Source organism: Spermophilus citellus (genome assembly GCF_964194105.1).
Source record: "Spermophilus citellus genome assembly, chromosome: 15".
Classification (NCBI taxonomy): Eukaryota; Metazoa; Chordata; class Mammalia; order Rodentia; family Sciuridae; genus Spermophilus; species Spermophilus citellus.
In genome coordinates this window covers 25,169,363-25,230,310 of record NC_138195.1, presented here as the reverse complement: position 1 = coordinate 25,230,310, position 60,948 = coordinate 25,169,363, and the positions used below count along the sequence as shown (strand labels likewise).

At 46.2% G+C, this 60,948-nt stretch overlaps 8 protein-coding genes across 8 annotated transcripts; all 8 read left to right on the top strand.

Annotated features, from left to right (window-relative positions):
* Window positions 1-998: 998 nt before the first annotated feature.
* Window positions 999-3,296, top strand: LOC308634455 (RNA exonuclease 5-like; the record flags this gene model as incomplete). Its single annotated transcript, XM_081268270.1, has 1 exon — window positions 999-3,296. The coding sequence occupies one exon, from the start codon at window positions 999-1,001 to the stop codon at window positions 3,294-3,296; it is 2,298 nt and encodes a 765-aa protein (XP_081124396.1).
* A 5,297-nt stretch (window positions 3,297-8,593) lies between these two features.
* Window positions 8,594-10,891, top strand: LOC308634360 (RNA exonuclease 5-like; the record flags this gene model as incomplete). Its single annotated transcript, XM_081268200.1, has 1 exon — window positions 8,594-10,891. The coding sequence occupies one exon, from the start codon at window positions 8,594-8,596 to the stop codon at window positions 10,889-10,891; it is 2,298 nt and encodes a 765-aa protein (XP_081124326.1).
* A 5,305-nt stretch (window positions 10,892-16,196) lies between these two features.
* Window positions 16,197-18,494, top strand: LOC308634351 (RNA exonuclease 5-like; the record flags this gene model as incomplete). The annotated part of the gene is made up of 1 exon (XM_081268192.1): window positions 16,197-18,494. One exon carries the CDS (start codon window positions 16,197-16,199, stop codon window positions 18,492-18,494), a length of 2,298 nt encoding a protein of 765 aa, XP_081124318.1.
* A 5,333-nt stretch (window positions 18,495-23,827) lies between these two features.
* LOC308634306 (RNA exonuclease 5-like) lies at window positions 23,828-26,125 on the top strand (the record flags this gene model as incomplete). The annotated part of the gene is given in 2 exon segments (XM_081268114.1): window positions 23,828-25,576; window positions 25,580-26,125. Coding segments are annotated over 2 exon segments (2,295 nt in total).
* Window positions 26,126-31,430: 5,305 nt separating this feature from the next.
* LOC308634286 (RNA exonuclease 5-like) lies at window positions 31,431-33,728 on the top strand (the record flags this gene model as incomplete). Its single annotated transcript, XM_081268094.1, has 1 exon — window positions 31,431-33,728. The coding sequence occupies one exon, from the start codon at window positions 31,431-31,433 to the stop codon at window positions 33,726-33,728; it is 2,298 nt and encodes a 765-aa protein (XP_081124220.1).
* A 5,301-nt stretch (window positions 33,729-39,029) lies between these two features.
* On the top strand, window positions 39,030-41,327 carry LOC308634107 (RNA exonuclease 5-like; the record flags this gene model as incomplete). The annotated part of the gene is made up of 1 exon (XM_081267664.1): window positions 39,030-41,327. One exon carries the CDS (start codon window positions 39,030-39,032, stop codon window positions 41,325-41,327), a length of 2,298 nt encoding a protein of 765 aa, XP_081123790.1.
* Window positions 41,328-46,625: 5,298 nt separating this feature from the next.
* Window positions 46,626-48,923, top strand: LOC308633914 (RNA exonuclease 5-like; the record flags this gene model as incomplete). Its single annotated transcript, XM_081267295.1, has 1 exon — window positions 46,626-48,923. The coding sequence occupies one exon, from the start codon at window positions 46,626-46,628 to the stop codon at window positions 48,921-48,923; it is 2,298 nt and encodes a 765-aa protein (XP_081123421.1).
* Window positions 48,924-54,241: 5,318 nt separating this feature from the next.
* On the top strand, window positions 54,242-56,539 carry LOC308634720 (RNA exonuclease 5-like; the record flags this gene model as incomplete). The annotated part of the gene is made up of 1 exon (XM_081268781.1): window positions 54,242-56,539. The coding sequence occupies one exon, from the start codon at window positions 54,242-54,244 to the stop codon at window positions 56,537-56,539; it is 2,298 nt and encodes a 765-aa protein (XP_081124907.1).
* Window positions 56,540-60,948: the final 4,409 nt, after the last annotated feature.

Here is a 60,948-nt window from a genome sequence, read left to right as displayed (position 1 = left end):
CACTAAGTCACATCCCCAGCCATATTTTGTGTCATATTTATATTATTTTGAGACAGGGTCTCACAGAGTTGCTTAGTGCCTCTCCAAGTTGCTGAGGCAGGCTTTCAACTCACGATCTTCCTGTCTCAGCCTCCAGAGCGGCTGGGCTGTCATCCTCTTTTTTATTTTAGTAGTCATTTTACCTACAGAGGCCTCAAGCCCATATTAGCAAACTTAGGTCAATTTTATCTGCTCCCTGTATTTCACAGTAATGTTGGGGAACTCATGATTGTAGGGGTACAGAAACACTGAAGACCTTTAGTTATTTTTGCTTTTCAATTTTTTTTTCTTTTTCAAGTCTTTGCTACGTATACAGCAGAATTCTGAGGAAATACAAAATACAGGGCACGGTCCTGTTCCCTGGAACTTAAGGAATCTGGGTAAAGAAACCATGAAACTACTGGAAGGTAATCCACAGTCAAGGTCCCCCAAAGGCAATAGGCTGGAATACAAAGGGAAGATTTTATTGAAGTTGCAACAGGGGTTCGCTGGATGCTTTGACTGCATCCCTTGTCGCTTTGAATCTTCCATGTTTGTTTCTCTTTTTCCCAACCTTCTCCTCCCTGATCTTCTTTGCCCTAACCTTGTCCTCCTGATTTTCTTTCCCCTACCCTTCTCCTCCCTGATCTTCTGTTTTTCTTTTCCCTAAACTGCTCCTCCCTGTTCTTTTCCCCCTCCCTGGTCTCCTCCTCTGGGTTCTCTTTTCCCTAATCTTTTCCTTCCTGATCTCTCCTCCCTGATCTCACTTTCTCTGAATCACCTGTATAAAAACCCTCTACTCCTGCTGATGTGAGAACCATCGTTTCTCCTTCGCTGGCCAAGCAATAAGCCATCCTTTTTCCTTCTCAAGAACGTTTTCTCTCGCTGGATTGGCATCAAGGCAAGGACAGCTTTCTATGCCAGGGACAGCTTTCTACACCAAGGACAGCGTCCCACAACAAGGACTCAAGTACGGGATCATGGAGCCCGAGAAGGAGAAGACCGGGAGGCTGAACAGCCAGAGGAGACGGGTCTCCGACTGGCTGATGGGGACGCCCGAGGCAAGTATACCCCGTTTGGATCTCGTGGACAGGCATCCCGAGCCCAGGAGAGCCCGGTTGTCTGGCATCGTAACGGCTGAAAACTGTGAAGTAACCCACGAACAGCTATGTGAGCTGCTCAGGTACGCAGTTCTGGCTGCACCCGTTATTGAGAGACCCAGGTGGTGCCAGCTTCTGTACGGAAAGCAACTGAGCAGAACAGTGGTTGTCATCCTTCAAGGGATGAGTCAACTCCACTTCTACAAGTTCTATTTGGAGTTTGGATTTCTCCGAAAAGCCTTCAGACACAAATTCCGCTTGCCTCCTCCATCACCTACTTTTCTAGCTGATGTTATCGGGCTACCAAACCAAACGGCTGGATATCTGCCTAAGACCATGGGAGGATCTGTACCATCTGCCGGTACAAAACCCAAGGTCGACCTGCAGAATGACCCGGTCATTCAAAAGTATGGCTCTCAGAAGGTGGGCTTGCTGCGATGCCTTCTGACAGAGGAGGAAATGAGAACATTTGACTTCCCGTTACAAGGTTCTCCCGACTGTGAGAACTTTGTAACTACCAGATGTGATGCGTCTGTCACAGAGAACAGCCCTCTCTTTGGGCTGGACGGAGAAATGTGCATCACGTCCAAGGGGAGAGAACTAACCCGCATCTCACTGGTTGCCGAAGGAGGCTCGTGTCTCATGGATGAGTTGGTGAAACCCGATGAGGAGATTGTGGACTACGCCACCTGCTATTCGGGGATCACGGAGGAGATGCTTAAGCCGGTGACGACGAAACTGAAAGACGTTCAGAGGCGGTTAGAAGCACTGCTTCCTCCTGATGCGGTGTTGGTAGGTCATTCCCTAGACGTGGATCTCCGAGCATTGAACGTGATCCATCCATATGTTATCGACACCTCGTTGCTTTATGCCAGAGAGCGGGGCAGAAGATTCAAGCTCAAGTTCTTAGCCAAAGCTGTATTGGGGAAGGACATTCAACGTTCGGAAAGGGACGGTCATGATCCCACAGAGGACGCTGCCGCGACCCTTGAGTTGGCTCAGTATTTCCTCAAGTATGGCCCAAAGAAGGTCGCAGAACTCAATCTGGAGGCGCTGTGGAGAGCCCAAGACCCAAGAAACGTCAGAGAAAAGTTCCAGTACACCTACAGAGGTGCTTTAAGATCTTTCGATCCGGGGCATCACAAGCTCCTTTTTGTATCCCGAGAGACAGACGATATTGAACTCCCGTCTCCTGAAGATTGTGAGACTATTAAGTGCCTTTCCAACAGAGAGGTCTTTGAGCAGGCCAGAAGGCAAGTGCGCCTGTACCCCTTCAGCGTTATTCGGTTCTCTTTGGAGCCTTTTTCACCTCTCCTCACTGAGGAAGTGAACCGAAGGATGCGGATCAAGTGGACAGAGATGTCCACTATCTATGCTGGGCCATTGAGCAAAGATTGGGACCTAAGTGCTCTGAAGAGGCTGTTTAGGAGCTTTGGCCCAGTTCGTACAATGACTGCTGTTCTGGAAACGCATCAGCCTCATCTCTCTATAGAGTATGAAGTCCTGGAAGCTGCCCAGCTGGCCATCGAGTGCTTGAATGGCCTTCTTGTGGAAGGTGTATACATAAAGGTACAGAGACCGGTGACAGAACTCACTCTCGATTGTGACACGCTCGTTAAGGAGCTGGAACGAGATTCTGAGAACCGAGGAACCATTTATCTGTCTGGAGTAGGTAAAGATTTCGTAGGACATATTCAGGAACTGCCGAGCCTCTTTGGTGGCCTGGAAGCTGTGATCGTGCCTCCAGATGCTCAAAGCGGAAGACAGGAAAAATACTGTTTCCTGAAATTCAAAACTTTTGGCAATGCCCAGAGGGCCCTCCATGTCCTCACAGGCAAGGACTGGAAGCTGAAAGGCAGGCAGGCCCTAACCCCCAGGCACCTGCACGCGTGGCTTAGGAGCCCACCACCTGAATCAAGAAGGCCCGCAGGTCTGAGAGTGAGACCTCCTCCCTCGGAGCGGGAGACCGTGCAGAATTTAAAGGTGGAAAACGCAAAGAGTGCAGCCCGGCGTTGGGGCCGCAGGATTGGAAGGCTCTACCGAAGCCTGAGCCCGGGTACCCTTTGCGTCATCCTCCTGCCAGGAACCACTAGCCCTCATGGATCCCTCTCTGGCCTGGGACTCATGGGAATAAAAGATGAAGAAGAGGAAAGCACCGGCCCAAGCATGGGTTTGTGAGTCAGCTCGCCACTTGCCTTTTCTCATCCTTCCTGGGCGATGGTGGAGAAGACGGCTCAGGCTGCAGCTTCTCCAAAGACTGCTGGGCCTCTTGGTTCAGTGGACGGCTTTGTGTGGGAAGTTGGTGTGCCGGCTAAGGGGTCTAATCCATTTACATGGCAAGCGCAAGTTTTCAATAAATGCCTAAAATTCAAGCCTATGTGCCAATTGAAAATATATATATATATATATATATATATATATATATTTTTTTTTTATATGATTAAAAATAAAGTAAAATGGAAACAAAATAAATACAACTTATAATAATTAAACCAAAATAAATGTAAACATGTTTGATATCTTCGGACGTTTAAAATTCTATTCATGCTATGTGACATTTTAAAAGTGTGGGATCTGAGTGGAGCGAATGAGCCCAGTATTTATGTGGTTGAGTCTCAGAAACTGGTAATCCTTGCAGCGTGGCTGACCATCTAGCTGAAGGGCAGGTTGCAGATTTCAAAGAAGCTTTCCCACTATTTGACAGGAACGGGGATGGAAGTATACTATACTAACAAAGGAATTGGGAAGTGTCATGAGATGGTCTCTTGGGTGGAATCCCACAGAAGTCGAGTTACAGGACACGATTAAGGGAGTAGCTGCTGGTGGTAACGGCAAAATTGACTTCCCTGAATTTCTGACAATGATGGCAATGAAAAGGAAACACAGACGTAGGGCACGATGTAACATGTGGGGCATGTTGCATCAGAAAGGAGGAAAAACCAAACTTGCTGCCCACTTCTGGGTGGGTCCTGGGGCCACCTGTGGCTAAGAAAGCGCCTGGGGATCATCCAGAAGGCGCTGCCTGGGTTGTGAGGAAAAACCAGATGACCTCTAGGATAGGCTCAGAACCCTTCCGCCCTCTGTACAGCTGGGGGTGGGGGGTCCTCCCGTTATGGCCTGCGAGATGGGCGTACACCTGAACTCTCCCCACCCTGCTGACCTTTATCCTGATTGGCTCCCGTGCCTTGTATTAGCTGTGTGTTTTCTCAATAAACTGAGATCCTGCTTTGACTGGTCTCCCTGGCTTGTCTGATTGTCCTCCCGTGGGGGAGGGCTGGGTGGGGGAGGGGGGCGGTCAGTCGGCCCTTCCTTTCTTGGTTCCTCATGGTCGGGGCGTGCTCTCCCAATCTCTCCCGCAGGTCAGGAGGGAAGCGGGTGGGGTGGGGTGGGGCTAAAGACCCCGACATCTGGCACCCAACGTGGGGCATTAAGAAGTCTGTTCACCCAAAGTGAGAGTATTGCCAAGCCAAGCCAAGCGAGTTTCGAGGTAGGGGTCTCCCCGAAAAGATGGGGCAATCTCACACTAAGTATGAGACCAGTATTGGGAAGCCATTGGTGAGGAGCGACTTTGGTCACAACGAGTCAGTCCTCTCACTGCCCAGGAGGAGAAAGGCTTAAAGCATCACGCGGTCAATGGCCTCCTAGACCCTTTTGATGCCTGGCCTGGTCCTCTGGGTCCCGCACCAAGTGCTCCTGTCCTGGAACACTCGGTAGACAAGTCGGGAAGGGGAGCGGCCTATGCCATATTGTCACCCCTCTCCCCCCCAAGGAAATTCTCCACCCTCTTGTGAGAACCTGGAAAAGCTGGATAAGCTGCCTTCTTGCAACACCAGTGATGACTCACCCCCATTGTGTATGGCCCTGTCTTGTTAAGACCAGCCATGAGATGACTCATCCCCATTGTGTATAGATTTCTTGGAAAATGCTAACCCTGGGGGCAATAGACCGGCCTTATGGTATTCCCGGGAGGCCCAAGATTTATTTATAGAAGCTCAATTCACAATAGCTAAACTATGGAACCAACCTAGGTTGGATAAAGAAAATGTGGTATGTAACATTTGATGGAATATCACTCAGTTTTAAAGAAGGAGGGAATTATGGTATCTCTGGGTAAATGGACGGAGTTGGAGAACATCATGCTAAGCGAAATAAGCCAATCCCATAAAACCATAGGCCGAATGCGTTCTCTGATATGTGGATGCTAATTCACAATCAGGGCCAAGGTGCTAGGGAAGAATAAAGTTACTTTAGATTAGGTAGAAGCGAGTGAAGGGAGGGGAGGGATATGGACATAGGAAGAATAGTAGAATGAAACAGACATTATTACCTTACGTACACATACGACTGCATGACCAATGTGATCTGACAACGTGTACCAGAAGAAAAAGGAGAAATTATACCCTATTTATTTACGATATATCAAAATGCATAAATGCATTCTGCTGTCATGTATAACTAATTAAGACAGATTTTAACGATTTTTTTAAAAAAGAAAATTCTACTCATTCAAGAAAGAAATCCATCGTCACTGCCCTTTTATTTGACAAAATTTATTGCCAAATACATGTGGTCAGTTACGCTTAAGTTGCATAACATGATGTGTTGCTATATGTGAATGCTGTGAAATAATAGCTCAAATCATCTAACACGTCTATCACTTCAGAATAGTTAACATTTTCTTTTCTTTGTTGGATTTTTGTGGTGGGAATACACCTAAGGCCTACCAATCAAGGAAAGTCCAGGACCAGATCGATTCTCAGCCGAGTTCTATAAGACCTTCAAAGGAGAATTAACACCAATACTGCTCTAAATGTTTCATGGAATATGAAAAGGAGAGAACCCTGTGAAGCTGATATCACCCTGATACCAAAACCATACAAACACACATCAAGGAAAGGGAACTTCATACCAATATCCACGATGAACATCGATACAAAAACTCTCAATACAATTCCGGCAAATAGCATACAAAAGCATATTAAAAAGATAGTGTGCCTCAATGAAGTGGGGTTCACATACAGAAATCAATAAACATAATTCATCACATCAATATACTTAAAAACAAGAATAATATGATCATCTCAATAGAGGCAGAAACAGCATTTGACAAATACAGCACCCCTTCATGTTCAAAACACTGGAAAAACTAGGAATAGAAGGAACAGACCTCAACCTCATAAAAGCTATATCTGCAAACCCCAAGGTCAGCATCATCCTAAACAGAGAAAAATGGAAAGCATTCCCCCTAAAAACTGGAACAAGGATGTCCTCTTTCAAATGAGTAGACTTTTCTAAGGCACTTTAACATGTCTCCAAACACCAGAGGAAAAATCACTTAGAACACTGCGCCTACCTCAACTAATTTTTTCAGAGCTTCCTGCCACCCGCTTTCTGCCTAGCTTGCCTCCATACCTAGCAAGGTCGCTGGCTCTGGGCGGTATCCACATTCATCATTCCTCCTATGCCCCTTGCTCACATGACACTGCCCAGATCCTGCCTGTGTCTGTCCTGAAGGTCCAGTTAGAGGCTCAGAACCAGCCCAAGGACTCCGTTGCAATAAAGCAGTGCTGGCAGATAAGTATTTGCAAAACACAGCCGCTTTCAGGTGAGTCATCTGCTCAGTGGCTTACTCCATCAAGGAGCTTCCTGCATCTCTGGACCTAGCTGTACTGTAAGCATGAGCCAAAAAGAGATCTATGCTATTTTCTTGTAAAGCCTGATTCAAATGCTCTTCTCCGTTTTGGTTTTACTGCTTTTCATCCTTATGTTTTTATGTTATGAGTGTAGTTGATAGGTATTTAAACAGGATGCATATAAGGTTAACAAAAAACAAGGTCTCCTTTTTTAAAAAAAAATTACATTTTTTTAAATTTAATAATTAAAATAAAATAAAATTGATAGAATACAGAGAATAGTGGTTACCAGAGCCCTGGAAGGGCATAGGGGAGGGAACATGGCAAGAGGATGGTTAATAGGTATGGGGAGTGCCCTTGGATAAGAGAAATGACTTACTTTTAGGATTCCACAGCCTGGTAGGATCGCTGTGATTGACAATAATATGAAATATTTCAAAATACCTGATTGGGGGGTGTATCTCAGTGGTAGAATAATTGCTGAGTATGTACCATGCCCTGGGTGCAATCCTCAGTACTGGAAGGGGGAAACCTGATAGGGTTTTGAACGTTCCCAAAACAAAGGAGTGATACATGTGTGAGTGACATATATGCCAATTACCCTGATCTGATCATTACGTTGGAACACAAGTATTAAGATGCCACACTGAAAACAACCCAATAAGATCAATGAACCCATTCACACTACGGGGCAAATGGCAAAGTACCCCTTAATGTGTTCTGATGAAAGAGAAACTAGACTTTGGGAGGAAAGTCCTTGGTTCTTATACGGTAATCCTTTTTTTTTTTTTTTTTTTTTTTGGTACAGGGAATCGAACACAGGGGCACTCAACCAACCACTAAGTCACATCCCCAGCCATATTCTGTATTTTATATATATATATTTTATTTTGAGACAGGGTCTCACAGAGTTGCTTAGTGCCTCTCTAAGTTGCTGAGGCAGGCTTTGAAATCACGATCCTCCTGTCTCAGCCTCCAGAGCTGCTGGGCTGTCATCCTCTTTTTTATTTTAGTAGTCATTTTACCTACAGAGGCCTCAAGCCCATATTAGCAAACTTAGGTCAATTTTATCTGCTCCCTGTATTTCACAGTAACGTTGGGGAACTCATGATTGTAGGGGTACAGAAACACTGAAGACCTTTAGTTATTTTTGCTTTTCAATTTTTTTTTTCTTTTTCAAGTCTTTGCTACGTATACAGCAGAATTCTGAGGAAATACAAAATACAGGGCACGGTCCTGTTCCCTGGAACTTAAGGAATCTGGGTAAAGAAACCATGAAACTACTGGAAGGTAATCCACAGTCAAGGTCCCCCAAAGGCAATAGGCTGGAATACAAAGGGAAGATTTTATTGAAGTTGCAACAGGGGTTCGCTGGATGCTTTGACTGCATCCCTTGTCGCTTTGAAACTTCCATGTTTGTTTCTCTTTTTCCCAACCTTCTCCTCCCTGATCTTCTTTGCCCTAACCTTGTCCTCCTGATTTTCTTTCCCCTACCCTTCTCCTCCCTGATCTTCTGTTTTTCTTTTCCCTAAACTTCTCCTCCCTGTTCTTTTCCCCCTCCCTGGTCTCCTCCTCTGGGTTCTCTTTTCCCTAATCTTTTCCTTCCTGATCTCTCCTCCCTGATCTCACTTTCTCTGAATCACCTGTATAAAAACCCTCTACTCCTGCTGATGTGAGAACCATCGTTTCTCCTTCGCTGGCCAAGCAATAAGCCATCCTTTTTCCTTCTCAAGAACGTTTTCTCTCGCTGGATTGGCATCAAGGCAAGGACAGCTTTCTATGCCAGGGACAGCTTTCTACACCAAGGACAGCGTCCCACAACAAGGACTCAAGTACGGGATCATGGAGCCCGAGAAGGAGAAGACCGGGAGGCTGAACAGCCAGAGGAGACGGGTCTCTGACTGGCTGATGGGGACGCCCGAGGCAAGTATACCCCGTTTGGATCTCGTGGACAGGCATCCCGAGCCCAGGAGAGCCCGGTTGTCTGGCATCGTAACGGCTGAAAACTGTGAAGTAACCCACGAACAGCTATGTGAGCTGCTCAGGTACGCAGTTCTGGCTGCACCCGTTATTGAGAGACCCAGGTGGTGCCAGCTTCTGTACGGAAAGCAACTGAGCAGAACAGTGGTTGTCATCCTTCAAGGGATGAGTCAACTCCACTTCTACAAGTTCTATTTGGAGTTTGGATTTCTCCGAAAAGCCTTCAGACACAAATTCCGCTTGCCTCCTCCATCACCTACTTTTCTAGCTGATGTTATCGGGCTACCAAACCAAACGGCTGGATATCTGCCTAAGACCATGGGAGGATCTGTACCATCTGCCGGTACAAAACCCAAGGTCGACCTGCAGAATGACCCGGTCATTCAAAAGTATGGCTCTCAGAAGGTGGGCTTGCTGCGATGCCTTCTGACAGAGGAGGAAATGAGAACATTTGACTTCCCGTTACAAGGTTCTCCCGACTGTGAGAACTTTGTAACTACCAGATGTGATGCGTCTGTCACAGAGAACAGCCCTCTCTTTGGGCTGGACGGAGAAATGTGCATCACGTCCAAGGGGAGAGAACTAACCCGCATCTCACTGGTTGCCGAAGGAGGCTCGTGTCTCATGGATGAGTTGGTGAAACCCGATGAGGAGATTGTGGACTACGCCACCTGCTATTCGGGGATCACGGAGGAGATGCTTAAGCCGGTGACGACGAAACTGAAAGACGTTCAGAGGCGGTTAGAAGCACTGCTTCCTCCTGATGCGGTGTTGGTAGGTCATTCCCTAGACGTGGATCTCCGAGCATTGAACGTGATCCATCCATATGTTATCGACACCTCGTTGCTTTATGCCAGAGAGCGGGGCAGAAGATTCAAGCTCAAGTTCTTAGCCAAAGCTGTATTGGGGAAGGACATTCAACGTTCGGAAAGGGACGGTCATGATCCCACAGAGGACGCTGCCGCGACCCTTGAGTTGGCTCAGTATTTCCTCAAGTATGGCCCAAAGAAGGTCGCAGAACTCAATCTGGAGGCGCTGTGGAGAGCCCAAGACCCAAGAAACGTCAGAGAAAAGTTCCAGTACACCTACAGAGGTGCTTTAAGATCTTTCGATCCGGGGCATCACAAGCTCCTTTTTGTATCCCGAGAGACAGACGATATTGAACTCCCGTCTCCTGAAGATTGTGAGACTATTAAGTGCCTTTCCAACAGAGAGGTCTTTGAGCAGGCCAGAAGGCAAGTGCGCCTGTACCCCTTCAGCGTTATTCGGTTCTCTTTGGAGCCTTTTTCACCTCTCCTCACTGAGGAAGTGAACCGAAGGATGCGGATCAAGTGGACAGAGATGTCCACTATCTATGCTGGGCCATTGAGCAAAGATTGGGACCTAAGTGCTCTGAAGAGGCTGTTTAGGAGCTTTGGCCCAGTTCGTACAATGACTGCTGTTCTGGAAACGCATCAGCCTCATCTCTCTATAGAGTATGAAGTCCTGGAAGCTGCCCAGCTGGCCATCGAGTGCTTGAATGGCCTTCTTGTGGAAGGTGTATACATAAAGGTACAGAGACCGGTGACAGAACTCACTCTCGATTGTGACACGCTCGTTAAGGAGCTGGAACGAGATTCTGAGAACCGAGGAACCATTTATCTGTCTGGAGTAGGTAAAGATTTCGTAGGACATATTCAGGAACTGCCGAGCCTCTTTGGTGGCCTGGAAGCTGTGATCGTGCCTCCAGATGCTCAAAGCGGAAGACAGGAAAAATACTGTTTCCTGAAATTCAAAACTTTTGGCAATGCCCAGAGGGCCCTCCATGTCCTCACAGGCAAGGACTGGAAGCTGAAAGGCAGGCAGGCCCTAACCCCCAGGCACCTGCACGCGTGGCTTAGGAGCCCACCACCTGAATCAAGAAGGCCCGCAGGTCTGAGAGTGAGACCTCCTCCCTCGGAGCGGGAGACCGTGCAGAATTTAAAGGTGGAAAACGCAAAGAGTGCAGCCCGGCGTTGGGGCCGCAGGATTGGAAGGCTCTACCGAAGCCTGAGCCCGGGTACCCTTTGCGTCATCCTCCTGCCAGGAACCACTAGCCCTCATGGATCCCTCTCTGGCCTGGGACTCATGGGAATAAAAGATGAAGAAGAGGAAAGCACCGGCCCAAGCATGGGTTTGTGAGTCAGCTCGCCACTTGCCTTTTCTCATCCTTCCTGGGCGATGGTGGAGAAGACGGGTCAGGCTGCAGCTTCTCCAAAGACTGCTGGGCCTCTTGGTTCAGTGGACGGCTTTGTGTGGGAAGTTGGTGTGCCGGCTAAGGGGTCTAATCCATTTACATGGCAAGCGCAAGTTTTCAATAAATGCCTAAAATTCAAGCCTATGTGCCAATTGAAAATATATATATATATATATATATATATTTTTTTATATGATTAAAAATAAAGTAAAATGGAAACAAAATAAATACAACTTATAATAATTAAACCAAAATAAATGTAAACATGTTTGATATCTTCGGACGTTTAAAATTCTATTCATGCTATGTGACATTTTAAAAGTGTGGGATCTGAGTGGAGCGAATGAGCCCAGTATTTATGTGGTTGAGTCTCAGAAACTGGTAATCCTTGCAGCGTGGCTGACCATCTAGCTGAAGGGCAGGTTGCAGATTTCAAAGAAGCTTTCCCACTATTTGACAGGAACGGGGATGGAAGTATACTATACTAACAAAGGAATTGGGAAGTGTCATGAGATGGTCTCTTGGGTGGAATCCCACAGAAGTCGAGTTACAGGACGCGATTAAGGGAGTAGCTGCTGGTGGTAACGGCATTGACTTCCCTGAATTTCTGACAATGATGGCAATGAAAAGGAAACACAGACGTAGGGCACGATGTAACATGTGGGGCATGTTGCATCAGAAAGGAGGAAAAACCGAACTTGCTGCCCACTTCTGGGTGGGTCCTGGGGCCACCTGTGGCTAAGAAAGCGCCTGGGGATCATCCAGAAGGCGCTGCCTGGGTTGTGAGGAAAAACCAGATGACCTCTAGGATAGGCTCAGAACCCTTCCGCCCTCTGTACAGCTGGGGGTGGGGGGTCCTCCCGTTATGGCCTGCGAGATGGGCGTACACCTGAACTCTCCCCACCCTGCTGACCTTTATCCTGATTGGCTCCCGTGCCTTGTATTAGCTGTGTGTTTTCTCAATAAACTGAGATCCTGCTTTGACTGGTCTCCCTGGCTTGTCTGATTGTCCTCCCGTGGGGGAGGGCTGGGTGGGGGAGGGGGGCGGTCAGTCGGCCCTTCCTTTCTTGGTTCCTCATGGTCGGGGCGTGCTCTCCCAATCTCTCCCGCAGGTCAGGAGGGAAGCGGGTGGGGTGGGGTGGGGCTAAAGACCCCGACATCTGGCGCCCAACGTGGGGCATTAAGAAGTCTGTTCACCCAAAGTGAGAGTATCGCCAAGCCAAGCCAAGCGAGTTTCGAGGTAGGGGTCTCCCCGAAAAGATGGGGCAATCTCACACTAAGTATGAGACCAGTATTGGGAAGCCATTGGTGAGGAGCGACTTTGGTCACAACGAGTCAGTCCTCTCACTGCCCAGGAGGAGAAAGGCTTAAAGCATCACGCGGTCAATGGCCTCCTAGACCCTTTTGATGCCTGGCCTGGTCCTCTGGGTCCCGCACCAAGTGCTCCTGTCCTGGAACACTCGGTAGACAAGTCGGGAAGGGGAGCGGCCTATGCCATATTGTCACCCCTCTCCCCCCCAAGGAAATTCTCCACCCTCTTGTGAGAACCTGGAAAAGCTGGATAAGCTGCCTTCTTGCAACACCAGTGATGACTCACCCCCATTGTGTATGGCCCTGTCTTGTTAAGACCAGCCATGAGATGACTCATCCCCATTGTGTATAGATTTCTTGGAAAATGCTAACCCTGGGGGCAATAGACCGGCCTTATGGTATTCCTGGGAGGCCCAAGATTTATTTATAGAAGCTCAATTCACAATAGCTAAACTATGGAACCAACCTAGGTTGGATAAAGAAAATGTGGTATGTAACATTTGATGGAATATCACTCAGTTTTAAAGAAGGAGGGAATTATGGTATCTCTGGGTAAATGGACGGAGTTGGAGAACATCATGCTAAGCGAAATAAGCCAATCCCATAAAACCATAGGCCGAATGCGTTCTCTGATATGTGGATGCTAATTCACAATCAGGGCCAAGGTGCTAGGGAAGAATAAAGTTACTTTAGATTAGGTAGAAGCGAGTGAAGGGAGGGGAGGGATATGGACATAGGAAGAATAGTAGAATGAAACAGACATTATTACCTTACGTACACATACGACTGCATGACCAATGTGATCTGACAACGTGTACCAGAAGAAAAAGGAGAAATTATACCCTATTTATTTACGATATATCAAAATGCATAAATGCATTCTGCTGTCATGTATAACTAATTAAGACAGATTTTAACGATTTTTTTAAAAAAGAAAATTCTACTCATTCAAGAAAGAAATCCATCGTCACTGCCCTTTTATTTGACAAAATTTATTGCCAAATACATGTGGTCAGTTACGCTTAAGTTGCATAACATGATGTGTTGCTATATGTGAATGCTGTGAAATAATAGCTCAAATCATCTAACACGTCTACCACTTCAGAATAGTTAACATTTTCTTTTCTTTGTTGGATTTTTGTGGTGGGAATACACCTAAGGCCTACCAATCAAGGAAAGTCCAGGACCAGATCGATTCTCAGCCGAGTTCTATAAGACCTTCAAAGGAGAATTAACACCAATACTGCTCTAAATGTTTCATGGAATATGAAAAGGAGAGAACCCTGTGAAGCTGATATCACCCTGATACCAAAACCATACAAACACACATCAAGGAAAGGGAACTTCATACCAATATCCACGATGAACATCGATACAAAAACTCTCAATACAATTCCGGCAAATAGCATACAAAAGCATATTAAAAAGATAGTGTGCCTCAATGAAGTGGGGTTCACATACAGAAATCAATAAACATAATTCATCACATCAATATACTTAAAAACAAGAATAATATGATCATCTCAATAGAGGCAGAAACAGCATTTGACAAATACAGCACCCCTTCATGTTCAAAACACTAGAAAAACTAGGAATAGAAGGAACAGACCTCAACCTCATAAAAGCTATATCTGCAAACCCCAAGGTCAGCATCATCCTAAACAGAGAAAAATGGAAAGCATTCCCTCTAAAAACTGGAACAAGGATGTCCTCTTTCAAATGAGTAGACTTTTCTAAGGCACTTTAACACGTCTCCAAACACCAGAGGAAAAATCACCTAGAACACTGCGCCTACCTCAACTAATTTTTTCAGAGCTTCCTGCCACCCGCTTTCTGCCTAGCTTGCCTCCATACCTAGCAAGGTCGCTGGCTCTGGGCGGTATCCACATTCATCATTCCTCCTATGCCCCTTGCTTACATGACACTGCCCAGATCCTGCCTGTGTCTGTCCTGAAGGTCCAGTTGGAGGCTCAGAACCAGCCCAAGGACTCCGTTGCAATAAAGCAGTGCTGGCAGATAAGTATTTGCAAAACACAGCCGCTTTCAGGTGAGTCATCTGCTCAGTGGCTTACTCCATCAAGGAGCTTCCTGCATCTCTGGACCTAGCTGTACTGTAAGCATGAGCCAAAAAGAGATCTATGCTATTTTCTTGTAAAGCCTGATTCAAATGCTCTTCTCCGTTTTGGTTTTACTGCTTTTCATCCTTATGTTTTTATGTTATGAGTGTAGTTGATAGGTATTTAAACAGGATGCATATAAGGTTAACAAAACACAAGGTCTCCTTTTTTAAAAAAAATTACATTTTTTTTAAATTTAATAATTAAAATAAAATAAAATTGATAGAATACAGAGAATAGTGGTTACCAGAGCCCTGGAAGGGCATAGGGGAGGGAACATGGCAAGAGGATGGTTAATAGGTATGGGGAGATAAGAGAAATGGATAAGAGAAATGACTTACTTTTAGGATTCCACAGCCTGGTAGGATCGCTGTGATTGACAACAATATGAAATATTTCAAAATACCTGATTGGGGGTGTATCTCAGTGGTAGAATAATTGCTGAGTATGTACCATGCCCTGGGTGCAATCCTCAGTACTGGAAGGGGGAAACCTGATAGGGTTTTGAACGTTCCCAAAACAAAGGAGTGATACATGTGTGAGTGACATATATGCCAATTACCCTGATCTGATCATTACGTTGGAACACAAGTATTAAGATGCCACACTGAAAACAACCCAATAAGATCAATGAACCCATTCACACTACGGGGCAAATGGCAAAGTACCCCTTAATGTGTTCTGATGAAAGAGAAACAAAAGGAGACTTTGGTAGGAAAGACCTGTTTTCTTGTACAGTAATCCTTTGTTTCTTTCTTTCTTTTTTTTTTCTTTTTCTTTTTTTTTTTTTCTGGTACAGGGAATTCAACTCAGGGGCACTCAACCACTAAGTCACATCCCCAGCCATATTTTGTGTCATATTTATATTATTTTGAGACAGGGTCTCACAGAGTTGCTTAGTGCCTCTCCAAGTTGCTGAGGCAGGCTTTCAACTCACGATCTTCCTGTCTCAGCCTCCAGAGCGGCTGGGCTGTCATCCTCTTTTTTATTTTAGTAGTCATTTTACCTACAGAGGCCTCAAGCCCATATTAGCAAACTTAGGTCAATTTTATCTGCTCCCTGTATTTCACAGTAATGTTGGGGAACTCATGATTGTAGGGGTACAGAAACACTGAAGACCTTTAGTTATTTTTGCTTTTCAATTTTTTTTTCTTTTTCAAGTCTTTGCTACGTATACAGCAGAATTCTGAGGAAATACAAAATACAGGGCACGGTCCTGTTCCCTGGAACTTAAGGAATCTGGGTAAAGAAACCATGAAACTACTGGAAGGTAATCCACAGTCAAGGTCCCCCAAAGGCAATAGGCTGGAATACAAAGGGAAGATTTTATTGAAGTTGCAACAGGGGTTCGCTGGATGCTTTGACTGCATCCCTTGTCGCTTTGAATCTTCCATGTTTGTTTCTCTTTTTCCCAACCTTCTCCTCCCTGATCTTCTTTGCCCTAACCTTGTCCTCCTGATTTTCTTTCCCCTACCCTTCTCCTCCCTGATCTTCTGTTTTTCTTTTCCCTAAACTGCTCCTCCCTGTTCTTTTCCCCCTCCCTGGTCTCCTCCTCTGGGTTCTCTTTTCCCTAATCTTTTCCTTCCTGATCTCTCCTCCCTGATCTCACTTTCTCTGAATCACCTGTATAAAAACCCTCTACTCCTGCTGATGTGAGAACCATCGTTTCTCCTTCGCTGGCCAAGCAATAAGCCATCCTTTTTCCTTCTCAAGAACGTTTTCTCTCGCTGGATTGGCATCAAGGCAAGGACAGCTTTCTATGCCAGGGACAGCTTTCTACACCAAGGACAGCGTCCCACAACAAGGACTCAAGTACGGGATCATGGAGCCCGAGAAGGAGAAGACCGGGAGGCTGAACAGCCAGAGGAGACGGGTCTCCGACTGGCTGATGGGGACGCCCGAGGCAAGTATACCCCGTTTGGATCTCGTGGACAGGCATCCCGAGCCCAGGAGAGCCCGGTTGTCTGGCATCGTAACGGCTGAAAACTGTGAAGTAACCCACGAACAGCTATGTGAGCTGCTCAGGTACGCAGTTCTGGCTGCACCCGTTATTGAGAGACCCAGGTGGTGCCAGCTTCTGTACGGAAAGCAACTGAGCAGAACAGTGGTTGTCATCCTTCAAGGGATGAGTCAACTCCACTTCTACAAGTTCTATTTGGAGTTTGGATTTCTCCGAAAAGCCTTCAGACACAAATTCCGCTTGCCTCCTCCATCACCTACTTTTCTAGCTGATGTTATCGGGCTACCAAACCAAACGGCTGGATATCTGCCTAAGACCATGGGAGGATCTGTACCATCTGCCGGTACAAAACCCAAGGTCGACCTGCAGAATGACCCGGTCATTCAAAAGTATGGCTCTCAGAAGGTGGGCTTGCTGCGATGCCTTCTGACAGAGGAGGAAATGAGAACATTTGACTTCCCGTTACAAGGTTCTCCCGACTGTGAGAACTTTGTAACTACCAGATGTGATGCGTCTGTCACAGAGAACAGCCCTCTCTTTGGGCTGGACGGAGAAATGTGCATCACGTCCAAGGGGAGAGAACTAACCCGCATCTCACTGGTTGCCGAAGGAGGCTCGTGTCTCATGGATGAGTTGGTGAAACCCGATGAGGAGATTGTGGACTACGCCACCTGCTATTCGGGGATCACGGAGGAGATGCTTAAGCCGGTGACGACGAAACTGAAAGACGTTCAGAGGCGGTTAGAAGCACTGCTTCCTCCTGATGCGGTGTTGGTAGGTCATTCCCTAGACGTGGATCTCCGAGCATTGAACGTGATCCATCCATATGTTATCGACACCTCGTTGCTTTATGCCAGAGAGCGGGGCAGAAGATTCAAGCTCAAGTTCTTAGCCAAAGCTGTATTGGGGAAGGACATTCAACGTTCGGAAAGGGACGGTCATGATCCCACAGAGGACGCTGCCGCGACCCTTGAGTTGGCTCAGTATTTCCTCAAGTATGGCCCAAAGAAGGTCGCAGAACTCAATCTGGAGGCGCTGTGGAGAGCCCAAGACCCAAGAAACGTCAGAGAAAAGTTCCAGTACACCTACAGAGGTGCTTTAAGATCTTTCGATCCGGGGCATCACAAGCTCCTTTTTGTATCCCGAGAGACAGACGATATTGAACTCCCGTCTCCTGAAGATTGTGAGACTATTAAGTGCCTTTCCAACAGAGAGGTCTTTGAGCAGGCCAGAAGGCAAGTGCGCCTGTACCCCTTCAGCGTTATTCGGTTCTCTTTGGAGCCTTTTTCACCTCTCCTCACTGAGGAAGTGAACCGAAGGATGCGGATCAAGTGGACAGAGATGTCCACTATCTATGCTGGGCCATTGAGCAAAGATTGGGACCTAAGTGCTCTGAAGAGGCTGTTTAGGAGCTTTGGCCCAGTTCGTACAATGACTGCCGTTCTGGAAACGCATCAGCCTCATCTCTCTATAGAGTATGAAGTCCTGGAAGCTGCCCAGCTGGCCATCGAGTGCTTGAATGGCCTTCTTGTGGAAGGTGTATACATAAAGGTACAGAGACCGGTGACAGAACTCACTCTCGATTGTGACACGCTCGTTAAGGAGCTGGAACGAGATTCTGAGAACCGAGGAACCATTTATCTGTCTGGAGTAGGTAAAGATGTCTTAGGACATATTCAGGAACTGCCGAGCCTCTTTGGTGGCCTGGAAGCTGTGATCGTGCCTCCAGATGCTCAAAGCGGAAGACGGGAAAAATACTGTTTCCTGAAATTCAAAACTTTTGGCAATGCCCAGAGGGCCCTCCATGTCCTCACAGGCAAGGACTGGAAGCTGAAAGGCAGGCAGGCCCTAACCCCCAGGCACCTGCACGCGTGGCTTAGGAGCCCACCACCTGAATCAAGAAGGCCCGCAGGTCTGAGAGTGAGACCTCCTCCCTCGGAGCGGGAGACCGTGCAGAATTTAAAGGTGGAAAACGCAAAGAGTGCAGCCCGGCGTTGGGGCCGCAGGATTGGAAGGCTCTACCGAAGCCTGAGCCCGGGTACCCTTTGCGTCATCCTCCTGCCAGGAACCACTAGCCCTCATGGATCCCTCTCTGGCCTGGGACTCATGGGAATAAAAGATGAAGAAGAGGAAAGCACCGGCCCAAGCATGGGTTTGTGAGTCGGCTCGCCACTTGCCTTTTCTCATCCTTCCTGGGCGATGGTGGAGAAGACGGGTCAGGCTGCAGCTTCTCCAAAGACTGCTGGGCCTCTTGGTTCAGTGGACGGCTTTGTGTGGGAAGTTGGTGTGCCGGCTAAGGGGTCTAATCCATTTACATGGCAAGCGCAAGTTTTCAATAAATGCCTAAAATTCAAGCCTATGTGCCAATTGAAAATATATATATATATATATATATATATATATATATATATATATATATATATATATATATATATTTTTTATGATTAAAAATAAAGTAAAATGGAAACAAAATAAATACAACTTATAATAATTAAACCAAAATAAATGTAAACATGTTTGATATCTTCGGACGTTTAAAATTCTATTCATGCTATGTGACATTTTAAAAGTGTGGGATCTGAGTGGAGCGAATGAGCCCAGTATTTATGTGGTTGAGTCTCAGAAACTGGTAATCCTTGCGGCGTGGCTGACCATCTAGCTGAAGGGCAGGTTGCAGATTTCAAAGAAGCTTTCCCACTATTTGACAGGAACGGGGATGGAAGTATACTATACTAACAAAGGAATTGGGAAGTGTCATGAGATGGTCTCTTGGGTGGAATCCCACAGAAGTCGAGTTACAGGACGCGATTAAGGGAGTAGCTGCTGGTGGTAACGGCAAAATTGACTTCCCTGAATTTCTGACAATGATGGCAAGGAAAAGGAAACACAGACGTAGGGCACGATGTAACATGTGGGGCATGTTGCATCAGAAAGGAGGAAAAACCGAACTTGCTGCCCACTTCTGGGTGGGTCCTGGGGCCACCTGTGGCTAAGAAAGCGCCTGGGGATCATCCAGAAGGCGCTGCCTGGGTTGTGAGGAAAAACCAGATGACCTCTAGGATAGGCTCAGAACCCTTCCGCCCTCTGGACAGCTGGGGGGGGGGGTCCTCCCGTTATGGCCTGCGAGATGGGCGTACACCTGAACTCTCCCCACCCTGCTGACCTTTATCCTGATTGGCTCCCGTGCCTTGTATTAGCTGTGTGTTTTCTCAATAAACTGAGATCCTGCTTTGACTGGTCTCCCTGGCTTGTCTGATTGTCCTCCCGTGGGGGAGGGCTGGGTGGGGGAGGGGGGCGGTCAGTCGGCCCTTCCTTTCTTGGTTCCTCATGGTCGGGGCGTGCTCTCCCAATCTCTCCCGCAGGTCAGGAGGGAAGCGGGTGGGGTGGGGTGGGGCTAAAGACCCCGACATCTGGCGCCCAACGTGGGGCATTAAGAAGTCTGTTCACCCAAAGTGAGAGTATCGCCAAGCCAAGCCAAGCGAGTTTCGAGGTAGGGGTCTCCCCGAAAAGATGGGGCAATCTCACACTAAGTATGAGACCAGTATTGGGAAGCCATTGGTGAGGAGCGACTTTGGTCACAACGAGTCAGTCCTCTCACTGCCCAGGAGGAGAAAGGCTTAAAGCATCACGCGGTCAATGGCCTCCTAGACCCTTTTGATGCCTGGCCTGGTCCTCTGGGTCCCGCACCAAGTGCTCCTGTCCTGGAACACTCGGTAGACAAGTCGGGAAGGGGAGCGGCCTATGCCATATTGTCACCCCTCTCCCCCCCAAGGAAATTCTCCACCCTCTTGTGAGAACCTGGAAAAGCTGGATAAGCTGCCTTCTTGCAACACCAGTGATGACTCACCCCCATTGTGTATGGCCCTGTCTTGTTAAGACCAGCCATGAGATGACTCATCCCCATTGTGTATAGATTTCTTGGAAAATGCTAACCCTGGGGGCAATAGACCGGCCTTATGGTATTCCTGGGAGGCCCAAGATTTATTTATAGAAGCTCAATTCACAATAGCTAAACTATGGAACCAACCTAGGTTGGATAAAGAAAATGTGGTATGTAACATTTGATGGAATATCACTCAGTTTTAAAGAAGGAGGGAATTATGGTATCTCTGGGTAAATGGACGGAGTTGGAGAACATCATGCTAAGCGAAATAAGCCAATCCCATAAAACCATAGGCCGAATGCGTTCTCTGATATGTGGATGCTAATTCACAATCAGGGCCAAGGTGCTAGGGAAGAATAAAGTTACTTTAGATTAGGTAGAAGCGAGTGAAGGGAGGGGAGGGATATGGACATAGGAAGAATAGTAGAATGAAACAGACATTATTACCTTACGTACACATACGACTGCATGACCAATGTGATCTGACAACGTGTACCAGAAGAAAAAGGAGAAATTATACCCTATTTATTTACGATATATCAAAATGCATAAATGCATTCTGCTGTCATGTATAACTAATTAAGACAGATTTTAACGATTTTTTTAAAAAAGAAAATTCTACTCATTCAAGAAAGAAATCCATCGTCACTGCCCTTTTATTTGACAAAATTTATTGCCAAATACATGTGGTCAGTTACGCTTAAGTTGCATAACATGATGTGTTGCTATATGTGAATGCTGTGAAATAATAGCTCAAATCATCTAACACGTCTACCACTTCAGAATAGTTAACATTTTCTTTTCTTTGTTGGATTTTTGTGGTGGGAATACACCTAAGGCCTACCAATCAAGGAAAGTCCAGGACCAGATCGATTCTCAGCCGAGTTCTATAAGACCTTCAAAGGAGAATTAACACCAATACTGCTCTAAATGTTTCATGGAATATGAAAAGGAGAGAACCCTGTGAAGCTGATATCACCCTGATACCAAAACCATACAAACACACATCAAGGAAAGGGAACTTCATACCAATATCCACGATGAACATCGATACAAAAACTCTCAATACAATTCCGGCAAATAGCATACAAAAGCATATTAAAAAGATAGTGTGCCTCAATGAAGTGGGGTTCACATACAGAAATCAATAAACATAATTCATCACATCAATATACTTAAAAACAAGAATAATATGATCATCTCAATAGAGGCAGAAACAGCATTTGACAAATACAGCACCCCTTCATGTTCAAAACACTGGAAAAACTAGGAATAGAAGGAACAGACCTCAACCTCATAAAAGCTATATCTGCAAACCCCAAGGTCAGCATCATCCTAAACAGAGAAAAATGGAAAGCATTCCCCCTAAAAACTGGAACAAGGATGTCCTCTTTCAAATGAGTAGACTTTTCTAAGGCACTTTAACATGTCTCCAAACACCAGAGGAAAAATCACTTAGAACACTGCGCCTACCTCAACTAATTTTTTCAGAGCTTCCTGCCACCCGCTTTCTGCCTAGCTTGCCTCCATACCTAGCAAGGTCGCTGGCTCTGGGCGGTATCCACATTCATCATTCCTCCTATGCCCCTTGCTCACATGACACTGCCCAGATCCTGCCTGTGTCTGTCCTGAAGGTCCAGTTAGAGGCTCAGAACCAGCCCAAGGACTCCGTTGCAATAAAGCAGTGCTGGCAGATAAGTATTTGCAAAACACAGCCGCTTTCAGGTGAGTCATCTGCTCAGTGGCTTACTCCATCAAGGAGCTTCCTGCATCTCTGGACCTAGCTGTACTGTAAGCATGAGCCAAAAAGAGATCTATGCTATTTTCTTGTAAAGCCTGATTCAAATGCTCTTCTCCGTTTTGGTTTTACTGCTTTTCATCCTTATGTTTTTATGTTATGAGTGTAGTTGATAGGTATTTAAACAGGATGCATATAAGGTTAACAAAAAACAAGGTCTCCTTTTTTAAAAAAAAATTACATTTTTTTAAATTTAATAATTAAAATAAAATAAAATTGATAGAATACAGAGAATAGTGGTTACCAGAGCCCTGGAAGGGCATAGGGGAGGGAACATGGCAAGAGGATGGTTAATAGGTATGGGGAGTGCCCTTGGATAAGAGAAATGACTTACTTTTAGGATTCCACAGCCTGGTAGGATCGCTGTGATTGACAATAATATGAAATATTTCAAAATACCTGATTGGGGGGTGTATCTCAGTGGTAGAATAATTGCTGAGTATGTACCATGCCCTGGGTGCAATCCTCAGTACTGGAAGGGGGAAACCTGATAGGGTTTTGAACGTTCCCAAAACAAAGGAGTGATACATGTGTGAGTGACATATATGCCAATTACCCTGATCTGATCATTACGTTGGAACACAAGTATTAAGATGCCACACTGAAAACAACCCAATAAGATCAATGAACCCATTCACACTACGGGGCAAATGGCAAAGTACCCCTTAATGTGTTCTGATGAAAGAGAAACAAAAGGAGACTTTGGTAGGAAAGACCTGTTTTCTTGTACAGTAATCCTTTGTTTCTTTCTTTCTTTTTTTTTCTTTTTCTTTTTTTTTTCTGGTACAGGGAATTCAACACAGGGGCACTCAACCACTAAGTCACATCCCCAGCCATATTTTGTGTCATATTTATATTATTTTGAGACAGGGTCTCACAGAGTTGCTTAGTGCCTCTCCAAGTTGCTGAGGCAGGCTTTCAACTCACGATCTTCCTGTCTCAGCCTCCAGAGCGGCTGGGCTGTCATCCTCTTTTTTATTTTAGTAGTCATTTTACCTACAGAGGCCTCAAGCCCATATTAGCAAACTTAGGTCAATTTTATCTGCTCCCTGTATTTCACAGTAATGTTGGGGAACTCATGATTGTAGGGGTACAGAAACACTGAAGACCTTTAGTTATTTTTGCTTTTCAATTTTTTTTTCTTTTTCAAGTCTTTGCTACGTATACAGCAGAATTCTGAGGAAATACAAAATACAGGGCACGGTCCTGTTCCCTGGAACTTAAGGAATCTGGGTAAAGAAACCATGAAACTACTGGAAGGTAATCCACAGTCAAGGTCCCCCAAAGGCAATAGGCTGGAATACAAAGGGAAGATTTTATTGAAGTTGCAACAGGGGTTCGCTGGATGCTTTGACTGCATCCCTTGTCGCTTTGAATCTTCCATGTTTGTTTCTCTTTTTCCCAACCTTCTCCTCCCTGATCTTCTTTGCCCTAACCTTGTCCTCCTGATTTTCTTTCCCCTACCCTTCTCCTCCCTGATCTTCTGTTTTTCTTTTCCCTAAACTGCTCCTCCCTGTTCTTTTCCCCCTCCCTGGTCTCCTCCTCTGGGTTCTCTTTTCCCTAATCTTTTCCTTCCTGATCTCTCCTCCCTGATCTCACTTTCTCTGAATCACCTGTATAAAAACCCTCTACTCCTGCTGATGTGAGAACCATCGTTTCTCCTTCGCTGGCCAAGCAATAAGCCATCCTTTTTCCTTCTCAAGAACGTTTTCTCTCGCTGGATTGGCATCAAGGCAAGGACAGCTTTCTATGCCAGGGACAGCTTTCTACACCAAGGACAGCGTCCCACAACAAGGACTCAAGTACGGGATCATGGAGCCCGAGAAGGAGAAGACCGGGAGGCTGAACAGCCAGAGGAGACGGGTCTCCGACTGGCTGATGGGGACGCCCGAGGCAAGTATACCCCGTTTGGATCTCGTGGACAGGCATCCCGAGCCCAGGAGAGCCCGGTTGTCTGGCATCGTAACGGCTGAAAACTGTGAAGTAACCCACGAACAGCTATGTGAGCTGCTCAGGTACGCAGTTCTGGCTGCACCCGTTATTGAGAGACCCAGGTGGTGCCAGCTTCTGTACGGAAAGCAACTGAGCAGAACAGTGGTTGTCATCCTTCAAGGGATGAGTCAACTCCACTTCTACAAGTTCTATTTGGAGTTTGGATTTCTCCGAAAAGCCTTCAGACACAAATTCCGCTTGCCTCCTCCATCACCTACTTTTCTAGCTGATGTTATCGGGCTACCAAACCAAACGGCTGGATATCTGCCTAAGACCATGGGAGGATCTGTACCATCTGCCGGTACAAAACCCAAGGTCGACCTGCAGAATGACCCGGTCATTCAAAAGTATGGCTCTCAGAAGGTGGGCTTGCTGCGATGCCTTCTGACAGAGGAGGAAATGAGAACATTTGACTTCCCGTTACAAGGTTCTCCCGACTGTGAGAACTTTGTAACTACCAGATGTGATGCGTCTGTCACAGAGAACAGCCCTCTCTTTGGGCTGGACGGAGAAATGTGCATCACGTCCAAGGGGAGAGAACTAACCCGCATCTCACTGGTTGCCGAAGGAGGCTCGTGTCTCATGGATGAGTTGGTGAAACCCGATGAGGAGATTGTGGACTACGCCACCTGCTATTCGGGGATCACGGAGGAGATGCTTAAGCCGGTGACGACGAAACTGAAAGACGTTCAGAGGCGGTTAGAAGCACTGCTTCCTCCTGATGCGGTGTTGGTAGGTCATTCCCTAGACGTGGATCTCCGAGCATTGAACGTGATCCATCCATATGTTATCGACACCTCGTTGCTTTATGCCAGAGAGCGGGGCAGAAGATTCAAGCTCAAGTTCTTAGCCAAAGCTGTATTGGGGAAGGACATTCAACGTTCGGAAAGGGACGGTCATGATCCCACAGAGGACGCTGCCGCGACCCTTGAGTTGGCTCAGTATTTCCTCAAGTATGGCCCAAAGAAGGTCGCAGAACTCAATCTGGAGGCGCTGTGGAGAGCCCAAGACCCAAGAAACGTCAGAGAAAAGTTCCAGTACACCTACAGAGGTGCTTTAAGATCTTTCGATCCGGGGCATCACAAGCTCCTTTTTGTATCCCGAGAGACAGACGATATTGAACTCCCGTCTCCTGAAGATTGTGAGACTATTAAGTGCCTTTCCAACAGAGAGGTCTTTGAGCAGGCCAGAAGGCAAGTGCGCCTGTACCCCTTCAGCGTTATTCGGTTCTCTTTGGAGCCTTTTTCACCTCTCCTCACTGAGGAAGTGAACCGAAGGATGCGGATCAAGTGGACAGAGATGTCCACTATCTATGCTGGGCCATTGAGCAAAGATTGGGACCTAAGTGCTCTGAAGAGGCTGTTTAGGAGCTTTGGCCCAGTTCGTACAATGACTGCCGTTCTGGAAACGCATCAGCCTCATCTCTCTATAGAGTATGAAGTCCTGGAAGCTGCCCAGCTGGCCATCGAGTGCTTGAATGGCCTTCTTGTGGAAGGTGTATACATAAAGGTACAGAGACCGGTGACAGAACTCACTCTCGATTGTGACACGCTCGTTAAGGAGCTGGAATGAGATTCTGAGAACCGAGGAACCATTTATCTGTCTGGAGTAGGTAAAGATGTCTTAGGACATATTCAGGAACTGCCGAGCCTCTTTGGTGGCCTGGAAGCTGTGATCGTGCCTCCAGATGCTCAAAGCGGAAGACGGGAAAAATACTGTTTCCTGAAATTCAAAACTTTTGGCAATGCCCAGAGGGCCCTCCATGTCCTCACAGGCAAGGACTGGAAGCTGAAAGGCAGGCAGGCCCTAACCCCCAGGCACCTGCACGCGTGGCTTAGGAGCCCACCACCTGAATCAAGAAGGCCCGCAGGTCTGAGAGTGAGACCTCCTCCCTCGGAGCGGGAGACCGTGCAGAATTTAAAGGTGGAAAACGCAAAGAGTGCAGCCCGGCGTTGGGGCCGCAGGATTGGAAGGCTCTACCGAAGCCTGAGCCCGGGTACCCTTTGCGTCATCCTCCTGCCAGGAACCACTAGCCCTCATGGATCCCTCTCTGGCCTGGGACTCATGGGAATAAAAGATGAAGAAGAGGAAAGCACCGGCCCAAGCATGGGTTTGTGAGTCGGCTCGCCACTTGCCTTTTCTCATCCTTCCTGGGCGATGGTGGAGAAGACGGGTCAGGCTGCAGCTTCTCCAAAGACTGCTGGGCCTCTTGGTTCAGTGGACGGCTTTGTGTGGGAAGTTGGTGTGCCGGCTAAGGGGTCTAATCCATTTACATGGCAAGCGCAAGTTTTCAATAAATGCCTAAAATTCAAGCCTATGTGCCAATTGAAAATATATATATATATATATATATATATTTTTTTTATATGATTAAAAATAAAGTAAAATGGAAACAAAATAAATACAACTTATAATAATTAAACCAAAATAAATGTAAACATGTTTGATATCTTCGGACGTTTAAAATTCTATTCATGCTATGTGACATTTTAAAAGTGTGGGATCTGAGTGGAGCGAATGAGCCCAGTATTTATGTGGTTGAGTCTCAGAAACTGGTAATCCTTGCAGCGTGGCTGACCATCTAGCTGAAGGGCAGGTTGCAGATTTCAAAGAAGCTTTCCCACTATTTGACAGGAACGGGGATGGAAGTATACTATACTAACAAAGGAATTGGGAAGTGTCATGAGATGGTCTCTTGGGTGGAATCCCACAGAAGTCGAGTTACAGGACACGATTAAGGGAGTAGCTGCTGGTGGTAACGGCAAAATTGACTTCCCTGAATTTCTGACAATGATGGCAATGAAAAGGAAACACAGACGTAGGGCACGATGTAACATGTGGGGCATGTTGCATCAGAAAGGAGGAAAAACCAAACTTGCTGCCCACTTCTGGGTGGGTCCTGGGGCCACCTGTGGCTAAGAAAGCGCCTGGGGATCATCCAGAAGGCGCTGCCTGGGTTGTGAGGAAAAACCAGATGACCTCTAGGATAGGCTCAGAACCCTTCCGCCCTCTGTACAGCTGGGGGGGGGGGGTCCTCCCGTTATGGCCTGCGAGATGGGCGTACACCTGAACTCTCCCCACCCTGCTGACCTTTATCCTGATTGGCTCCCGTGCCTTGTATTAGCTGTGTGTTTTCTCAATAAACTGAGATCCTGCTTTGACTGGTCTCCCTGGCTTGTCTGATTGTCCTCCCGTGGGGGAGGGCTGGGTGGGGGAGGGGGGCGGTCAGTCGGCCCTTCCTTTCTTGGTTCCTCATGGTCGGGGCGTGCTCTCCCAATCTCTCCCGCAGGTCAGGAGGGAAGCGGGTGGGGTGGGGTGGGGCTAAAGACCCCGACATCTGGCGCCCAACGTGGGGCATTAAGAAGTCTGTTCACCCAAAGTGAGAGTATCGCCAAGCCAAGCCAAGCGAGTTTCGAGGTAGGGGTCTCCCCGAAAAGATGGGGCAATCTCACACTAAGTATGAGACCAGTATTGGGAAGCCATTGGTGAGGAGCGACTTTGGTCACAACGAGTCAGTCCTCTCACTGCCCAGGAGGAGAAAGGCTTAAAGCATCACGCGGTCAATGGCCTCCTAGACCCTTTTGATGCCTGGCCTGGTCCTCTGGGTCCCGCACCAAGTGCTCCTGTCCTGGAACACTCGGTAGACAAGTCGGGAAGGGGAGCGGCCTATGCCATATTGTCACCCCTCTCCCCCCCAAGGAAATTCTCCACCCTCTTGTGAGAACCTGGAAAAGCTGGATAAGCTGCCTTCTTGCAACACCAGTGATGACTCACCCCCATTGTGTATGGCCCTGTCTTGTTAAGACCAGCCATGAGATGACTCATCCCCATTGTGTATAGATTTCTTGGAAAATGCTAACCCTGGGGGCAATAGACCGGCCTTATGGTATTCCTGGGAGGCCCAAGATTTATTTATAGAAGCTCAATTCACAATAGCTAAACTATGGAACCAACCTAGGTTGGATAAAGAAAATGTGGTATGTAACATTTGATGGAATATCACTCAGTTTTAAAGAAGGAGGGAATTATGGTATCTCTGGGTAAATGGACGGAGTTGGAGAACATCATGCTAAGCGAAATAAGCCAATCCCATAAAACCATAGGCCGAATGCGTTCTCTGATATGTGGATGCTAATTCACAATCAGGGCCAAGGTGCTAGGGAAGAATAAAGTTACTTTAGATTAGGTAGAAGCGAGTGAAGGGAGGGGAGGGATATGGACATAGGAAGAATAGTAGAATGAAACAGACATTATTACCTTACGTACACATACGACTGCATGACCAATGTGATCTGACAACGTGTACCAGAAGAAAAAGGAGAAATTATACCCTATTTATTTACGATATATCAAAATGCATAAATGCATTCTGCTGTCATGTATAACTAATTAAAACAGATTTTAACGATTTTTTTAAAAAAGAAAATTCTACTCATTCAAGAAAGAAATCCATCGTCACTGCCCTTTTATTTGACAAAATTTATTGCCAAATACATGTGGTCAGTTACGCTTAAGTTGCATAACATGATGTGTTGCTATATGTGAATGCTGTGAAATAATAGCTCAAATCATCTAACACGTCTACCACTTCAGAATAGTTAACATTTTCTTTTCTTTGTTGGATTTTTGTGGTGGAAATACACCTAAGGCCTACCAATCAAGGAAAGTCCAGGACCAGATCGATTCTCAGCCGAGTTCTATAAGACCTTCAAAGGAGAATTAACACCAATACTGCTCTAAATGTTTCATGGAATATGAAAAGGAGAGAACCCTGTGAAGCTGATATCACCCTGATACCAAAACCATACAAACACACATCAAGGAAAGGGAACTTCATACCAATATCCACGATGAACATCGATACAAAAACTCTCAATACAATTCCGGCAAATAGCATACAAAAACATATTAAAAAGATAGTGTGCCTCAATGAAGTGGGGTTCACATACAGAAATCAATAAACATAATTCATCACATCAATATACTTAAAAACAAGAATAATATGATCATCTCAATAGAGGCAGAAACAGCATTTGACAAATACAGCACCCCTTCATGTTCAAAACACTAGAAAAACTAGGAATAGAAGGAACAGACCTCAACCTCATAAAAGCTATATCTGCAAACCCCAAGGTCAGCATCATCCTAAACAGAGAAAAATGGAAAGCATTCCCTCTAAAAACTGGAACAAGGATGTCCTCTTTCAAATGAGTAGACTTTTCTAAGGCACTTTAACACGTCTCCAAACACCAGAGGAAAAATCACCTAGAACACTGCGCCTACCTCAACTAATTTTTTCAGAGCTTCCTGCCACCCGCTTTCTGCCTAGCTTGCCTCCATACCTAGCAAGGTCGCTGGCTCTGGGCGGTATCCACATTCATCATTCCTCCTATGCCCCTTGCTGACATGACACTGCCCAGATCCTGCCTGTGTCTGTCCTGAAGGTCCAGTTGGAGGCTCAGAACCAGCCCAAGGACTCCGTTGCAATAAAGCAGTGCTGGCAGATAAGTATTTGCAAAACACAGCCGCTTTCAGGTGAGTCATCTGCTCAGTGGCTTACTCCATCAAGGAGCTTCCTGCATCTCTGGACCTAGCTGTACTGTAAGCATGAGCCAAAAAGAGATCTATGCTATTTTCTTGTAAAGCCTGATTCAAATGCTCTTCTCCATTTTGGTTTTACTGCTTTTCATCCTTATGTTTTTATGTTATGAGTGTAGTTGATAGGTATTTAAACAGGATGCATATAAGGTTAACAAAACACAAGGTCTCCTTTTTTAAAAAAAATTACATTTTTTTTAAATTTAATAATTAAAATAAAATAAAATTGATAGAATACAGAGAATAGTGGTTACCAGAGCCCTGGAAGGGCATAGGGGAGGGAACATGGCAAGAGGATGGTTAATAGTTATGGGGAGATAAGAGAAATGGATAAGAGAAATGACTTACTTTTAGGATTCCACAGCCTGGTAGGATCGCTGTGATTGACAACAGTATGAAATATTTCAAAATACCTGATTGGGGGTGTATCTCAGTGGTAGAATAATTGCTGAGTATGTACCATGCCCTGGGTGCAATCCTCAGTACTGGAAGGGGGAAACCTGATAGGGTTTTGAACGTTCCCAAAACAAAGGAGTGATACATGTGTGAGTGACATATATGCCAATTACCCTGATCTGATCATTACGTTGGAACACAAGTATTAAGATGCCACACTGAAAACAACCCAATAAGATCAATGAACCCATTCACACTACGGGGCAAATGGCAAAGTACCCCTTAATGTGTTCTGATGAAAGAGAAACAAAAGGAGACTTTGGTAGGAAAGACCTGTTTTCTTGTACAGTAATCCTTTGTTTCTTTCTTTCTTTTTTTTTCTTTTTCTTTTTTTTTTCTGGTACAGGGAATTCAACACAGGGGCACTCAACCACTAAGTCACATCCCCAGCCATATTTTGTGTCATATTTATATTATTTTGAGACAGGGTCTCACAGAGTTGCTTAGTGCCTCTCCAAGTTGCTGAGGCAGGCTTTCAACTCACGATCTTCCTGTCTCAGCCTCCAGAGCGGCTGGGCTGTCATCCTCTTTTTTATTTTAGTAGTCATTTTACCTACAGAGGCCTCAAGCCCATATTAGCAAACTTAGGTCAATTTTATCTGCTCCCTGTATTTCACAGTAATGTTGGGGAACTCATGATTGTAGGGGTACAGAAACACTGAAGACCTTTAGTTATTTTTGCTTTTCAATTTTTTTTTCTTTTTCAAGTCTTTGCTACGTATACAGCAGAATTCTGAGGAAATACAAAATACAGGGCACGGTCCTGTTCCCTGGAACTTAAGGAATCTGGGTAAAGAAACCATGAAACTACTGGAAGGTAATCCACAGTCAAGGTCCCCCAAAGGCAATAGGCTGGAATACAAAGGGAAGATTTTATTGAAGTTGCAACAGGGGTTCGCTGGATGCTTTGACTGCATCCCTTGTCGCTTTGAATCTTCCATGTTTGTTTCTCTTTTTCCCAACCTTCTCCTCCCTGATCTTCTTTGCCCTAACCTTGTCCTCCTGATTTTCTTTCCCCTACCCTTCTCCTCCCTGATCTTCTGTTTTTCTTTTCCCTAAACTGCTCCTCCCTGTTCTTTTCCCCCTCCCTGGTCTCCTCCTCTGGGTTCTCTTTTCCCTAATCTTTTCCTTCCTGATCTCTCCTCCCTGATCTCACTTTCTCTGAATCACCTGTATAAAAACCCTCTACTCCTGCTGATGTGAGAACCATCGTTTCTCCTTCGCTGGCCAAGCAATAAGCCATCCTTTTTCCTTCTCAAGAACGTTTTCTCTCGCTGGATTGGCATCAAGGCAAGGACAGCTTTCTATGCCAGGGACAGCTTTCTACACCAAGGACAGCGTCCCACAACAAGGACTCAAGTACGGGATCATGGAGCCCGAGAAGGAGAAGACCCGGAGGCTGAACAGCCAGAGGAGACGGGTCTCCGACTGGCTGATGGGGACGCCCGAGGCAAGTATACCCCGTTTGGATCTCGTGGACAGGCATCCCGAGCCCAGGAGAGCCCGGTTGTCTGGCATCGTAACGGCTGAAAACTGTGAAGTAACCCACGAACAGCTATGTGAGCTGCTCAGGTACGCAGTTCTGGCTGCACCCGTTATTGAGAGACCCAGGTGGTGCCAGCTTCTGTACGGAAAGCAACTGAGCAGAACAGTGGTTGTCATCCTTCAAGGGATGAGTCAACTCCACTTCTACAAGTTCTATTTGGAGTTTGGATTTCTCCGAAAAGCCTTCAGACACAAATTCCGCTTGCCTCCTCCATCACCTACTTTTCTAGCTGATGTTATCGGGCTACCAAACCAAACGGCTGGATATCTGCCTAAGACCATGGGAGGATCTGTACCATCTGCCGGTACAAAACCCAAGGTCGACCTGCAGAATGACCCGGTCATTCAAAAGTATGGCTCTCAGAAGGTGGGCTTGCTGCGATGCCTTCTGACAGAGGAGGAAATGAGAACATTTGACTTCCCGTTACAAGGTTCTCCCGACTGTGAGAACTTTGTAACTACCAGATGTGATGCGTCTGTCACAGAGAACAGCCCTCTCTTTGGGCTGGACGGAGAAATGTGCATCACGTCCAAGGGGAGAGAACTAACCCGCATCTCACTGGTTGCCGAAGGAGGCTCGTGTCTCATGGATGAGTTGGTGAAACCCGATGAGGAGATTGTGGACTACGCCACCTGCTATTCGGGGATCACGGAGGAGATGCTTAAGCCGGTGACGACGAAACTGAAAGACGTTCAGAGGCGGTTAGAAGCACTGCTTCCTCCTGATGCGGTGTTGGTAGGTCATTCCCTAGACGTGGATCTCCGAGCATTGAACGTGATCCATCCATATGTTATCGACACCTCGTTGCTTTATGCCAGAGAGCGGGGCAGAAGATTCAAGCTCAAGTTCTTAGCCAAAGCTGTATTGGGGAAGGACATTCAACGTTCGGAAAGGGACGGTCATGATCCCACAGAGGACGCTGCCGCGACCCTTGAGTTGGCTCAGTATTTCCTCAAGTATGGCCCAAAGAAGGTCGCAGAACTCAATCTGGAGGCGCTGTGGAGAGCCCAAGACCCAAGAAACGTCAGAGAAAAGTTCCAGTACACCTACAGAGGTGCTTTAAGATCTTTCGATCCGGGGCATCACAAGCTCCTTTTTGTATCCCGAGAGACAGACGATATTGAACTCCCGTCTCCTGAAGATTGTGAGACTATTAAGTGCCTTTCCAACAGAGAGGTCTTTGAGCAGGCCAGAAGGCAAGTGCGCCTGTACCCCTTCAGCGTTATTCGGTTCTCTTTGGAGCCTTTTTCACCTCTCCTCACTGAGGAAGTGAACCGAAGGATGCGGATCAAGTGGACAGAGATGTCCACTATCTATGCTGGGCCATTGAGCAAAGATTGGGACCTAAGTGCTCTGAAGAGGCTGTTTAGGAGCTTTGGCCCAGTTCGTACAATGACTGCCGTTCTGGAAACGCATCAGCCTCATCTCTCTATAGAGTATGAAGTCCTGGAAGCTGCCCAGCTGGCCATCGAGTGCTTGAATGGCCTTCTTGTGGAAGGTGTATACATAAAGGTACAGAGACCGGTGACAGAACTCACTCTCGATTGTGACACGCTCGTTAAGGAGCTGGAACGAGATTCTGAGAACCGAGGAACCATTTATCTGTCTGGAGTAGGTAAAGATGTCTTAGGACATATTCAGGAACTGCCGAGCCTCTTTGGTGGCCTGGAAGCTGTGATCGTGCCTCCAGATGCTCAAAGCGGAAGACGGGAAAAATACTGTTTCCTGAAATTCAAAACTTTTGGCAATGCCCAGAGGGCCCTCCATGTCCTCACAGGCAAGGACTGGAAGCTGAAAGGCAGGCAGGCCCTAACCCCCAGGCACCTGCACGCGTGGCTTAGGAGCCCACCACCTGAATCAAGAAGGCCCGCAGGTCTGAGAGTGAGACCTCCTCCCTCGGAGCGGGAGACCGTGCAGAATTTAAAGGTGGAAAACGCAAAGAGTGCAGCCCGGCGTTGGGGCCGCAGGATTGGAAGGCTCTACCGAAGCCTGAGCCCGGGTACCCTTTGCGTCATCCTCCTGCCAGGAACCACTAGCCCTCATGGATCCCTCTCTGGCCTGGGACTCATGGGAATAAAAGATGAAGAAGAGGAAAGCACCGGCCCAAGCATGGGTTTGTGAGTCGGCTCGCCACTTGCCTTTTCTCATCCTTCCTGGGCGATGGTGGAGAAGACGGGTCAGGCTGCAGCTTCTCCAAAGACTGCTGGGCCTCTTGGTTCAGTGGACGGCTTTGTGTGGGAAGTTGGTGTGCCGGCTAAGGGGTCTAATCCATTTACATGGCAAGCGCAAGTTTTCAATAAATGCCTAAAATTCAAGCCTATGTGCCAATTGAAAATATATATATATATATATATATATTTTTTTTTATATGATTAAAAATAAAGTAAAATGGAAACAAAATAAATACAACTTATAATAATTAAACCAAAATAAATGTAAACATGTTTGATATCTTCGGACGTTTAAAATTCTATTCATGCTATGTGACATTTTAAAAGTGTGGGATCTGAGTGGAGCGAATGAGCCCAGTATTTATGTGGTTGAGTCTCAGAAACTGGTAATCCTTGCAGCGTGGCTGACCATCTAGCTGAAGGGCAGGTTGCAGATTTCAAAGAAGCTTTCCCACTATTTGACAGGAACGGGGATGGAAGTATACTATACTAACAAAGGAATTGGGAAGTGTCATGAGATGGTCTCTTGGGTGGAATCCCACAGAAGTCGAGTTACAGGACGCGATTAAGGGAGTAGCTGCTGGTGGTAACGGCAAAATTGACTTCCCTGAATTTCTGACAATGATGGCAATGAAAAGGAAACACAGACGTAGGGCACGATGTAACATGTGGGGCATGTTGCATCAGAAAGGAGGAAAAACCGAACTTGCTGCCCACTTCTGGGTGGGTCCTGGGGCCACCTGTGGCTAAGAAAGCGCCTGGGGATCATCCAGAAGGCGCTGCCTGGGTTGTGAGGAAAAACCAGATGACCTCTAGGATAGGCTCAGAACCCTTCCGCCCTCTGTACAGCTGGGGGTGGGGGGTCCTCCCGTTATGGCCTGCGAGATGGGCGTACACCTGAACTCTCCCCACCCTGCTGACCTTTATCCTGATTGGCTCCCGTGCCTTGTATTAGCTGTGTGTTTTCTCAATAAACTGAGATCCTGCTTTGACTGGTCTCCCTGGCTTGTCTGATTGTCCTCCCGTGGGGGAGGGCTGGGTGGGGGAGGGGGGCGGTCAGTCGGCCCTTCCTTTCTTGGTTCCTCATGGTCGGGGCGTGCTCTCCCAATCTCTCCCGCAGGTCAGGAGGGAAGCGGGTGGGGTGGGGTGGGGCTAAAGACCCCGACATCTGGCGCCCAACGTGGGGCATTAAGAAGTCTGTTCACCCAAAGTGAGAGTATCGCCAAGCCAAGCCAAGCGAGTTTCGAGGTAGGGGTCTCCCCGAAAAGATGGGGCAATCTCACACTAAGTATGAGACCAGTATTGGGAAGCCATTGGTGAGGAGCGACTTTGGTCACAACGAGTCAGTCCTCTCACTGCCCAGGAGGAGAAAGGCTTAAAGCATCACGCGGTCAATGGCCTCCTAGACCCTTTTGATGCCTGGCCTGGTCCTCTGGGTCCCGCACCAAGTGCTCCTGTCCTGGAACACTCGGTAGACAAGTCGGGAAGGGGAGCGGCCTATGCCATATTGTCACCCCTCTCCCCCCCAAGGAAATTCTCCACCCTCTTGTGAGAACCTGGAAAAGCTGGATAAGCTGCCTTCTTGCAACACCAGTGATGACTCACCCCCATTGTGTATGGCCCTGTCTTGTTAAGACCAGCCATGAGATGACTCATCCCCATTGTGTATAGATTTCTTGGAAAATGCTAACCCTGGGGGCAATAGACCGGCCTTATGGTATTCCTGGGAGGCCCAAGATTTATTTATAGAAGCTCAATTCACAATAGCTAAACTATGGAACCAACCTAGGTTGGATAAAGAAAATGTGGTATGTAACATTTGATGGAATATCACTCAGTTTTAAAGAAGGAGGGAATTATGGTATCTCTGGGTAAATGGACGGAGTTGGAGAACATCATGCTAAGCGAAATAAGCCAATCCCATAAAACCATAGGCCGAATGCGTTCTCTGATATGTGGATGCTAATTCACAATCAGGGCCAAGGTGCTAGGGAAGAATAAAGTTACTTTAGATTAGGTAGAAGCGAGTGAAGGGAGGGGAGGGATATGGACATAGGAAGAATAGTAGAATGAAACAGACATTATTACCTTACGTACACATACGACTGCATGACCAATGTGATCTGACAACGTGTACCAGAAGAAAAAGGAGAAATTATACCCTATTTATTTACGATATATCAAAATGCATAAATGCATTCTGCTGTCATGTATAACTAATTAAGACAGATTTTAACGATTTTTTTAAAAAAGAAAATTCTACTCATTCAAGAAAGAAATCCATCGTCACTGCCCTTTTATTTGACAAAATTTATTGCCAAATACATGTGGTCAGTTACGCTTAAGTTGCATAACATGATGTGTTGCTATATGTGAATGCTGTGAAATAATAGCTCAAATCATCTAACATGTCTATCACTTCAGAATAGTTAACATTTTCTTTTCTTTGTTGGATTTTTGTGGTGGGAATACACCTAAGGCCTACCAATCAAGGAAAGTCCAGGACCAGATCGATTCTCAGCCGAGTTCTATAAGACCTTCAAAGGAGAATTAACACCAATACTGCTCTAAATGTTTCATGGAATATGAAAAGGAGAGAACCCTGTGAAGCTGATATCACCCTGATACCAAAACCATACAAACACACATCAAGGAAAGGGAACTTCATACCAATATCCACGATGAACATCGATACAAAAACTCTCAATACAATTCCGGCAAATAGCATACAAAAGCATATTAAAAAGATAGTGTGCCTCAATGAAGTGGGGTTCACATACAGAAATCAATAAACATAATTCATCACATCAATATACTTAAAAACAAGAATAATATGATCATCTCAATAGAGGCAGAAACAGCATTTGACAAATACAGCACCCCTTCATGTTCAAAACACTGGAAAAACTAGGAATAGAAGGAACAGACCTCAACCTCATAAAAGCTATATCTGCAAACCCCAAGGTCAGCATCATCCTAAACAGAGAAAAATGGAAAGCATTCCCCCTAAAAACTGGAACAAGGATGTCCTCTTTCAAATGAGTAGACTTTTCTAAGGCACTTTAACATGTCTCCAAACACCAGAGGAAAAATCACTTAGAACACTGCGCCTACCTCAACTAATTTTTTCAGAGCTTCCTGCCACCCGCTTTCTGCCTAGCTTGCCTCCATACCTAGCAAGGTCGCTGGCTCTGGGCGGTATCCACATTCATCATTCCTCCTATGCCCCTTGCTGACATGACACTGCCCAGATCCTGCCTGTGTCTGTCCTGAAGGTCCAGTTGGAGGCTCAGAACCAGCCCAAGGACTCCGTTGCAATAAAGCAGTGCTGGCAGATAAGTATTTGCAAAACACAGCCGCTTTCAGGTGAGTCATCTGCTCAGTGGCTTACTCCATCAAGGAGCTTCCTGCATCTCTGGACCTAGCTGTACTGTAAGCATGAGCCAAAAAGAGATCTATGCTATTTTCTTGTAAAGCCTGATTCAAATGCTCTTCTCCGTTTTGGTTTTACTGCTTTTCATCCTTATGTTTTTATGTTATGAGTGTAGTTGATAGGTATTTAAACAGGATGCATATAAGGTTAACAAAACACAAGGTCTCCTTTTTTAAAAAAAATTACATTTTTTTTAAATTTAATAATTAAAATAAAATAAAATTGATAGAATACAGAGAATAGTGGTTACCAGAGCCCTGGAAGGGCATAGGGGAGGGAACATGGCAAGAGGATGGTTAATAGGTATGGGGAGTGCCCTTGGATAAGAGAAATGACTTACTTTTAGGATTCCACAGCCTGGTAGGATCGCTGTGATTGACAATAATATGAAATATTTCAAAATACCTGATTGGGGGGTGTATCTCAGTGGTAGAATAATTGCTGAGTATGTACCATGCCCTGGGTGCAATCCTCAGTACTGGAAGGGGGAAACCTGATAGGGTTTTGAACGTTCCCAAAACAAAGGAGTGATACATGTGTGAGTGACATATATGCCAATTACCCTGATCTGATCATTACGTTGGAACACAAGTATTAAGATGCCACACTGAAAACAACCCAATAAGATCAATGAACCCATTCACACTACGGGGCAAATGGCAAAGTACCCCTTAATGTGTTCTGATGAAAGAGAAACAAAAGGAGACTTTGGTAGGAAAGACCTGTTTTCTTGTACAGTAATCCTTTGTTTCTTTCTTTCTTTTTTTTTCTTTTTCTTTTTTTTTTCTGGTACAGGGAATTCAACACAGGGGCACTCAACCACTAAGTCACATCCCCAGCCATATTTTGTGTCATATTTATATTATTTTGAGACAGGGTCTCACAGAGTTGCTTAGTGCCTCTCCAAGTTGCTGAGGCAGGCTTTCAACTCACGATCTTCCTGTCTCAGCCTCCAGAGCGGCTGGGCTGTCATCCTCTTTTTTATTTTAGTAGTCATTTTACCTACAGAGGCCTCAAGCCCATATTAGCAAACTTAGGTCAATTTTATCTGCTCCCTGTATTTCACAGTAATGTTGGGGAACTCATGATTGTAGGGGTACAGAAACACTGAAGACCTTTAGTTATTTTTGCTTTTCAATTTTTTTTTCTTTTTCAAGTCTTTGCTACGTATACAGCAGAATTCTGAGGAAATACAAAATACAGGGCACGGTCCTGTTCCCTGGAACTTAAGGAATCTGGGTAAAGAAACCATGAAACTACTGGAAGGTAATCCACAGTCAAGGTCCCCCAAAGGCAATAGGCTGGAATACAAAGGGAAGATTTTATTGAAGTTGCAACAGGGGTTCGCTGGATGCTTTGACTGCATCCCTTGTCGCTTTGAATCTTCCATGTTTGTTTCTCTTTTTCCCAACCTTCTCCTCCCTGATCTTCTTTGCCCTAACCTTGTCCTCCTGATTTTCTTTCCCCTACCCTTCTCCTCCCTGATCTTCTGTTTTTCTTTTCCCTAAACTGCTCCTCCCTGTTCTTTTCCCCCTCCCTGGTCTCCTCCTCTGGGTTCTCTTTTCCCTAATCTTTTCCTTCCTGATCTCTCCTCCCTGATCTCACTTTCTCTGAATCACCTGTATAAAAACCCTCTACTCCTGCTGATGTGAGAACCATCGTTTCTCCTTCGCTGGCCAAGCAATAAGCCATCCTTTTTCCTTCTCAAGAACGTTTTCTCTCGCTGGATTGGCATCAAGGCAAGGACAGCTTTCTATGCCAGGGACAGCTTTCTACACCAAGGACAGCGTCCCACAACAAGGACTCAAGTACGGGATCATGGAGCCCGAGAAGGAGAAGACCCGGAGGCTGAACAGCCAGAGGAGACGGGTCTCCGACTGGCTGATGGGGACGCCCGAGGCAAGTATACCCCGTTTGGATCTCGTGGACAGGCATCCCGAGCCCAGGAGAGCCCGGTTGTCTGGCATCGTAACGGCTGAAAACTGTGAAGTAACCCACGAACAGCTATGTGAGCTGCTCAGGTACGCAGTTCTGGCTGCACCCGTTATTGAGAGACCCAGGTGGTGCCAGCTTCTGTACGGAAAGCAACTGAGCAGAACAGTGGTTGTCATCCTTCAAGGGATGAGTCAACTCCACTTCTACAAGTTCTATTTGGAGTTTGGATTTCTCCGAAAAGCCTTCAGACACAAATTCCGCTTGCCTCCTCCATCACCTACTTTTCTAGCTGATGTTATCGGGCTACCAAACCAAACGGCTGGATATCTGCCTAAGACCATGGGAGGATCTGTACCATCTGCCGGTACAAAACCCAAGGTCGACCTGCAGAATGACCCGGTCATTCAAAAGTATGGCTCTCAGAAGGTGGGCTTGCTGCGATGCCTTCTGACAGAGGAGGAAATGAGAACATTTGACTTCCCGTTACAAGGTTCTCCCGACTGTGAGAACTTTGTAACTACCAGATGTGATGCGTCTGTCACAGAGAACAGCCCTCTCTTTGGGCTGGACGGAGAAATGTGCATCACGTCCAAGGGGAGAGAACTAACCCGCATCTCACTGGTTGCCGAAGGAGGCTCGTGTCTCATGGATGAGTTGGTGAAACCCGATGAGGAGATTGTGGACTACGCCACCTGCTATTCGGGGATCACGGAGGAGATGCTTAAGCCGGTGACGACGAAACTGAAAGACGTTCAGAGGCGGTTAGAAGCACTGCTTCCTCCTGATGCGGTGTTGGTAGGTCATTCCCTAGACGTGGATCTCCGAGCATTGAACGTGATCCATCCATATGTTATCGACACCTCGTTGCTTTATGCCAGAGAGCGGGGCAGAAGATTCAAGCTCAAGTTCTTAGCCAAAGCTGTATTGGGGAAGGACATTCAACGTTCGGAAAGGGACGGTCATGATCCCACAGAGGACGCTGCCGCGACCCTTGAGTTGGCTCAGTATTTCCTCAAGTATGGCCCAAAGAAGGTCGCAGAACTCAATCTGGAGGCGCTGTGGAGAGCCCAAGACCCAAGAAACGTCAGAGAAAAGTTCCAGTACACCTACAGAGGTGCTTTAAGATCTTTCGATCCGGGGCATCACAAGCTCCTTTTTGTATCCCGAGAGACAGACGATATTGAACTCCCGTCTCCTGAAGATTGTGAGACTATTAAGTGCCTTTCCAACAGAGAGGTCTTTGAGCAGGCCAGAAGGCAAGTGCGCCTGTACCCCTTCAGCGTTATTCGGTTCTCTTTGGAGCCTTTTTCACCTCTCCTCACTGAGGAAGTGAACCGAAGGATGCGGATCAAGTGGACAGAGATGTCCACTATCTATGCTGGGCCATTGAGCAAAGATTGGGACCTAAGTGCTCTGAAGAGGCTGTTTAGGAGCTTTGGCCCAGTTCGTACAATGACTGCCGTTCTGGAAACGCATCAGCCTCATCTCTCTATAGAGTATGAAGTCCTGGAAGCTGCCCAGCTGGCCATCGAGTGCTTGAATGGCCTTCTTGTGGAAGGTGTATACATAAAGGTACAGAGACCGGTGACAGAACTCACTCTCGATTGTGACACGCTCGTTAAGGAGCTGGAACGAGATTCTGAGAACCGAGGAACCATTTATCTGTCTGGAGTAGGTAAAGATGTCTTAGGACATATTCAGGAACTGCCGAGCCTCTTTGGTGGCCTGGAAGCTGTGATCGTGCCTCCAGATGCTCAAAGCGGAAGACGGGAAAAATACTGTTTCCTGAAATTCAAAACTTTTGGCAATGCCCAGAGGGCCCTCCATGTCCTCACAGGCAAGGACTGGAAGCTGAAAGGCAGGCAGGCCCTAACCCCCAGGCACCTGCACGCGTGGCTTAGGAGCCCACCACCTGAATCAAGAAGGCCCGCAGGTCTGAGAGTGAGACCTCCTCCCTCGGAGCGGGAGACCGTGCAGAATTTAAAGGTGGAAAACGCAAAGAGTGCAGCCCGGCGTTGGGGCCGCAGGATTGGAAGGCTCTACCGAAGCCTGAGCCCGGGTACCCTTTGCGTCATCCTCCTGCCAGGAACCACTAGCCCTCATGGATCCCTCTCTGGCCTGGGACTCATGGGAATAAAAGATGAAGAAGAGGAAAGCACCGGCCCAAGCATGGGTTTGTGAGTCGGCTCGCCACTTGCCTTTTCTCATCCTTCCTGGGCGATGGTGGAGAAGACGGCTCAGGCTGCAGCTTCTCCAAAGACTGCTGGGCCTCTTGGTTCAGTGGACGGCTTTGTGTGGGAAGTTGGTGTGCCGGCTAAGGGGTCTAATCCATTTACATGGCAAGCGCAAGTTTTCAATAAATGCCTAAAATTCAAGCCTATGTGCCAATTGAAAATATATATATATATATATATTTTTTTATATGATTAAAAATAAAGTAAAATGGAAACAAAATAAATACAACTTATAATAATTAAACCAAAATAAATGTAAACATGTTTGATATCTTCGGACGTTTAAAATTCTATTCATGCTATGTGACATTTTAAAAGTGTGGGATCTGAGTGGAGCGAATGAGCCCAGTATTTATGTGGTTGAGTCTCAGAAACTGGTAATCCTTGCAGCGTGGCTGACCATCTAGCTGAAGGGCAGGTTGCAGATTTCAAAGAAGCTTTCCCACTATTTGACAGGAACGGGGATGGAAGTATACTATACTAACAAAGGAATTGGGAAGTGTCATGAGATGGTCTCTTGGGTGGAATCCCACAGAAGTCGAGTTACAGGACACGATTAAGGGAGTAGCTGCTGGTGGTAACGGCAAAATTGACTTCCCTGAATTTCTGACAATGATGGCAATGAAAAGGAAACACAGACGTAGGGCACGATGTAACATGTGGGGCATGTTGCATCAGAAAGGAGGAAAAACCGAACTTGCTGCCCACTTCTGGGTGGGTCCTGGGGCCACCTGTGGCTAAGAAAGCGCCTGGGGATCATCCAGAAGGCGCTGCCTGGGTTGTGAGGAAAAACCAGATGACCTCTAGGATAGGCTCAGAACCCTTCCGCCCTCTGTACAGCTGGGGGTGGGGGGTCCTCCCGTTATGGCCTGCGAGATGGGCGTACACCTGAACTCTCCCCACCCTGCTGACCTTTATCCTGATTGGCTCCCGTGCCTTGTATTAGCTGTGTGTTTTCTCAATAAACTGAGATCCTGCTTTGACTGGTCTCCCTGGCTTGTCTGATTGTCCTCCCGTGGGGGAGGGCTGGGTGGGGGAGGGGGGCGGTCAGTCGGCCCTTCCTTTCTTGGTTCCTCATGGTCGGGGCGTGCTCTCCCAATCTCTCCCGCAGGTCAGGAGGGAAGCGGGTGGGGTGGGGTGGGGCTAAAGACCCCGACATCTGGCACCCAACGTGGGGCATTAAGAAGTCTGTTCACCCAAAGTGAGAGTATCGCCAAGCCAAGCCAAGCGAGTTTCGAGGTAGGGGTCTCCCCGAAAAGATGGGGCAATCTCACACTAAGTATGAGACCAGTATTGGGAAGCCATTGGTGAGGAGCGACTTTGGTCACAACGAGTCAGTCCTCTCACTGCCCAGGAGGAGAAAGGCTTAAAGCATCACGCGGTCAATGGCCTCCTAGACCCTTTTGATGCCTGGCCTGGTCCTCTGGGTCCCGCACCAAGTGCTCCTGTCCTGGAACACTCGGTAGACAAGTCGGGAAGGGGAGCGGCCTATGCCATATTGTCACCCCTCTCCCCCCCAAGGAAATTCTCCACCCTCTTGTGAGAACCTGGAAAAGCTGGATAAGCTGCCTTCTTGCAACACCAGTGATGACTCACCCCCATTGTGTATGGCCCTGTCTTGTTAAGACCAGCCATGAGATGACTCATCCCCATTGTGTATAGATTTCTTGGAAAATGCTAACCCTGGGGGCAATAGACCGGCCTTATGGTATTCCTGGGAGGCCCAAGATTTATTTATAGAAGCTCAATTCACAATAGCTAAACTATGGAACCAACCTAGGTTGGATAAAGAAAATGTGGTATGTAACATTTGATGGAATATCACTCAGTTTTAAAGAAGGAGGGAATTATGGTATCTCTGGGTAAATGGACGGAGTTGGAGAACATCATGCTAAGCGAAATAAGCCAATCCCATAAAACCATAGGCCGAATGCGTTCTCTGATATGTGGATGCTAATTCACAATCAGGGCCAAGGTGCTAGGGAAGAATAAAGTTACTTTAGATTAGGTAGAAGCGAGTGAAGGGAGGGGAGGGATATGGACATAGGAAGAATAGTAGAATGAAACAGACATTATTACCTTACGTACACATACGACTGCATGACCAATGTGATCTGACAACGTGTACCAGAAGAAAAAGGAGAAATTATACCCTATTTATTTACGATATATCAAAATGCATAAATGCATTCTTCTGTCATGTATAACTAATTAAGACAGATTTTAACGATTTTTTTAAAAAAGAAAATTCTACTCATTCAAGAAAGAAATCCATCGTCACTGCCCTTTTATTTGACAAAATTTATTGCCAAATACATGTGGTCAGTTACGCTTAAGTTGCATAACATGATGTGTTGCTATATGTGAATGCTGTGAAATAATAGCTCAAATCATCTAACACGTCTATCACTTCAGAATAGTTAACATTTTCTTTTCTTTGTTGGATTTTTGTGGTGGGAATACACCTAAGGCCTACCAATCAAGGAAAGTCCAGGACCAGATCGATTCTCAGCCGAGTTCTATAAGACCTTCAAAGGAGAATTAACACCAATACTGCTCTAAATGTTTCATGGAATATGAAAAGGAGAGAACCCTGTGAAGCTGATATCACCCTGATACCAAAACCATACAAACACACATCAAGGAAAGGGAACTTCATACCAATATCCACGATGAACATCGATACAAAAACTCTCAATACAATTCCGGCAAATAGCATACAAAAGCATATTAAAAAGATAGTGTGCCTCAATGAAGTGGGGTTCACATACAGAAATCAATAAACATAATTCATCACATCAATATACTTAAAAACAAGAATAATATGATCATCTCAATAGAGGCAGAAACAGCATTTGACAAATACAGCACCCCTTCATGTTCAAAACACTGGAAAAACTAGGAATAGAAGGAACAGACCTCAACCTCATAAAAGCTATATCTGCAAACCCCAAGGTCAGCATCATCCTAAACAGAGAAAAATGGAAAGCATTCCCCCTAAAAACTGGAACAAGGATGTCCTCTTTCAAATGAGTAGACTTTTCTAAGGCACTTTAACATGTCTCCAAACACCAGAGGAAAAATCACTTAGAACACTGCGCCTACCTCAACTAATTTTTTCAGAGCTTCCTGCCACCCGCTTTCTGCCTAGCTTGCCTCCATACCTAGCAAGGTCGCTGGCTCTGGGCGGTATCCACATTCATCATTCCTCCTATGCCCCTTGCTGACATGACACTGCCCAGATCCTGCCTGTGTCTGTCCTGAAGGTCCAGTTGGAGGCTCAGAACCAGCCCAAGGACTCCGTTGCAATAAAGCAGTGCTGGCAGATAAGTATTTGCAAAACACAGCCGCTTTCAGGTGAGTCATCTGCTCAGTGGCTTACTCCATCAAGGAGCTTCCTGCATCTCTGGACCTAGCTGTACTGTAAGCATGAGCCAAAAAGAGATCTATGCTATTTTCTTGTAAAGCCTGATTCAAATGCTCTTCTCCATTTTGGTTTTACTGCTTTTCATCCTTATGTTTTTATGTTATGAGTGTAGTTGATAGGTATTTAAACAGGATGCATATAAGGTTAACAAAACACAAGGTCTCCTTTTTAAAAAAAAATTACATTTTTTTTAAATTTAATAATTAAAATAAAATAAAATTGATAGAATACAGAGAATAGTGGTTACCAGAGCCCTGGAAGGGCATAGGGGAGGGAACATGGCAAGAGGATGGTTAATAGGTATGGGGAGATAAGAGAAATGGATAAGAGAAATGACTTACTTTTAGGATTCCACAGCCTGGTAGGATCGCTGTGATTGACAACAGTATGAAATATTTCAAAATACCTGATTGGGGGTGTATCTCAGTGGTAGAATAATTGCTGAGTATGTACCATGCCCTGGGTGCAATCCTCAGTACTGGAAGGGGGAAACCTGATAGGGTTTTGAACGTTCCCAAAACAAAGGAGTGATACATGTGTGAGTGACATATATGCCAATTACCCTGATCTGATCATTACGTTGGAACACAAGTATTAAGATGCCACACTGAAAACAACCCAATAAGATCAATGAACCCATTCACACTACGGGGCAAATGGCAAAGTACCCCTTAATGTGTTCTGATGAAAGAGAAACAAAAGGAGACTTTGGTAGGAAAGACCTGTTTTCTTGTACAGTAATCCTTTGTTTCTTTCTTTCTTTTTTTTTCTTTTTCTTTTTTTTTTCTGGTACAGGGAATTCAACACAGGGGCACTCAACCACTAAGTCACATCCCCAGCCATATTTTGTGTCATATTTATATTATTTTGAGACAGGGTCTCACAGAGTTGCTTAGTGCCTCTCCAAGTTGCTGAGGCAGGCTTTCAACTCACGATCTTCCTGTCTCAGCCTCCAGAGCGGCTGGGCTGTCATCCTCTTTTTTATTTTAGTAGTCATTTTACCTACAGAGGCCTCAAGCCCATATTAGCAAACTTAGGTCAATTTTATCTGCTCCCTGTATTTCACAGTAATGTTGGGGAACTCATGATTGTAGGGGTACAGAAACACTGAAGACCTTTAGTTATTTTTGCTTTTCAATTTTTTTTTCTTTTTCAAGTCTTTGCTACGTATACAGCAGAATTCTGAGGAAATACAAAATACAGGGCACGGTCCTGTTCCCTGGAACTTAAGGAATCTGGGTAAAGAAACCATGAAACTACTGGAAGGTAATCCACAGTCAAGGTCCCCCAAAGGCAATAGGCTGGAATACAAAGGGAAGATTTTATTGAAGTTGCAACAGGGGTTCGCTGGATGCTTTGACTGCATCCCTTGTCGCTTTGAATCTTCCATGTTTGTTTCTCTTTTTCCCAACCTTCTCCTCCCTGATCTTCTTTGCCCTAACCTTGTCCTCCTGATTTTCTTTCCCCTACCCTTCTCCTCCCTGATCTTCTGTTTTTCTTTTCCCTAAACTGCTCCTCCCTGTTCTTTTCCCCCTCCCTGGTCTCCTCCTCTGGGTTCTCTTTTCCCTAATCTTTTCCTTCCTGATCTCTCCTCCCTGATCTCACTTTCTCTGAATCACCTGTATAAAAACCCTCTACTCCTGCTGATGTGAGAACCATCGTTTCTCCTTCGCTGGCCAAGCAATAAGCCATCCTTTTTCCTTCTCAAGAACGTTTTCTCTCGCTGGATTGGCATCAAGGCAAGGACAGCTTTCTATGCCAGGGACAGCTTTCTACACCAAGGACAGCGTCCCACAACAAGGACTCAAGTACGGGATCATGGAGCCCGAGAAGGAGAAGACCGGGAGGCTGAACAGCCAGAGGAGACGGGTCTCTGACTGGCTGATGGGGACGCCCGAGGCAAGTATACCCCGTTTGGATCTCGTGGACAGGCATCCCGAGCCCAGGAGAGCCCGGTTGTCTGGCATCGTAACGGCTGAAAACTGTGAAGTAACCCACGAACAGCTATGTGAGCTGCTCAGGTACGCAGTTCTGGCTGCACCCGTTATTGAGAGACCCAGGTGGTGCCAGCTTCTGTACGGAAAGCAACTGAGCAGAACAGTGGTTGTCATCCTTCAAGGGATGAGTCAACTCCACTTCTACAAGTTCTATTTGGAGTTTGGATTTCTCCGAAAAGCCTTCAGACACAAATTCCGCTTGCCTCCTCCATCACCTACTTTTCTAGCTGATGTTATCGGGCTACCAAACCAAACGGCTGGATATCTGCCTAAGACCATGGGAGGATCTGTACCATCTGCCGGTACAAAACCCAAGGTCGACCTGCAGAATGACCCGGTCATTCAAAAGTATGGCTCTCAGAAGGTGGGCTTGCTGCGATGCCTTCTGACAGAGGAGGAAATGAGAACATTTGACTTCCCGTTACAAGGTTCTCCCGACTGTGAGAACTTTGTAACTACCAGATGTGATGCGTCTGTCACAGAGAACAGCCCTCTCTTTGGGCTGGACGGAGAAATGTGCATCACGTCCAAGGGGAGAGAACTAACCCGCATCTCACTGGTTGCCGAAGGAGGCTCGTGTCTCATGGATGAGTTGGTGAAACCCGATGAGGAGATTGTGGACTACGCCACCTGCTATTCGGGGATCACGGAGGAGATGCTTAAGCCGGTGACGACGAAACTGAAAGACGTTCAGAGGCGGTTAGAAGCACTGCTTCCTCCTGATGCGGTGTTGGTAGGTCATTCCCTAGACGTGGATCTCCGAGCATTGAACGTGATCCATCCATATGTTATCGACACCTCGTTGCTTTATGCCAGAGAGCGGGGCAGAAGATTCAAGCTCAAGTTCTTAGCCAAAGCTGTATTGGGGAAGGACATTCAACGTTCGGAAAGGGACGGTCATGATCCCACAGAGGACGCTGCCGCGACCCTTGAGTTGGCTCAGTATTTCCTCAAGTATGGCCCAAAGAAGGTCGCAGAACTCAATCTGGAGGCGCTGTGGAGAGCCCAAGACCCAAGAAACGTCAGAGAAAAGTTCCAGTACACCTACAGAGGTGCTTTAAGATCTTTCGATCCGGGGCATCACAAGCTCCTTTTTGTATCCCGAGAGACAGACGATATTGAACTCCCGTCTCCTGAAGATTGTGAGACTATTAAGTGCCTTTCCAACAGAGAGGTCTTTGAGCAGGCCAGAAGGCAAGTGCGCCTGTACCCCTTCAGCGTTATTCGGTTCTCTTTGGAGCCTTTTTCACCTCTCCTCACTGAGGAAGTGAACCGAAGGATGCGGATCAAGTGGACAGAGATGTCCACTATCTATGCTGGGCCATTGAGCAAAGATTGGGACCTAAGTGCTCTGAAGAGGCTGTTTAGGAGCTTTGGCCCAGTTCGTACAATGACTGCCGTTCTGGAAACGCATCAGCCTCATCTCTCTATAGAGTATGAAGTCCTGGAAGCTGCCCAGCTGGCCATCGAGTGCTTGAATGGCCTTCTTGTGGAAGGTGTATACATAAAGGTACAGAGACCGGTGACAGAACTCACTCTCGATTGTGACACGCTCGTTAAGGAGCTGGAACGAGATTCTGAGAACCGAGGAACCATTTATCTGTCTGGAGTAGGTAAAGATGTCTTAGGACATATTCAGGAACTGCCGAGCCTCTTTGGTGGCCTGGAAGCTGTGATCGTGCCTCCAGATGCTCAAAGCGGAAGACGGGAAAAATACTGTTTCCTGAAATTCAAAACTTTTGGCAATGCCCAGAGGGCCCTCCATGTCCTCACAGGCAAGGACTGGAAGCTGAAAGGCAGGCAGGCCCTAACCCCCAGGCACCTGCACGCGTGGCTTAGGAGCCCACCACCTGAATCAAGAAGGCCCGCAGGTCTGAGAGTGAGACCTCCTCCCTCGGAGCGGGAGACCGTGCAGAATTTAAAGGTGGAAAACGCAAAGAGTGCAGCCCGGCGTTGGGGCCGCAGGATTGGAAGGCTCTACCGAAGCCTGAGCCCGGGTACCCTTTGCGTCATCCTCCTGCCAGGAACCACTAGCCCTCATGGATCCCTCTCTGGCCTGGGACTCATGGGAATAAAAGATGAAGAAGAGGAAAGCACCGGCCCAAGCATGGGTTTGTGAGTCGGCTCGCCACTTGCCTTTTCTCATCCTTCCTGGGCGATGGTGGAGAAGACGGCTCAGGCTGCAGCTTCTCCAAAGACTGCTGGGCCTCTTGGTTCAGTGGACGGCTTTGTGTGGGAAGTTGGTGTGCCGGCTAAGGGGTCTAATCCATTTACATGGCAAGCGCAAGTTTTCAATAAATGCCTAAAATTCAAGCCTATGTGCCAATTGAAAATATATATATATATATATATATATATATATATATTTTTTTTTTTTTATATGATTAAAAATAAAGTAAAATGGAAACAAAATAAATACAACTTATAATAATTAAACCAAAATAAATGTAAACATGTTTGATATCTTCGGACGTTTAAAATTCTATTCATGCTATGTGACATTTTAAAAGTGTGGGATCTGAGTGGAGCGAATGAGCCCAGTATTTATGTGGTTGAGTCTCAGAAACTGGTAATCCTTGCAGCGTGGCTGACCATCTAGCTGAAGGGCAGGTTGCAGATTTCAAAGAAGCTTTCCCACTATTTGACAGGAACGGGGATGGAAGTATACTATACTAACAAAGGAATTGGGAAGTGTCATGAGATGGTCTCTTGGGTGGAATCCCACAGAAGTCGAGTTACAGGACACGATTAAGGGAGTAGCTGCTGGTGGTAACGGCAAAATTGACTTCCCTGAATTTCTGACAATGATGGCAATGAAAAGGAAACACAGACGTAGGGCACGATGTAACATGTGGGGCATGTTGCATCAGAAAGGAGGAAAAACCGAACTTGCTGCCCACTTCTGGGTGGGTCCTGGGGCCACCTGTGGCTAAGAAAGCGCCTGGGGATCATCCAGAAGGCGCTGCCTGGGTTGTGAGGAAAAACCAGATGACCTCTAGGATAGGCTCAGAACCCTTCCGCCCTCTGTACAGCTGGGGGTGGGGGGTCCTCCCGTTATGGCCTGCGAGATGGGCGTACACCTGAACTCTCCCCACCCTGCTGACCTTTATCCTGATTGGCTCCCGTGCCTTGTATTAGCTGTGTGTTTTCTCAATAAACTGAGATCCTGCTTTGACTGGTCTCCCTGGCTTGTCTGATTGTCCTCCCGTGGGGGAGGGCTGGGTGGGGGAGGGGGGCGGTCAGTCGGCCCTTCCTTTCTTGGTTCCTCATGGTCGGGGCGTGCTCTCCCAATCTCTCCCGCAGGTCAGGAGGGAAGCGGGTGGGGTGGGGTGGGGCTAAAGACCCCGACATCTGGCACCCAACGTGGGGCATTAAGAAGTCTGTTCACCCAAAGTGAGAGTATCGCCAAGCCAAGCCAAGCGAGTTTCGAGGTAGGGGTCTCCCCGAAAAGATGGGGCAATCTCACACTAAGTATGAGACCAGTATTGGGAAGCCATTGGTGAGGAGCGACTTTGGTCACAACGAGTCAGTCCTCTCACTGCCCAGGAGGAGAAAGGCTTAAAGCATCACGCGGTCAATGGCCTCCTAGACCCTTTTGATGCCTGGCCTGGTCCTCTGGGTCCCGCACCAAGTGCTCCTGTCCTGGAACACTCGGTAGACAAGTCGGGAAGGGGAGCGGCCTATGCCATATTGTCACCCCTCTCCCCCCCAAGGAAATTCTCCACCCTCTTGTGAGAACCTGGAAAAGCTGGATAAGCTGCCTTCTTGCAACACCAGTGATGACTCACCCCCATTGTGTATGGCCCTGTCTTGTTAAGACCAGCCATGAGATGACTCATCCCCATTGTGTATAGATTTCTTGGAAAATGCTAACCCTGGGGGCAATAGACCGGCCTTATGGTATTCCTGGGAGGCCCAAGATTTATTTATAGAAGCTCAATTCACAATAGCTAAACTATGGAACCAACCTAGGTTGGATAAAGAAAATGTGGTATGTAACATTTGATGGAATATCACTCAGTTTTAAAGAAGGAGGGAATTATGGTATCTCTGGGTAAATGGACGGAGTTGGAGAACATCATGCTAAGCGAAATAAGCCAATCCCATAAAACCATAGGCCGAATGCGTTCTCTGATATGTGGATGCTAATTCACAATCAGGGCCAAGGTGCTAGGGAAGAATAAAGTTACTTTAGATTAGGTAGAAGCGAGTGAAGGGAGGGGAGGGATATGGACATAGGAAGAATAGTAGAATGAAACAGACATTATTACCTTACGTACACATACGACTGCATGACCAATGTGATCTGACAACGTGTACCAGAAGAAAAAGGAGAAATTATACCCTATTTATTTACGATATATCAAAATGCATAAATGCATTCTGCTGTCATGTATAACTAATTAAGACAGATTTTAACGATTTTTTTAAAAAAGAAAATTCTACTCATTCAAGAAAGAAATCCATCGTCACTGCCCTTTTATTTGACAAAATTTATTGCCAAATACATGTGGTCAGTTACGCTTAAGTTGCATAACATGATGTGTTGCTATATGTGAATGCTGTGAAATAATAGCTCAAATCATCTAACACGTCTATCACTTCAGAATAGTTAACATTTTCTTTTCTTTGTTGGATTTTTGTGGTGGGAATACACCTAAGGCCTACCAATCAAGGAAAGTCCAGGACCAGATCGATTCTCAGCCGAGTTCTATAAGACCTTCAAAGGAGAATTAACACCAATACTGCTCTAAATGTTTCATGGAATATGAAAAGGAGAGAACCCTGTGAAGCTGATATCACCCTGATACCAAAACCATACAAACACACATCAAGGAAAGGGAACTTCATACCAATATCCACGATGAACATCGATACAAAAACTCTCAATACAATTCCGGCAAATAGCATACAAAAGCATATTAAAAAGATAGTGTGCCTCAATGAAGTGGGGTTCACATACAGAAATCAATAAACATAATTCATCACATCAATATACTTAAAAACAAGAATAATATGATCATCTCAATAGAGGCAGAAACAGCATTTGACAAATACAGCACCCCTTCATGTTCAAAACACTGGAAAAACTAGGAATAGAAGGAACAGACCTCAACCTCATAAAAGCTATATCTGCAAACCCCAAGGTCAGCATCATCCTAAACAGAGAAAAATGGAAAGCATTCCCCCTAAAAACTGGAACAAGGATGTCCTCTTTCAAATGAGTAGACTTTTCTAAGGCACTTTAACACGTCTCCAAACACCAGAGGAAAAATCACCTAGAACACTGCGCCTACCTCAACTAATTTTTTCAGAGCTTCCTGCCACCCGCTTTCTGCCTAGCTTGCCTCCATACCTAGCAAGGTCGCTGGCTCTGGGCGGTATCCACATTCATCATTCCTCCTATGCCCCTTGCTGACATGACACTGCCCAGATCCTGCCTGTGTCTGTCCTGAAGGTCCAGTTGGAGGCTCAGAACCAGCCCAAGGACTCCGTTGCAATAAAGCAGTGCTGGCAGATAAGTATTTGCAAAACACAGCCGCTTTCAGGTGAGTCATCTGCTCAGTGGCTTACTCCATCAAGGAGCTTCCTGCATCTCTGGACCTAGCTGTACTGTAAGCATGAGCCAAAAAGAGATCTATGCTATTTTCTTGTAAAGCCTGATTCAAATGCTCTTCTCCATTTTGGTTTTACTGCTTTTCATCCTTATGTTTTTATGTTATGAGTGTAGTTGATAGGTATTTAAACAGGATGCATATAAGGTTAACAAAACACAAGGTCTCCTTTTTTAAAAAAAATTACATTTTTTTTAAATTTAATAATTAAAATAAAATAAAATTGATAGAATACAGAGAATAGTGGTTACCAGAGCCCTGGAAGGGCATAGGGGAGGGAACATGGCAAGAGGATGGTTAATAGGTATGGGGAGATAAGAGAAATGGATAAGAGAAATGACTTACTTTTAGGATTCCACAGCCTGGTAGGATCGCTGTGATTGACAACAGTATGAAATATTTCAAAATACCTGATTGGGGGTGTATCTCAGTGGTAGAATAATTGCTGAGTATGTACCATGCCCTGGGTGCAATCCTCAGTACTGGAAGGGGGAAACCTGATAGGGTTTTGAACGTTCCCAAAACAAAGGAGTGATACATGTGTGAGTGACATATATGCCAATTACCCTGATCTGATCATTACGTTGGAACACAAGTATTAAGATGCCACACTGAAAACAACCCAATAAGATCAATGAACCCATTCACACTACGGGGCAAATGGCAAAGTACCCCTTAATGTGTTCTGATGAAAGAGAAACAAAAGGAGACTTTGGTAGGAAAGACCTGTTTTCTTGTACAGTAATCCTTTGTTTCTTTCTTTCTTTTTTTTTCTTTTTCTTTTTTTTTTCTGGTACAGGGAATTCAACACAGGGGCACTCAACCACTAAGTCACATCCCCAGCCATATTTTGTGTCATATTTATATTATTTTGAGACAGGGTCTCACAGAGTTGCTTAGTGCCTCTCCAAGTTGCTGAGGCAGGCTTTCAACTCACGATCTTCCTGTCTCAGCCTCCAGAGCGGCTGGGCTGTCATCCTCTTTTTTATTTTAGTAGTCATTTTACCTACAGAGGCCTCAAGCCCATATTAGCAAACTTAGGTCAATTTTATCTGCTCCCTGTATTTCACAGTAATGTTGGGGAACTCATGATTGTAGGGGTACAGAAACACTGAAGACCTTTAGTTATTTTTGCTTTTCAATTTTTTTTTCTTTTTCAAGTCTTTGCTACGTATACAGCAGAATTCTGAGGAAATACAAAATACAGGGCACGGTCCTGTTCCCTGGAACTTAAGGAATCTGGGTAAAGAAACCATGAAACTACTGGAAGGTAATCCACAGTCAAGGTCCCCCAAAGGCAATAGGCTGGAATACAAAGGGAAGATTTTATTGAAGTTGCAACAGGGGTTCGCTGGATGCTTTGACTGCATCCCTTGTCGCTTTGAATCTTCCATGTTTGTTTCTCTTTTTCCCAACCTTCTCCTCCCTGATCTTCTTTGCCCTAACCTTGTCCTCCTGATTTTCTTTCCCCTACCCTTCTCCTCCCTGATCTTCTGTTTTTCTTTTCCCTAAACTGCTCCTCCCTGTTCTTTTCCCCCTCCCTGGTCTCCTCCTCTGGGTTCTCTTTTCCCTAATCTTTTCCTTCCTGATCTCTCCTCCCTGATCTCACTTTCTCTGAATCACCTGTATAAAAACCCTCTACTCCTGCTGATGTGAGAACCATCGTTTCTCCTTCGCTGGCCAAGCAATAAGCCATCCTTTTTCCTTCTCAAGAACGTTTTCTCTCGCTGGATTGGCATCAAGGCAAGGACAGCTTTCTATGCCAGGGACAGCTTTCTACACCAAGGACAGCGTCCCACAACAAGGACTCAAGTACGGGATCATGGAGCCCGAGAAGGAGAAGACCGGGAGGCTGAACAGCCAGAGGAGACGGGTCTCTGACTGGCTGATGGGGACGCCCGAGGCAAGTATACCCCGTTTGGATCTCGTGGACAGGCATCCCGAGCCCAGGAGAGCCCGGTTGTCTGGCATCGTAACGGCTGAAAACTGTGAAGTAACCCACGAACAGCTATGTGAGCTGCTCAGGTACGCAGTTCTGGCTGCACCCGTTATTGAGAGACCCAGGTGGTGCCAGCTTCTGTACGGAAAGCAACTGAGCAGAACAGTGGTTGTCATCCTTCAAGGGATGAGTCAACTCCACTTCTACAAGTTCTATTTGGAGTTTGGATTTCTCCGAAAAGCCTTCAGACACAAATTCCGCTTGCCTCCTCCATCACCTACTTTTCTAGCTGATGTTATCGGGCTACCAAACCAAACGGCTGGATATCTGCCTAAGACCATGGGAGGATCTGTACCATCTGCCGGTACAAAACCCAAGGTCGACCTGCAGAATGACCCGGTCATTCAAAAGTATGGCTCTCAGAAGGTGGGCTTGCTGCGATGCCTTCTGACAGAGGAGGAAATGAGAACATTTGACTTCCCGTTACAAGGTTCTCCCGACTGTGAGAACTTTGTAACTACCAGATGTGATGCGTCTGTCACAGAGAACAGCCCTCTCTTTGGGCTGGACGGAGAAATGTGCATCACGTCCAAGGGGAGAGAACTAACCCGCATCTCACTGGTTGCCGAAGGAGGCTCGTGTCTCATGGATGAGTTGGTGAAACCCGATGAGGAGATTGTGGACTACGCCACCTGCTATTCGGGGATCACGGAGGAGATGCTTAAGCCGGTGACGACGAAACTGAAAGACGTTCAGAGGCGGTTAGAAGCACTGCTTCCTCCTGATGCGGTGTTGGTAGGTCATTCCCTAGACGTGGATCTCCGAGCATTGAACGTGATCCATCCATATGTTATCGACACCTCGTTGCTTTATGCCAGAGAGCGGGGCAGAAGATTCAAGCTCAAGTTCTTAGCCAAAGCTGTATTGGGGAAGGACATTCAACGTTCGGAAAGGGACGGTCATGATCCCACAGAGGACGCTGCCGCGACCCTTGAGTTGGCTCAGTATTTCCTCAAGTATGGCCCAAAGAAGGTCGCAGAACTCAATCTGGAGGCGCTGTGGAGAGCCCAAGACCCAAGAAACGTCAGAGAAAAGTTCCAGTACACCTACAGAGGTGCTTTAAGATCTTTCGATCCGGGGCATCACAAGCTCCTTTTTGTATCCCGAGAGACAGACGATATTGAACTCCCGTCTCCTGAAGATTGTGAGACTATTAAGTGCCTTTCCAACAGAGAGGTCTTTGAGCAGGCCAGAAGGCAAGTGCGCCTGTACCCCTTCAGCGTTATTCGGTTCTCTTTGGAGCCTTTTTCACCTCTCCTCACTGAGGAAGTGAACCGAAGGATGCGGATCAAGTGGACAGAGATGTCCACTATCTATGCTGGGCCATTGAGCAAAGATTGGGACCTAAGTGCTCTGAAGAGGCTGTTTAGGAGCTTTGGCCCAGTTCGTACAATGACTGCCGTTCTGGAAACGCATCAGCCTCATCTCTCTATAGAGTATGAAGTCCTGGAAGCTGCCCAGCTGGCCATCGAGTGCTTGAATGGCCTTCTTGTGGAAGGTGTATACATAAAGGTACAGAGACCGGTGACAGAACTCACTCTCGATTGTGACACGCTCGTTAAGGAGCTGGAACGAGATTCTGAGAACCGAGGAACCATTTATCTGTCTGGAGTAGGTAAAGATGTCTTAGGACATATTCAGGAACTGCCGAGCCTCTTTGGTGGCCTGGAAGCTGTGATCGTGCCTCCAGATGCTCAAAGCGGAAGACGGGAAAAATACTGTTTCCTGAAATTCAAAACTTTTGGCAATGCCCAGAGGGCCCTCCATGTCCTCACAGGCAAGGACTGGAAGCTGAAAGGCAGGCAGGCCCTAACCCCCAGGCACCTGCACGCGTGGCTTAGGAGCCCACCACCTGAATCAAGAAGGCCCGCAGGTCTGAGAGTGAGACCTCCTCCCTCGGAGCGGGAGACCGTGCAGAATTTAAAGGTGGAAAACGCAAAGAGTGCAGCCCGGCGTTGGGGCCGCAGGATTGGAAGGCTCTACCGAAGCCTGAGCCCGGGTACCCTTTGCGTCATCCTCCTGCCAGGAACCACTAGCCCTCATGGATCCCTCTCTGGCCTGGGACTCATGGGAATAAAAGATGAAGAAGAGGAAAGCACCGGCCCAAGCATGGGTTTGTGAGTCGGCTCGCCACTTGCCTTTTCTCATCCTTCCTGGGCGATGGTGGAGAAGACGGGTCAGGCTGCAGCTTCTCCAAAGACTGCTGGGCCTCTTGGTTCAGTGGACGGCTTTGTGTGGGAAGTTGGTGTGCCGGCTAAGGGGTCTAATCCATTTACATGGCAAGCGCAAGTTTTCAATAAATGCCTAAAATTCAAGCCTATGTGCCAATTGAAAATATATATATATATATATATATATTTTTTTATATGATTAAAAATAAAGTAAAATGGAAACAAAATAAATACAACTTATAATAATTAAACCAAAATAAATGTAAACATGTTTGATATCTTCGGACGTTTAAAATTCTATTCATGCTATGTGACATTTTAAAAGTGTGGGATCTGAGTGGAGCGAATGAGCCCAGTATTTATGTGGTTGAGTCTCAGAAACTGGTAATCCTTGCGGCGTGGCTGACCATCTAGCTGAAGGGCAGGTTGCAGATTTCAAAGAAGCTTTCCCACTATTTGACAGGAACGGGGATGGAAGTATACTATACTAACAAAGGAATTGGGAAGTGTCATGAGATGGTCTCTTGGGTGGAATCCCACAGAAGTCGAGTTACAGGACGCGATTAAGGGAGTAGCTGCTGGTGGTAACGGCAAAATTGACTTCCCTGAATTTCTGACAATGATGGCAAGGAAAAGGAAACACAGACGTAGGGCACGATGTAACATGTGGGGCATGTTGCATCAGAAAGGAGGAAAAACCGAACTTGCTGTCCACTTCTGGGTGGGTCCTGGGGCCACCTGTGGCTAAGAAAGCGCCTGGGGATCATCCAGAAGGCGCTGCCTGGGTTGTGAGGAAAAACCAGATGACCTCTAGGATAGGCTCAGAACCCTTCCGCCCTCTGGACAGCTGGGGGGGGGGGTCCTCCCGTTATGGCCTGCGAGATGGGCGTACACCTGAACTCTCCCCACCCTGCTGACCTTTATCCTGATTGGCTCCCGTGCCTTGTATTAGCTGTGTGTTTTCTCAATAAACTGAGATCCTGCTTTGACTGGTCTCCCTGGCTTGTCTGATTGTCCTCCCGTGGGGGAGGGCTGGGTGGGGGAGGGGGGCGGTCAGTCGGCCCTTCCTTTCTTGGTTCCTCATGGTCGGGGCGTGCTCTCCCAATCTCTCCCGCAGGTCAGGAGGGAAGCGGGTGGGGTGGGGTGGGGCTAAAGACCCCGACATCTGGCGCCCAACGTGGGGCATTAAGAAGTCTGTTCACCCAAAGTGAGAGTATCGCCAAGCCAAGCCAAGCGAGTTTCGAGGTAGGGGTCTCCCCGAAAAGATGGGGCAATCTCACACTAAGTATGAGACCAGTATTGGGAAGCCATTGGTGAGGAGCGACTTTGGTCACAACGAGTCAGTCCTCTCACTGCCCAGGAGGAGAAAGGCTTAAAGCATCACGCGGTCAATGGCCTCCTAGACCCTTTTGATGCCTGGCCTGGTCCTCTGGGTCCCGCACCAAGTGCTCCTGTCCTGGAACACTCGGTAGACAAGTCGGGAAGGGGAGCGGCCTATGCCATATTGTCACCCCTCTCCCCCCCAAGGAAATTCTCCACCCTCTTGTGAGAACCTGGAAAAGCTGGATAAGCTGCCTTCTTGCAACACCAGTGATGACTCACCCCCATTGTGTATGGCCCTGTCTTGTTAAGACCAGCCATGAGATGACTCATCCCCATTGTGTATAGATTTCTTGGAAAATGCTAACCCTGGGGGCAATAGACCGGCCTTATGGTATTCCTGGGAGGCCCAAGATTTATTTATAGAAGCTCAATTCACAATAGCTAAACTATGGAACCAACCTAGGTTGGATAAAGAAAATGTGGTATGTAACATTTGATGGAATATCACTCAGTTTTAAAGAAGGAGGGAATTATGGTATCTCTGGGTAAATGGACGGAGTTGGAGAACATCATGCTAAGCGAAATAAGCCAATCCCATAAAACCATAGGCCGAATGCGTTCTCTGATATGTGGATGCTAATTCACAATCAGGGCCAAGGTGCTAGGGAAGAATAAAGTTACTTTAGATTAGGTAGAAGCGAGTGAAGGGAGGGGAGGGATATGGACATAGGAAGAATAGTAGAATGAAACAGACATTATTACCTTACGTACACATATGACTGCATGACCAATGTGATCTGACAACGTGTACCAGAAGAAAAAGGAGAAATTATACCCTATTTATTTACGATATATCAAAATGCATAAATGCATTCTACTGTCATGTATAACTAATTAAAACAGATTTTAACGATTTTTTTAAAAAAGAAAATTCTACTCATTCAAGAAAGAAATCCATCGTCACTGCCCTTTTATTTGACAAAATTTATTGCCAAATACATGTGGTCAGTTACGCTTAAGTTGCATAACATGATGTGTTGCTATATGTGAATGCTGTGAAATAATAGCTCAAATCATCTAACACGTCTACCACTTCAGAATAGTTAACATTTTCTTTTCTTTGTTGGATTTTTGTGGTGGAAATACACCTAAGGCCTACCAATCAAGGAAAGTCCAGGACCAGATCGATTCTCAGCCGAGTTCTATAAGACCTTCAAAGGAGAATTAACACCAATACTGCTCTAAATGTTTCATGGAATATGAAAAGGAGAGAACCCTGTGAAGCTGATATCACCCTGATACCAAAACCATACAAACACACATCAAGGAAAGGGAACTTCATACCAATATCCACGATGAACATCGATACAAAAACTCTCAATACAATTCCGGCAAATAGCATACAAAAACATATTAAAAAGATAGTGTGCCTCAATGAAGTGGGGTTCACATACAGAAATCAATAAACATAATTCATCACATCAATATACTTAAAAACAAGAATAATATGATCATCTCAATAGAGGCAGAAACAGCATTTGACAAATACAGCACCCCTTCATGTTCAAAACACTAGAAAAACTAGGAATAGAAGGAACAGACCTCAACCTCATAAAAGCTATATCTGCAAACCCCAAGGTCAGCATCATCCTAAACAGAGAAAAATGGAAAGCATTCCCTCTAAAAACTGGAACAAGGATGTCCTCTTTCAAATGAGTAGACTTTTCTAAGGCACTTTAACACGTCTCCAAACACCAGAGGAAAAATCACCTAGAACACTGCGCCTACCTCAACTAATTTTTTCAGAGCTTCCTGCCACCCGCTTTCTGCCTAGCTTGCCTCCATACCTAGCAAGGTCGCTGGCTCTGGGCGGTATCCACATTCATCATTCCTCCTATGCCCCTTGCTGACATGACACTGCCCAGATCCTGCCTGTGTCTGTCCTGAAGGTCCAGTTGGAGGCTCAGAACCAGCCCAAGGACTCCGTTGCAATAAAGCAGTGCTGGCAGATAAGTATTTGCAAAACACAGCCGCTTTCAGGTGAGTCATCTGCTCAGTGGCTTACTCCATCAAGGAGCTTCCTGCATCTCTGGACCTAGCTGTACTGTAAGCATGAGCCAAAAAGAGATCTATGCTATTTTCTTGTAAAGCCTGATTCAAATGCTCTTCTCCATTTTGGTTTTACTGCTTTTCATCCTTATGTTTTTATGTTATGAGTGTAGTTGATAGGTATTTAAACAGGATGCATATAAGGTTAACAAAACACAAGGTCTCCTTTTTTAAAAAAAATTACATTTTTTTTAAATTTAATAATTAAAATAAAATAAAATTGATAGAATACAGAGAATAGTGGTTACCAGAGCCCTGGAAGGGCATAGGGGAGGGAACATGGCAAGAGGATGGTTAATAGGTATGGGGAGATAAGAGAAATGGATAAGAGAAATGACTTACTTTTAGGATTCCACAGCCTGGTAGGATCGCTGTGATTGACAACAGTATGAAATATTTCAAAATACCTGATTGGGGGTGTATCTCAGTGGTAGAATAATTGCTGAGTATGTACCATGCCCTGGGTGCAATCCTCAGTACTGGAAGGGGGAAACCTGATAGGGTTTTGAACGTTCCCAAAACAAAGGAGTGATACATGTGTGAGTGACATATATGCCAATTACCCTGATCTGATCATTACGTTGGAACACAAGTATTAAGATGCCACACTGAAAACAACCCAATAAGATCAATGAACCCATTCACACTACGGGGCAAATGGCAAAGTACCCCTTAATGTGTTCTGATGAAAGAGAAACAAAAGGAGACTTTGGTAGGAAAGACCTGTTTTCTTGTACAGTAATCCTTTGTTTCTTTCTTTCTTTTTTTTTCTTTTTCTTTTTTTTTTCTGGTACAGGGAATTCAACACAGGGGCACTCAACCACTAAGTCACATCCCCAGCCATATTTTGTGTCATATTTATATTATTTTGAGACAGGGTCTCACAGAGTTGCTTAGTGCCTCTCCAAGTTGCTGAGGCAGGCTTTC